Genomic DNA, 62,770 nt, shown 5'->3' with positions numbered 1-62,770 from the left:
ACTTGATTAAGCCATAGCAACTTAGACATTCACATAGAAATAAATTAGATTAATGATTAAAGCACACATAAACCGCACATTTCAAATAAAATGCATGCAGTTAAAATATTCTGCAGTGTGACATTTGCAGTGAAGTTTTCTGTTTTCTAATCATACACGTAAATGTCACTTTTTGTTAGTATTTATGATGTATCTGTTCAGACCATGGTGATTTGTGCTGGTTAATGTCATCTTTTTGTTAGTTTATGGTTTATTTAGTGAGTGGGCTGTTACTTTTCATTTGTATAGCTGTACTTACTATTTTAAAGTGGGACTCTCTGAACCAGTAACATTGTTATTTAATGTTGCTGTTGCTCCCTGCCTGACTTAACATGATTTCTTCTAATGTAATGAAAAAGCAGTGGGGGAATTCTCATAGTGATGAAGAAGGTGTGCTTATGCAAATTTGAGCATGTTCTTAATGTCTTGTGCACCAACCAGACGGCTTGGTCAGAACTACGTATGTAAATAAACTAATAAATCTACTTTGTGCCTTGAACCTTGTGAGTGAAATGTTCAACTTTACCTCTGGTTATCTCAGAATCCAAGATTTTTCTCCCTGGCCATCAGTGAGGATGATTGAGTCCTTGCTCAGGGGCCTCATTGATGCAGTTTGCATTTTGCTGGTCTCCAACTTGCCATCCATAAGTTTAGAGATGAAGATGTTCCTGAATATTGATATGAAAATCATTTTACATAGTTTTGGCCTTATTCCTATAACAGGGTGCATTCAGTTTAATTATGCAAATACACTTGTGGGACTGGGCACTGGTGGAATGAAGCTCAGTACATTTACTGAAGTAGTGTACTTGAATATGAATTCAAGGTTGTTATTCTTTACTTGAATTTCCATTTTATACATCTTTATACTTCTACTCCACTACATCTCAGAAGGAAATATTGCATTTTTACTCCACTACATTTGTCTGACAGTTATAGTTAGGACTACTTGTTACTTTTCAGAATACAGCTGTTCATAGTGTTCTTAATAAACTGAAGAATGCAGTGCTCCCTTCATGTGTTGAGAGAATTCTCCATCTTTCTTCTTAGGCTAAATAATATTGTATTATAGCCCTCCTGGATTAGCTGGAAAACTTGCATTGTTACAAATCTGAAAACAAGCTGTTTCTCTCATGAAAAGTTGACATTTTAGAGAGTCTCAACTTTAAATACGTATAGCAGTAAAATGACACACAATCATTACTGTATTCCAAAAACATTATAACACTGATAGAGGGAAGAAAAAATCCCTCCTCAGGCGCTCTTCTTTCTCTCTTTCTTTCTTCTTTATAGTGTTTTTTGAGGGGGAGTTTTTCCTTGGTCCATGTGAGGGTCTAAGGACAGAGGGATGTCATTTATGCTGTAAAGCCCTCGGAGGCAAATTGTGATTTGTGATAATGGACTTTATAAATGAAACTGACTTGACTCTTCCATATCCACCAAATTACTGAAATATGTGTTTTACAGTAGGCCTTTTCTATTACACAGAAACAAGTGTAGTGTCCAATGCAGTCCAATGCAGAGCAGGATAAATGGCATCGTAAAGCTCGGTGTCGAGAGATATGCTGAAGCCGCTGTCTGTCATCAAGCCCCGTGTTGCGCAGCTCGAGCTGCGGACCACTGGACACGCTTCCGTTTTCAGTAGAGAAGCTATGACGCGCTTAGATCACCAATGCAAATGAGACAGACCCCCCCCCCCACCTCGTTTCTCTCACACTAGCATACACACTTACACAAAGCCTGTCTGCGCCTTGTGTGGCCGTGCAAGCCTCTCAGAGCGGCGGGGAGAAGCAATGACTGGCTGCTTATATAACAGCAGGATACTGGAGCCCAGAAGCCCTTTACTGGACAATCATCGGAGAAAACACCAAATATAACTGCAATAGACTGATAGCCTGAATAATAGCGCGATACAAGGATGTCGAGGCTACCACTCACGGCTGAAGGTAAGCTGCATATGTTGAAATACTGTAAATGGTGGAAGCATGATGAGGAGTTTAAGATGGAAGACCTCAAATTCTTATATAGGTAAGGCTTGTTCACACTCGCTGTTTACTGATTTACCCTTCAACCTCCCATTCATCCCGTTACATCCAAACAGCGTTCCAAGGATATCCACGCCTGTCTGAGTAAAAAAAAGGGACTAAATCGAACTTGGGGCACTCGGACTTGATAAAAGACTGTTCATTGTGCAAACTGTTGCTTCTGTCCTCGGAAGCTCTACCGCAGCCCTACATCACCCCCGGACAGCAGAGGCCTGAGAGGAAAAGTAGAGCTGAAGGGCATGACGGTGAGTGATCGCAACCGAGACAACTGGGCATTAATGGATATCATCGGATGTGAAGGATGTGTGTGTGTGTGTGTGTGTGTTGGGGGGGGGGGGGGGGGGGGGGGGGTGTAGAAAGACCACTGAGACAGAAAACAGGGACAATAACAGGAACATAGGCCACAATACACTGAAATCTGCAACATCTCATCTTTGCTTGTTTTTGTTGTTGTTTTTTTGACTCATTATTTATTCATTTCTCCACAGATCATCAGCATACTGATCTGATCTGATAATCCTCATTTTATAAACGCCCATAATGCTCTCTCCAGACATTTTTTTTTTTTTTATCACATGATGTCATTTGACTGTGATAACTGAGACATAGGTAGTCTAAAGCCGGTGCTTATGTAATCTTACAGTGCAGAAATTGAATGAAATCTCTGTATTGAAAGAGAATTCCATTTGAAAGCCATATTATTAAAGGTTTATGTCATATCTTCTGAGTGTGATAGGGAGCACAATGAAACAGATGAAACAGGAATTACAGGAATTGCAGAACACAACTTGAGGCAGGATTTTGAATTAAAATAAATGGCACGAATGAAAGCAATAAAGGAGCAGACACCAAAGGATGTTTCAAGATGGTGTAAGACAGAAACAAAAGCCTATATGTCAACATGAACTGTTAATCTTATTCACCAGGCATATAGTTCTGTTCCCTTAGATTGTGCTCACATACAGAGAATTACCCTCATGCTTTAAATCCAGCTGTTAATGTTTTCTTATGTTTTTCTGGCGTAGCTTTTACCCATGATCATCCTGGAGTCTGTGACCACATGCCTGGATATTAAACCCTTCTTTGTTGTGACACATCTATCTATTGCTGCTATTGGATGAAGGACCAAGACCCAATGTCTGCAACATGAGCAGATACTACAGGTCTGTTCAAGATCATTAAGTCGTAACTGGATCACAGTTTTCTCACTCTTGATCCATGATACAGCCTTTCGCTGTGGTTAGAGACTGTAAACAGGATGATGGCACCCCCCTACAGACTGCACTGCCTCTTGAAGCGGGCTCAGATGCTGCTGCTCTGCCTAGGCATCGCCTATTTGATGGCAGGCAGCATCCTGCTCCTGCAGCGCTCCAACATCAAAGTCGCCCAGCCAAACTTTGTTAGCCAGCCGCCCCTGCTGTCCCTCGCAGCGCCTCCTACCGTCATCAGGACTGCACGCCTGGGTGTGAGGGCACGTTCCAGATGGGCCACCATTCAGCCTGTGTCCGGAGGGGGAGTCAAGGCAAGGCAACACTGGCCCGCTTCCCAAAGCCTCGGGGTCCAACACTTGCATCGGCGCTGGTTTCACAGTTTGTTGCCAGAGAGCACTGAGCAGAGAGTCTCTCCCCACAGGAGCAGCAGGCATAAAGGTACACAACCATACACACCCTACAACTGTTTCATAATCCAATTCATAAAAGTGAAACACACCATCTATCTCAGAAACCATTGCAGAGGGGGAGGCCAACACACTGAGCTGTGCTACAACTACTGCTTACTTAGCAGATACAGGCAAGCACAAACAAGAGAACACATGGAAAATATTCAGAGAATTATCGCAAGAACAGCTCAGTTTCATTTACATCTCTTTTTTAGCTAAGGGGCCCTTGTCCTGAAAAATGTTGAAGACCCCTGGTGTAGTGTGTAGGATTTAGTGGCATCATATTGCAGCCAACTGAAAGTTCTCTGGAGTGCCAAGCATGTAGCACTATAACACTACTGTAGCACTATAACCAACTTGAAAAACACAGATGGAGCCAGAGTATGATTGGTCTGTTCTATGCTACCGTAAAAACAACAGACTCTGTTCAGATCATTCCTTATGTAAATATAAACAGATCATGGTAAGGCAGGGAGTATGGACCCCTCAGCTAAAAAAAGAGATGGAGCAGGGACCCTGACTACATATACAGTAATACCCTATTCCCAAAAGGTTTTGACACTGTGTAAAATAAAATAAAAAAACAAATCATTGCATTATGTAATATAGGTCTGTATTCAACTGAATACAGTCCAAAGATAAGTTGTTTTAACGTTCTTAAATGTGAGATATTCAAAATGCTAATCTTCATTATGTTTTTTTGTGGATATACACTCGTTCTGCATTTGATGCCTGATAGTGTTCCAAACAGGTTGGGACAGGGGCATGTTTACCTCTGTGTTACATCACCTTTCATTTTAACAAGGCTCAGTAAGTATTTGGAAACTGAGGACACTAATTATTTGAGTTTTAAAAATTCTGCCCCATTCTTGCCTGATATATGATTTCAGTTTCCCAACACTCTGGGATCTTTATTGTCGTATTTTGCGCTTCATAATGTGCTGCATATTTCCATTGGAGACAGGTCTGGACTGCAGGTAGGCCAGTCTTGTACACAAAGTCTTTCATGACAAAGTCAAGCTGTTGTAACGTGGCAGGGATGTTGTAGCAGGGATGTTCCAGGAAAAAGCGTCTGGATAGCAGCATATGTCGCTCCAAAACTTGTATGTACCTTTAAGCTTTCAAGGTGCCTTTACAGATAAAGTTACCCATGATGCCATGGGCACTAACACCCCCCATACCATCTGCTGTCTTTGAACTTAGAGCTGTTCACAATCTAGTTAGTATTTTTCCTCTTCAGCCCGGAGGACACAACATCCATGATTTCCAAAAACAAGTTGAAATGTGGACTTGTCATGTCACAGCACACTTTCCCATTTTGTGTCAATTTGTCTCAGATAAGCTTGGGTCTAGAGAAGTCGGTCATGTTTCTGGATATTGTTGATATATGGCTTTCAGTGTGAACCTGCATTTATTGATGAAGCGATGAACTGTGTTTACTGACAAAGGTTTTCCAAAGTGTTCCTGAGTAGGCCTAATATCCTCTTTACCAAACATCACCAACTGGTGGACTTTGGTCCGGATCTGGACCGAAACGCCATCCTATCCGGACCCATGGCCAAGTTGTAATAAAATGTAAGGATGAGAACAAAAATTTTAATGGAGCATTTTTTTCTTTTTCGACAGGCGCCACTACTCCAGTTAATGCAGTAAATGTGTACCGTCTCAAACGGGCTAATCAGATTAATTACTGACATTTGCTACACAGAACCATGGAAGAGAAATGTGGGGAAAGTGAGAAGATATGGCCTGCTCCAAAGTAAGAAAAATAGAAAATAATTTAAAGAGAGAGAACAGCGAGGAAGAGAGAGAGACAGAGAGAGACAGAGAGAGAGAGGCTGCTCTACACTGTTCACAATTTTTCTCAAAAGTGGTCCTTTTTTAGCCTACTTTTTACTACTAAAAGTAGATACTTTTTATTTCACTTAAAATGTAGGCCTTAATTTCATTTCGCTCCGAAAGGAAGGGAAGTAGAAAAGAACATGAAAAAAGAGTGTTCAAAGCTCTGTTTGCACTTTTTCTAAAATAGGCATATTTTTTATTCAAAATTATTGTCAGTTTTCTTTTACTTGTAATGGAGGCCTTAAGCTCATTGTGCTGGGACTAACATTATTCTTGTAAAGGCAGCTATTTGTTCTACATACAGGTGCCATAATGTGTGTAGAAAATTGACAATGAATATTGTTGAAGTGATATGGAATTGTACGTTTCATTTGATAGACATCATGAGGTTTGCACCTTTACTGGGAGGACATTTTAATAACAGGACCTCTTTGAATTTTAGTTGAATAGCCCTGCTTTATATAGTCATGTTAGTTTTTAATGCAGTGCAGTCATCAGGGTTAAATGTTGTGCCATTGGTTTTCAGCTTTGCCCTATGTGCCAAGATTTCTCCAGATTCTCTTAATCTTGATAATATTAACGATTGTAGATAGAGAAATCCTAAATTCTTTGCAGCTGTTCTTTGAGAAGCATTGTTCTTAAACTGTGGGTGTGTTTACCTATGCGATTTTTCATAAAGAGGTGAACCTCTTGCCATGCTTGCTTGTGAACAGCTGAGCCTTTCGAGGATGCCCCTTTCATATCATTCTGTTACCAGTTAACCTCTTTACTAGTGGAATGTGTGGAACCCTTTTCACACAGCTTTTTTTTTAGAATTGGGGTTATTTAGAATTGCAGTGCATGTTAAACCGTGCAGATAGGTCGTCGGGCAGATGCCTCAGGCTGCAGTCTTGACCTGTATTTGCCTTTCAGATAAATTAGGCAGGAAATTCCACTTCACAAAGATAAGTATTATCAAAAAGCAAAATATGTTTGAATGAGGTTGATGTGCATTTTCAGGCATATTTTAATTGTTTAATAAAAACTTTCAAGAAATTATCAAGCAGTAATTTTGTGTTAACTCCAAGGGCCCCCTAGGGGTCCTGGAACTTATGTGTAAGATCTAGGTTCTATGTTAACGAAAAAATTCTTAGTTTCGGGTGACTATTAACTGATTAAAAAACTTTTATTATAAGATATTCAATTTCTAACTATATATTCCCCCAATTCACTGGACCTTTAAATTCCGAGGTTAAACTCATAAATATCACTGCAGCTGTCATAACAGGCAAAAGAGGCAAAGAAGGCAGTGATAATGTTAACATCTGCTGTCCACTACTTGCCTTACATCGTTGGCCAGTGAGACGTTAACAACATTAAAGTCAGCTGAATACTATTTTTACCCAGCTGACCATTTGAATGCAAAATTAATATTATTCGCCACCATAAACTGCACAGAAATTAGTCTTGGCATGTTAAGTTGTGCTTTAACCATCAGTTAGGGACCTCCAGTTCGTGGTTGTGTAGCCTCATTACAATATGTGTGGTTTTGGCAATCATTTACTGAACTTGTAAATCTGCAGCTAATCTGTATACATCAGAATCAGAATCAGAATCAGAATCACGTTTATTGGCCAAGTTCAACAAATGAGGAACAAGGAATTTTTTCCGGGTTGGCAATGCCCACAGTACAGGGGAGGGAAATAAGTTAGGGATAAGAAAAATAGAAAAAAAGACAGACATAGACATGTAATTGTATTTACAAAAGGAAGAGATAGGGAATATATACAAAATGTACAGTATGTAATTCAAAAATATACAGTTAGTGCAAAAACCACTGTGCATGAGGTAGTATGAATATATATATATATATATATTTATTTTTTGTTTTTTTTTTTTTTTTTTTTTTTTTTTTTTGCTTGTTTGTTTGTTTGTTTTTGTTTTGTCTTGTTTTGTTTTGTTTGTTTTTCTCTCCTGACACTCTGACTATTTACAGTTCATCAGAGACAGCCTGGGGGTAGAAACTGTCTTTGTGTCTGGTGGTCTTGGCATACAGTGCTCTGTAACGCCTTCCAGAGGGGAGGAGTTCGAACAGTTTGTGACCGGGGTGTGATGGGTCTGCAGAGATGGTGCCTGCCCGTTTCCTGATCCTGGACCGGTAAAGGTCCTGGATGGAGGGCAGGTCGGCCCCAATGATTCTCTCTGCAGTTCTGATTGTTCGTTGCAGTCTAATCCTGTCCTGTCTGGTGGCAGATCCAAACCAGACAGTGATGGCTGTGCACAGGACAGACTGAATGATGGCAGTGTAGAAGATGATCAGCAGTTCCTGTGGCAGGTTAAACTTCCTGAGCTGTCGCAGGAAGTATAACCTTTGCTGGGCCTTTTTCCGGACTGTGTCAATGTGGGAGGACCACTTCAGGTTCCGGGAGATTGTGGTTCCCAGAAACTTAAAAGTGTCCACAGTAGACACTGTGAGGATGGTGAGGGGGGAGAGTGTGGGTGGGTTTCTCCTGAAGTCCACTGTCATCTCCACAGTCTTGAGCGGGTTCAGCTCCAGGTGGTTCAGACTGCACCAGTGGACCAGCTGCTCCACCTCCTGTCTGTAAGCAGACTCATCACCATCCCGGATTAGACCGATGACGGTGGTATCGTCCGCGAACTTCAGGAGTTTCACAGACGGGTCCCCTGAGGTGCAGTCGTTAGTGTAGAGGGAGAAGAGCAGCGGAGACAGGACACACCCCCTGGGGGGCACCGGTGCTGATGGACCGGGTGCTCGACGTGATGCTGCCCAGCCTCACCTGCTGCCACCTGTCAGTCAGGAAGCTGATGATCCACTGGCAGGTGGAGGCAGGCACTGTGAGCTGGGAGAGCTTGTGGTGAGGATTTCGGGGATGATGGTGTTAAAGGCTGAGCTGAAGTCCACAAAACAGGATCCTTGCATACGACCCAGGGGTGTCGAGGTGTTGCAGGATGTAGTGGAGTCCCATGTTGACTGCATCATCCGCCGACCTGTTTGCCCGATAGGCAAACTGCAGGGGATCCAGCAAGGGGCCTGTAATGACCTTCAGATGGCTCAACCCAGTCTCTCAAAGGATTTCATGACTACGGATGTCAAAGCGACGGGCCTGAAGTCATTAAATCCTGTGATGGAGGGTTTTTTGGGGACCGGGATGATGATGGAGCGTTTGAAGCAGGAGGGCACTTCACACAGCTCCAGGGATCGGTTAAAGATCCGGGTGAAGATGGGCGCCAGCTGGTCAGCACAGACTCTCAGGCAGGAGGGAGACACAGAGTCAGGTCCTGGAGCCTTCCTGATCTTCTGTTTGTGGAACAGGCGACACACATCCCTCTCCCAGATTGTTAGTGCAGGCAGGATGTTCGAGGTAGGGGGGATGGGGGGTGCAGGTAGTCCTTTTGTGGGGGTGAGAGGTGTGAAAGGTTGCTGTTCAAACCTGCAGTAGAAGTTGTTGAGGTCGTTGGCCAGTCTGGGGGTTTCTTCAGGGTGGGGGGATGGGCTCCTGTAGTTGGTTAGGTGCCACAAGCTTTTCCACGCTGACGCAGAGTCGCTGGCTGAGAGGCGATTTTTCAGCCTCTCACTGTAGCTCCTCTTAGCTACTTTAGCTACCTACCAGTGTACCTCTAATGCCATTAAACAAAAGCAGACATTGCAAAGTCAGTAAAAAAGTTATAGGCTTAGAAGGGAGGACATGTGAGATTGAAATATCCTAGTAAAGACATGTTGACAGAGAGGGTTGTTTCCCTGGTGAATAAAATATGAAGGAGCAAATACACCAGTTTATTTTCTGTCATGCATTTTACTATTTTTTTTAAAACTCAGATGGCCTGGAGCCCTGTCTGCACAGGGCTTCCATGGCACTCACAACAAGCTTTATTGACATTTGTGAACAGGGAATCATGGCCTTTGAACATTAAGCGTGTATCATTGGGCATTTATGACATTTTACCTGCCATACTTAAGTCTTGAAGATGAAGGATAGTGTTCACTAATCCTCTAAAACCTGGGAAGGAAAAGGCAGGCCAGCACCACAGCAGTTTTTTGAAAGTAAATTAGACATTTTGAAGACACAAATTATATGATTCATGACTTGCACTCACTGTTAAGGAGCCCTCAGCATTACTTGACTACTTTAAGATATCCCTGGAGATTTACGCAAATGTAAAACAGTGCTTGTCAGTGACCGCCATTTTGCTGAAATGATTAATACAATAGAATTACCTAGACACTACATAACTGCTCAGTCACTAAGAAGGGTGACACAGATAAAAATGTTGGAGGCAGGAATAAGATCAGTTTCAGTAGCAGCCAACCTGAAAAGGTTCCTTTTTAAAAGTATTACACAGAACACAGAATAAAATTTACCATGTCTAATTTGCCACATACCTTGGAGGAGTTGAAGGTTTAAGGTTTTGACAAACACATTACGAGCCCACTATTTCTGATATGACTCATAACCTCCTACAGCAGCTTTACACCTTTAGTGAAGTGATCAAGTTCACAGAAGATTAGTCAACAATTACTTTGATAATCACTCAAATGTTTAAACCAGTAGATATTTGGAAAAATACATTTATATGCCTTTTTTGCTGTGAGTTAGATGAGAGGATAAATACCATGATGCTACTGCTTCATCTGGTATTCATGAAGCCAATTTCAGCTGCTTGTTAGCTTGGCATGAAGACTAGAAACCGGGAAACAGCTGGACTGAATCTGACTGATAATTCACCTACGATCACTTCTAAAGCTACACATTACGTCTTGTTTGTAAATCTTTGTGGTGAACTTTTATTGTCACTGTGAGGTTGCTAGGCAGCCAGTAGAGAATTCAGGAAGTCACAACCAAGATATAGTCAAGTACATAACCCTGTAAAATCTTCATGTTTTTGGTTTTTGCATGGCATAGACAATTAAGATATGACATATAACCCTTTAGGTAGGCAGATTTTTGCTGCCTTTAGACTGAGACACATTTGCCCTGTGTATAGCCAATAGACACTAAGTTGAGCTCAACTAAGTGTCTCTTGGCTGTAGCTCTATATCAGAATCAGCTTTATTATTTGAGTACAGATATCAAATTGGTATCAGTCTTCACATTAAACACCTGCTAGGAAGCAAATAAATACATTTCCCAAAATGGCATTCATTGAACAGAAACACATGAATTTGGAACTCCCGGCAACTCAGATAGGATTTGGTGCTTCCCTTTGTTTTAGATTATTGTGAATTTATTTTAATGTAATTTATTTTTTTGCTTGTTTTAGACTTTTGGTTATACAAAAAGAATTTGGGCTATGGGTAATTTTACTTTTTTTTTTTTTACATTTAATTGACCACATCAGGGGTCTTCAACATTTTTCAGGCTAAAGACCCCTTATTACATATTTTGTATAAAATTGATTTGTTCTTGAGATAATTCTCTGAATATTTTTTGTTTGTGCTTGCCTGTAGCTGCTAAGTAAAGCAATTGCAGCATGGCTTGGTATGTTAGCCTCTACCTCTGCACTGTTGTCAATGGTTTCTGAGATACATGGTATGTCAAGAGTCTTTACTTGAAAAGTTACAAAACAGTTCTTGGCTCACGAGAATGTCTGTACACTTTGAATAATAAAACCGCTGAGAGGCCAATATCTTTTAATACTATGTAACAATCAGCTGTCCAAAGTGGTGTAACTGGGGGCCAATCATCCCACACGTCCCATCCCACACGTTATTGGTAAATAAAGCCAAATTTCTTGCATCTGTTCCATTCACCTCACACAGGTGGGACTATCACACAGTTTGTAGACATGCAACAAGTAGGAACTATGTAGACAACAAACAAACTAATGAGCAGTAACATAACAGCAGACATTTCCTGCTAGGTAGATGATACGACCATTGCAAAGTAGGGTTGTAAGAAAATAGTGATCCACTTGAGTATTGTGATTTTGTGTGTTATGATACAGTGTTTTTGAGAATCAATATAGCATGTTTTTTTAAATTGATAGTTGACGTGTTGTGTTTAAACTTCCGACTGCTGGATAGTGTGCTGTAATCTGTTTCTATTTTGTGGAGAAGCCTGACAGCTGTGGATTAGGGGTTAGAAAGCACAGTGTACCAGTGTACCAAACTGTGTAGAGGATAGCTGCAACTAGCCATAGTTTAACCCCAATAGCACATTGATTATTGTGGATACTCCTTTCACTTTCGCTCTCAACTGAAATATTAAACCAATGCCTGAAAAAAATGTAGAAGAAGCAAAATATAATAATATTGTGGTGACCCACATTATAGAGACGTTATAGAGACATTCACCAGAGAGTGCTTCTCCTTTAAGAAGCAGAGTTCAGAGTTGACAGAAGGGGATTCTGGGAGATGGAGTTAGAGGGCTTTGTCTCTTTGCTGGTTGACAGTGAGCTTGTCCTGAACATGTGTTGTTGCTTTGTTGAAGTAAGTAAATGGACTCGACTCAGTCTCTTCATGTCGTCATTCCTGCACTCCCACAATATAATTATAGAGCTAGACTTTAAAATGAAATGTAATGTGCAGCAATTAGAAATCCACAGCTGTCAGGCTTTTCTACAATATAGAAATATATCAAACTAAAATTTTAGAACTATGAGTCAGTATGCTAATTAAGTTAGGAAAACATTATCATCATTTAAAAAAAACCCTTGTTGCATATGCAGAGGGCCTTTAGGCAAGTTTGTATAATTTATGCTTGATTCACATTATTAAGTCAAATAGTTAACATAGAAAGACTGTCTTAGACAACCTTGTTGAATATCAAACAAATTACATTTACTACAGTATGCAGCATAGTGGGTATGTGACTGTTTTTTTAAATGCTCTAATGGCCTCTTACCTTTAATCTAAGAGAGAAAATATTGGTCCGCGACAATCGTCTGCTACGTACATTTATTGTTGTTACTGAAGGCTACTACTGAAGCTAACAAAGATTAGCTACACACAGTAATATCAGCCTAATATTACCATTTACAAAAATATATAACATAAAGCTAGCTCTCCTCCTACCTTAAACCTTAATAACCATTAATCAATATATCTCGGCAGTGGCAGAAATAAAAGAAAAAGATCAGCTTAAACTTTCTGTTGTGTCTACCGAATCGTGCTGTGCCAGGGTTTGCTATGGTTGCATCTTGATGACATTTCATGTTTTCCCTTCTGAGGCCGTCACTTCTTGATGACGTTTCACGACTGAATAAAATAAATAAATAAATGAAGCTGTTTTTTCTGAGGCCAATTTTCCTGAGGCTGTTTTGTCTGACACCTGACAAAAGTTTTTCCTGAGATCTGATGCCTTTTCATCTGAGGTATGACACCTGACTCTGGGACCTGAGGATGTCCTAAAATGGACAGCGTACTATGATTAATCAACAGTGAAAATAACTGTGTATTGCAGTTATTGTTTCAGTGTTACATCATTGTCACACAGCATTTCTAATATGACATTCGTATGGTTAAAGATGCACAATAACATCAAGGAAATGAAGAGAACAGTTACTGCTAGAGTGTTTCCACTCACTCTGAGTCAAGTATAAATGATAAGTTGCTAAACCAGGACTATCATGATTTGTTCAGCCACACATGGTCATTCAATAGCTCTCCCCATCCAACAAATTCTTGTTATCCAAATCTCACGGGTGAAGTCATTGAGAAATAAGATGTTTGAGGCCAATGCTAATATATTTCAAAAAATTCCTCTGGAATGTGGCTGCTATTTTTTTTTTCTTCATTATAATCTATAGCAAAGGAAAAATATTTAATGATAAGATTCACTTAAATTTGGTCAAATAATTGTGACCAAGATATTTAGTGAGCAGAAGATTTTGTAGTGTGAAAATATGATTCTCAGTGCTCTCTGGTGGACAAACTATACAATGGCAACACTGTTGCTATAAAAGTATGTCGGTACTGCAATTACTCTGTATTTACTGGCTGGTGGATACTGTGTGTCGGGACCTATATGCATGTCCGACACTCCTCTGGACTACCAAAGGACTGAAAGATGAGGATAATTAAGAAAAAATTGAATTCCAGAATTGAGTAAAAGTTGAAATCGCTGAAACTGTAATCACGAGACAACTAATGTCAGTGTTAATAACTTAATATCTTTAGGTAATTGATTTGTTATTCAATCCTACTGTTGCATTTTTAAGTCTTCACTCCAGCTTTGTTCACTGACTACACTGACACATATCTACGTGGAACTGTTAACATTATTCACCCAGGTGGAAAGGTTTGCAAATGCATTTTAATTTTTAGATATTCAGAGGTCCATAGTCACTACGTATTCAAACATTTTAAAAAACAAGTGGTAGATGCATAGCACTTAATGTATGTTGCTAGAAACCTGTGCCTTGCAAGGATGAGTCACAAATTCATTAATGTGTGACGTATGTATTAGAAGTACCCCACGCCCAGAAATGTGCAGAGAAATCAGCAATAAGAAATATCACAGGGGTTGCCACAGAATTGTGGTATTTCATTTTTGACTCTATTTAGGTAGTTGGGAAGTGCAGGTGGTTGAATTGTGTCCCACCCCCTCAATTTCTAAAATCCTGTTTTGTCTCCTTCCCTTTTGTTTTATGTGTGATTTTCTTTATGAGGTCGCTTTTTATATTATCCTCTCTTTATTGACTGCTGCAGTCCAGATGAGTGAAGATTTGAGTTGATAAAAATGTTAATACACTCATCTGAATCCCCATCAGTTATACCTGTGTGGTAACAATGACTCAACAGCCCAGGTGTGCCTCTCAGGCTACATAAATGTTTCCCTGCCTTACTGATGAACAGAATAGCACTATAGGCAGCTTCTTAAAAAACTGTAGACGTTACTCAGGGCTGAGAAAGGGTGCTGTCAATATTGAATTTATGTCAGTTTGATGTTTTTGTTTTTTTTTTTCAACTAAAATTGCCATTAGCTGAAATTACATAAAACAATGAAACTTGACCTATTAACTGTTTATGATGTGCACATGCATCCGCACATGACTCAAATTAGCTACATTGTGACGCTTAAATTTATGCTGAAAAAAATCTGATTTTTGAAAGGCCATGCTCCTCACGCTGTAAGTATGACTTACTTAAGATAAGCTCTATGCATGCATCACCTCTGCGTTTGACATAAGGCTGCGATTTGACTTCAGTTTGGGAGATTGAGAGCTGAAGACAACAGCAGTATCATGGTAGAGTCGTTGCTTTGGCTCGCTGTTTGCTGAAATTGCCTAATGTCACCGTCAATGATGTATGGAGAATAGTTCGGCTGTGCAGTAAAATACCTCAGAGTAAACCTGAGAAATGTTTCAAGTTTTTCGTGTCCTTTGATCTCTGCAAACATGAAGGTAAGTCACTAATGCTACCTAACCAAAGCTTGTAGGGCTAACACTGCAGTAGCAATACCAAAAGTACCAGACAAAGAGGGGGAGGGAACCTGGTGTCAGGGCGAGACTAACCCGACCTGGACCGGGAGCTTTTCCTCTGCTGGGCCTTCTTCTGTCTAATGTCCGCTGTCAGGAGAGAAAAGTGGATGAGATGCAACTCACTTTCAACAACATGGCCCCTTCTGCTGAAGCACGCCTTTTCTACGATTAATCAGATTCAGGGAAAGTTGTGTAGGGCTTGGACTGAATGCAGCAGACCATGAGAGGTCGGATGAAAAGAGGGAGAAGATCACGGTGAGGCTGGCCTGACTTGGACCGAGAGCTGTTCCTCTGCCAGGCCTTCTTCTGTCTGGTGTCTGATTCGGGGGAGTGAGGTGGATGGGTTGTGATTTTGGCTCACTCAGCAGCAGGGGATCTCTGACTGCTCTGCGCACATCTTCACAGAGTCATGATTAATCCCTAACATCCAAGATCAAGCTGTTGCACTGGATGGGCAGACATTGTTGGGAGCCATAAGGACTCTGATGCAAGTTCAAAAAATGCACTGCAGGAATTGAATGATGCCATCAGCAGCAACATCACCAGGCAACCAGATGGACTCTTCATAGTAGCTGCTTGTTTTAATCAACTCAATGTTGAACTCAAAGATGTAGCAGGATCAAGGATCAAGAACCAATGAAATTTTGTTTTTTAAACTTTGTTTAAAAAATGACCAAAGTGGTCATTGGCTTAAAGTGTCAGGTAAAAACAGGGCCATGAATGACATCTCTGATAGAGCTCACTGCTATGCTCTATGAAGAAAGCAGAGATGCCGCAACAGCTGAGAGTAGGACTCGTAGCAAAACTGTCATGTCCAAAGTGTTCTTAAGCAAGTGACTTACAGACACTGAAATTAAACAAACCAGACTGATACTATGAATTGTAATGCAAACCAAAACTATGCAGTGACTTCAGAGTTGTGTTACCTGCTTTTTAAGAATAACAGACAATGGATTTACTGTTGCACTAGCAGTGTGAGGGACCTCATTAGTTTTAGCTGCAGTCCGTGATCTTGTCCCATGCACAAACTTGCATATTGCTGGCTCTATCTGCCTCCAAAAGGCCATTAGGTGGGCGTGACTCGCAAACTTGTGGGATATGAATATGTTTTGTTGTTTTGTGTTGTGTTTAGTTGAATTGAGTTGATTTGTGTTTGTTGTGTTGTGTTGTGTTGTGTCATAGGTTACATATGTTTGGCTGTACTTAATTGCTGATTTGATTGAATCATAGTTGTAATTTATAGTACAATGACATTTTTCGGGCATAAAATAAATAGCCTAATGCTTAATGCTGGCATTTACAGAACACATTTTATGTAAATCCTACACTGTTGACATTTTAGCTTACCTTGTGTAAAATCTTATGTCATCATCTGAGGCAGTAAACTGCTCCAAACCAAACTTGTAGCTGATGGTCATCTCCTCTTTTTGTTTTTGTAGCTTGGCTATTTCCGCATGCAGGTCTTCAAGGTACAAGGTAGATTTATTTGTTTAAAATTCGAATTTGTCCCTAAATTCTGCTACATCTTTTTTTGTGTCAAAGGAGGAGTTGAGGAGTCTCACACCCTGGGGAAAGAAGCGGCCATGCACAAACCACGCCAGTTCGTGATGTTTTCAGTCAGTATGCTTTCTATTGCTACTCTGTAGAAGTTAACCAGGATCTTGCTCTGGAATTTAGCCTTCCTAAGTTGCTTTTTTAACCTGGGTGGTGATGTGTGATGACCAAGATAGGTTCTCAGTGATAGTAATTCCAGGGAACCGATAGCTGTTCACCTGCTCCACCTGAGCTCCACTGATGTTGACAGGAGTGTGTGTCTTTGCCTCCTTCTTTCTGAAATCAACAACCAGCTCCTTGGTTTTAATAACGTTGAGCAGTTGGTTGTTACCTGTGCACCACTCTGCAAGATTGTATATTTCCTCCCAGCGTGAACTCTCATAGTTGTTTATAATACGGCCGATGATGGTGGTGTCGTCCCCATACTTCACAATAATGATGGGTTTACAGTATGAACAGGAGGGGGCTGAGCACACAGCCTTGGGTTATCAATCAATGTGCTCTACAAAAAAGTCTCTTGGACCATAAAAGTCTACCATGATAGATTTTACGCTCATTTGCATACTGTGGAAAAACGGTAAAATAAACACCAAATTTGTTTCACAGGAGATATGCTAATGAGAGAGTGATTAAAAAACATGACCAGGGTCAATATAGGGTGAATATGAATATGAACATGTTGAGAAATAGAATAGAATAGAATAGAATAGAATAGTATATATATCTTTATTTTCCACAAGGGTGGAAATATGTCTACGGCCAACCAAACACAGAATATGTATTGAGATTGAGGTAGACAGAATTTCACCAATGATACACATGCACTGGGTGCAAGTATTAACCAAAATCTGAAGTGTTATATTGCAGTATGTGGGCATGGCCCAGTTACCACTATATGCTATATTATGTCTTTGTTTAAATTACTTAAGCAATATCGCACAAGAGGGAGTGATGTTGTGCTCGTATATCATCAGGGCTGTGATTCGGTTGTAAAAGATAATTACAGCCGTGATGATGTACAGCACAACACACGACCTCGAGTGAGATATTGCTTTTATACAACAGTTCTACAAGTGTCTTTTATTTATTAATAGTAACAAGCGACAACAGATTATGATTTGTTTGGTTATTTTATGATTTTTTTGGCTCCACCGACACAAATAGTTCCGCAACTGCCGGACGTGACAGCTGCTTGCTAATCTGTGTTAGCTCAGTCTACATGTTCTGCACAGAGCAGCTGCTTAGTATAATGAACATTTATCTATGTGTTTTCAGTGAAATCAGAGTCTGTTAACAGACACTTTGGCGGCCTGAGTGATTCAGATAAGTTAGTTTGATCAAACAGTTCATAGCTGCAGTGTGTATCCACTCACTGCCGTGATCTCCATCACCTAGAGTCCCGTACTAGACAGTGCAGGTGTGTCGGTGTCTCTCAGGCTGTGGATAGTGTCAGATGAGTGTGTCCCTGTCTCACTGCACATCCTTGTAACATCTGTAACAGCTGGTTTACCCCCAGTGAACGGCGGCTGACCAAAACCCATCCGTCATAGCTGCCCTCCTCCTCGGCTTCCTCATAACTTTTAGTAACTCCAATGCATATACAGTCAGCTCAAGACACACTTCAAAATTCCTGTCCTTTCTCGCCCCCCACGCCCCTCTCCTCTCTTCTTCTCTTCTCCCTCAACCTGACCAACTGACAGCTACGTGAACAGTGCCAATTAGCTGTTTGAACCTATGCTTACACCATACTATAAACATATCCCACTTTCACTCTTACAGTTAGTTGACGGATTTTGAACAGCCGTAAAGTGGAGTCATACATGCAGAGTTAAAAGTTAATAGTCCTAGTGATGTTGTACCATGGATCTATTATAAATTTGGATACAGCTGTGGGGGCGGGGCCTCATTCATTCCTATGAGAGCTGCTCAGTGGCGCATTAAGCAGAGAAAACTCTTTTTCCGGGTTTAGAAAAGTGCAAAATACCCGGATCTACTGGCACATAGAGCAAGCGTAGAAGTGATAAACGACAGCCGAATGTGGCCGAGTGTACCTGAGCATTGACTCCAACTTACTGGCTTGCTCACAGAGATGACCCGAGCCGGTGCTCTGTTCGCTTAGGTTATTAGCAACAGCAGCTAATCGGCAGTATAACGACAGTGCTGTCGGTATTAATATTTACGTGATGATCAGATAATGGTATATTTATCTCTCTCTCTACACACACACACACACACACATACGCACACACATATACATACAACTCATCAGGGAATCATCATAATCACGACCGGAGAAATCAAATTAACAGAATCGGAATGTGTTGTGCCCATAAAAAGGTAATAAAAGGTGGTGCCTTGTAATATAGCCCCGTGTATTAATACACAGCTCAACTTTCAGAATACTACGTTCAGTACCTTTTAGTAACTGTCACTAGTGCTCCGCGCTGCTCACTGATAACCGGTAGTTTGAATACAGACCGCAGACTGTATGTACAGTCTCTGATACAGACATGGTAAGATGTCCATATTACAGCTTTTCAGCCAACAGCGTATGGATGTGTTGTAAGATGGTAAAAATGATGAATTGTGATTAAAACATGATGAATTACAGCAAAAATATCCATTACTATGGCCGGTACGAAGCCTGTGCTGTGTCAGAAACTCTTAAAGTTACATGCACGCTCTCACTGTAGAGTCCCGCGGGTCCGATGCGCATTCATTTTATGTCTGGAGAAACACCAAATCCCAAATCTTGTTTCGGAAAATAGCGCATTTTACGTCTTTAGGACTTAATGTTTTTAATAATGGCTATAAAAAAATGCGTTCTGAAAAGTCAACATGTCTCAAAATAAATGATCCAGTGATTTAAGGAGGTCTCTTTCCCAATGTTAACAAATGGGGAAAAGTCTTTCTGGGCCAGTGTGCATCACGTGACGCTGTAGTTCCACTTTTGGCCACTATGTAAATTTTGCTTCAGAGGGTGGCGCACTTCCTAGGAGCTAAGCTACTATGAGAGGAATGCTCGTGCACCGGCGCTGTTTGCTTCAAGCACTCGGTCCATCTGTGTGAGTGAGCCAGTGAGTCGGAGTCAGTGCTCGGGTACACTCGGCCGCGTTCGGCTGTCGTTAATCACTTCCACGCATGCTCTATGGGCCAGTAGATCCGGGTATTTTACACTTTTCTAAACCCAGAAAAAGCTTCATGCGCCACTGAGCAGCTCTCATAGGAATGAATGAGGCCCCGCCCCCACGGCTGTATCCAGACTTCCTTATAATACATCCATGGTTCACGAGCATCCCTCTCATAGTAGCTTAGCTTGTTAGCAACAGCAGCTAATCGGCGGTATAACGACAGTGGTGCTGTCGGTTTTAATATTTAGGTGATTATCAGATAATGGTATATTTATCTCTCTCTCGCCACACACACACACACACACACAATATATAATATATAATATACATACAACTTATCAGGGAATCATATCATAATCACAGCTGGAGAAATTAAATTAACAGAATCAAAATGTGTTGTGCCCACAAAAGTATAATAAAAGGTGGTGCCTTGTAATATTGCCCCGTGTATTAATACACAGCTCAACTTTAAGTTAGTAAGTAGTAGTACGTTCAGTACCTTTTAGTGACTGTCACTAGTGCTCCGCTGCTCACTGATAACCGGTAGTTTGAATACAGACCGTAGACTGTATATATGGTCTCTGATACAGACATGGTTCAGAAAATCAACATGTCTCCAAAAACATTATCCAGTGATTTAAGGAGATCTCTTCCCCAGTGTTCAGCAAATGGGAAAAAGTCTTTCTGGGCCAGTGTGCATCACGTGACACTGTAGTTCCACTTTCAGCCACTATGTAAATTTTGCTTCAGAGGGTGGCGCACTTCCTGGGGGCCTGATATGAAACTGCAAATGATGACAAGAAATGATGTTGCAGTGCTTTACATCATATTTGATCCCAATCAGCCTGATTGTGGTGCTACAATTAATATAATTGTCTTTGAGTTGGATTAACATTAAATTTTAAACAAATCCACTGCTCAATGTGCTCTACAAAAAACTAATTTGCATAATGTGAAAACACTTATGGGTACACTTTTTGGAATATTGATTCTCTTGATTCTCTAAACTTGTGTTACAACCTTGTGGGGCTGAGATTTACAATCCCATATTATGGCGCAAGATCGATAAGAAAAAATGGCAGCCATTTTACAGAAAGCTCTTTGCAAAGGGCGGAGCTTATGTGCCATAAATCAAGTTTTCTTTGAGCAATCCTGATTAAACTCGGTAGACACATCCAGCACTAACTTTTGAAAGTATACAGACCAACCTTTGATGTTGTAAGTTTTAAAGCCCTCTGTCACCGTTTGCATTCTTGAGTGCAGCTCTCTCACTGAGCCTCACTCTATAGCTGTGTTGAAACTGTAGCCTCATTCACTCACTCACTCACTATTCACTGTGTAGTATGTATTAAATAGTCCACTATATAGGGAAAAACAAACAAGATTTCGGACACTGCGTTAAAATTTATTCCCCCCTGAAATACATAGCCACATTGCATTGTGGTATATGGGAGTTAAATGCAGGGTACATCGTATGTACACGATGTATGTATGTATGGCGTATGGATGTATTATAAGGAAGTCACATATGTAAATTTGCTGTGCATTGTGGGTATTTTATAGTGCAGTATATAGTGGGTGAAATTAACCACTGAGAATTCGAACACCACTACAAAATGGCGAACACAATATGTAGTGCACTATATCCATGACAGGGAACAGTTATGAACATCAGTGTCTCCTTGAAGCAATCACACACACCTGCTGCCTGCTCAGCTCCTCAGTAATTGGGTCAGTTGGCTCATACCTGGTCTCACCACTATTTAAGCCTCCGCTCTTGTATTTTTTCATAAATGCTAGACTTTCCAGAACCCACTTTCATACTGCTTACCTGTTGCCAACCCTGCCTGTCCCCGACTCACTCTTCTCGGCTAATCCCCGGTAAATGCCTCAGCTTTCAATCTTTGACAACAAGTTTTGCCTTTGTCCCTCGTGGTTTATGTTTGCCAGTTTCAGTTGCTGTTTGGCATTTTACTGCTCCGACATCTCTGTGAGTCTACCTGTTTCATTGGATTACCCTTGTGAGAGACTGCCCTGCAATCTCCTGCATCGACCCTCTGTGTGAGTTTCCCTGTTTCCTTGGTGGTTAGATTTGTGGATTTGAGGATTCCCCTTTGATTACCTGCATCCCATCAGTGACTCCATGTTTTTCCCAAGCCCCTGAGACTTTATCAGACATTCTGAATTGTGCTGATATTTGTGTAAAATGATATGTTGTCCTGCAATGCCAACAACAGACACACACACACAGTGCCCATGCTACCAGTGTTCGCGGCACATGTTTTCATACTTGGCCATTTTGTCATTAGCATTCTCCGTGCTGTGGGGAGGCGTCAGCTCCAGTACAGCCATCTGTCTTGGTGTTTAAGAGGCAGGCATAAATACAGTCATTTTTTGATAATGTCAGGGGATTTGAGCTGCTTTCTTGCACTAATGTTCAGCCGCAGCTGCCAGGGGCCTCTCCTTCATTTTAATTAAAGCAATGACCTGACCTGCTGCATGGATGAGGGGTAGGGTGGCCTCACCTTTGGTGATGCCTCTTGAGGTGCTTCTTGCCACATACGTTGGCATACCCGATCTCTTATTGTTTTCAGGCAGCAGCTACTGGTGTGCTGATGTGTTTTACTACTGAGGCGACTGGTGAATCAGCCTCACCCCAACACAGCAGGTTGGATGGGATTTAGAGGACAATGCAGAGTCATTGAATCACAAATTCAAAGTGGTGATGCTTAGCCTGTCAGAGATTTCATGGTGCATTGCTTGCACTTCACTTCATTTTGTAGCCGGTATCTCCTCCAACACTTTAAATCCTCTTCTTGGCCATTTGGCAGTACCTTTTTTTGGTGGTGAACATAAAAACAGAAATGCAAGCTTAATCCTCAGTGCCCTTGAAACCTTGAAAACATCTATTTGCATAAATTTATATGAGGGTTTGTGAAATTAAACTCAGTGCCAGCATTGCAATCAGTTCCTGTCATAATGTTTCAACAGACACTGTCAAATGAATGAGATAGTGTGACGAAACATTTAAAATGTTTATTTCCTGGTTTGTCAGCCTGTTCTCAAAGACCACACCTACAACATCTGTCTCTATCACAAGTTAATTCAACTAACAGTTAATCTGTAACACCGGATGCTAACATCCAGGAAAGGAAGAAAGGAGTTCTGTGTGGGAGTGACTGGCGCTGAATGTGACCAATCATAAGAGGAATCAGAGCCTGCCCTTTGTCCACCCCTAAAGTGTCAAATGTCTTTGCTCCCCAGACAGCGAGAGAAAGAGCATCGCTCACAAAGCAGACAGTGTCTTACATGGAGGCTGTGTGAGTGCTTGCTGTAAATATGTGTGCAAAGAGTTTTATTGTGTGCATGGCAGTTAATATCTGAGTGTGTGAAATAATAGAATTTGCTTGTGGGCATTGAATTTTTGTGCAAGGTTGTTGAATTTGTGCACAAAGTTTTATCGTGTGTATGGCATTTAATATCTGTGCGTGTGAGACATTATAATTTCACTCTGGAATATATTTATTGCTCTCTCAAGATTTGACATAAATTTGATCCCATAGCCCAACCAGTTAAACCATTTGGCTACAGCAGACCAGATTTGACTGTGTATGTGCTGTACCCCAGTTATGTGACGTCATTTAAGACTGTTGACTTCTCCTGCTTCCACCCTCCTTGGTGTTTTCTGGGCAACTGCAGACCAGATGTGCTGTACCCCAATTTTGTGACGTCATTTGAGACTGTGATGTCTCCTCTTCCACCCTCCTTGCATGCTGTCGATAGTGATCTAATTGGAGACGTAAAATAGAATTTGCCTTCTTTCAGTCTCTGACTGGTTGGCTTTGTAGCACATTTGTTGAGAAATGTTCAGGCAAAGTTGAGCAGGGACATAGTGGAGATACTGAGTTAGAGAGAGAGAGAGACAATGTGAGCAAATGTGCAGCAGTCTGCCAGCTAGAGTTGCCAATTGTTCCTTAAAATATGGAATCCTCCTCTATTTGGGACCTAGAAGATGTGTCCTGTATTGAACTGATATAGAACACGTTGTTCCGTATTTTGGAAAATCAATGATTTGTTTTCATCATAATGAAACCGTGCAGCTCTGCATATGACTGCTGCTGCTGCTTCAGTCTCTCTCTCTCTCTGGCTTACTTTGCAGTGTGTTTCATGCTTGTGGTGTTCACATATGTATTGTTGCTACTGCGTTGTGGCTGTGTAGTGGACTGCCTTGGCGTGGTCTTTACATTTTCCCTCTGGGGAACTCCAGAGCTCAACTTTCCCTGTACAAATGGGGGACACGACAAGAGAAACTGTTTTATGAACCCAGAGGAGTTAACAGAGGGTTCTAAATTAACTTTGTTGAAACTCCCCAGTTAACATCTGCAAACAGGTTCTGCTTTTAAGTCACAAAAAGTGTCAGCCTTTAACGCTTTCCTGCTCAAGATGAGAGATAACAATTCCTTATTCCAAATCCTTATTGCCTTGATATAAAATCCATTCATTATTTTTTCATAATCTTTCACCATAAGTGAAAAATGTGGTAGATATTTTCTGCCAATTCACCACTGCCATTGGCTTCCATTGTATCTGAAAATGTTTTTTGTTTTTCCCCTGAAAAGTTGCTCTAGAAATTTAAAGATATATTTGAGGCCAATGGCAGTGGTGAATTGGCAGAAAATATCTACCACATATTTTACTAATGGTGAAAGATTATGAAAAAATAATGAATGGATTTTATATCAAGGCAATAAGGATTTGGAACCCACATGTCAAAAAGACTGGTATTGTCCTTTAAAAGAGTTTTATGCAAAATAATGACATTACTATTGTTTGCACTAATTTGCACTGTTGTTTGCACTACTGAAGAACGTCAAAAGAAAGTTCTTGAATAAAAACATGCCAAAGATTGAACAGTCGTGTAATGATAATGCAGTCATGCATGTATAGACACATTGTATTTGTTATATATGCATATGCCCCTACGGTCTCTGCCCCCTGTTCCTTATTTCCATTTCAGGGAGTTGGCAACCCTACTGCCAGTGCACAGAGCCAGAGTCTGTGATTGAGAAGGGTTACTTACACGGTAATATGGATAATAGGACACCTACACAGTCATATATTTTTATTTGCTCAAATGACTTATCTTCTCTTCAAAATACAATATATGCTTGCAAAGTATATTTTTCTGCAATCAAAATCCCTTTCGCTCACTCAGGAATGAGGCACAAATATAAAACCATTTCGTGTCCAAATTACAGCTAATTGTGGTGTGATGTGTGATGTGTGCATTGTGTTTTCTAACATCAGTGAAATGGAAGACCAATGTGGTGCTCCGTCATCTGACTGCTGCTGGCTGAGAGTGACAGCCGTAGATATAGTATCAAACAATAATGTTCTAACATTATGGTGACCACAGCATGGGTAGTTGGATTGACGACATTAGGAATTGCCCCCCAGTTATTGATAAACGTTGGAAATAGTATATGGTATATGGATGGCTGTGGTTGTTAGCTGGGCTTAGCCGCTGCTGGTGTTCGACTGTTGTTAGCTGGGTTAGCTGCTGCTGTAACTGAGTGAGCTGCTGTTGTTAGCCGGATTAGCCACCACTGTCGACCAGGTGGCTGCTGTTGTTAGCCATGCTAGCTGCCACTGTCACCGAGTAAGCTGCTGTAGCTGGGTTAGCTGCCGCTGTCGACTGGGTGTGCTGCTTTTGTATGCCCGGTTAGCTGTCGCTGTTCGCCCATTGAGCCACTGTTGCAAACCGCACTAGCTGTCTCTGTCAGACGGGTTGGCTGCTGTTGTTGGTCAGGCTAGCTGCTTTAATTGTGCAGTGGCTGCTGTTGTTAGCCAGGTTAGCTGCTGCTATCCCCCCAATGAGCAAAAAAAGCAATCTCAACGTTACTCATATTTACATATTACATATAATCAAGTGATGTAGTGCTGTGATGTAACGTTATTAAAGTTACTGTACTAACTAACATTAGCTAGCACAATTAACAAAGAGTTGCAAGAGCATTTATGGATTACAGACCAGTTACATTCGTGAAAATTAAAAAAATACAAATTCATGTTTTTTTTATAGGTAAGTCCTTTATTTTAATATTCTTGATCTACTTCTTGCTAACATCTCGGTCCTCTGCACGTCCAGGGAATCTGTGTAAATTGTATGGTCTCAGACAGGGGCACTCTTCATGAAGGCATGTATATTTCGCACTCATTTTTTTGCCATTATTGTTGGAGCAGCCGAGAACTGCACAGTTTCTTCCCAAACTCTTAGACATCATTTTTCACAGGTAATGTTACACAGAAAGTAAAAGTAAAAGTTGGAAATTGTATACTTCTCATAACAGCTTGCATTCAAATGTGCGCGGGGCGGAGGGAGGGAGATGTCAGCACAGTAATGGCAACTTGTTTACTTGTTAACATAGTGTATTCAGAATCATTTAGGCATGCAAACTCAGGATGAAAAAAGTCACAAAATGTGAACCCCCTTGTGGAGTCTCGGGAATTTCTCAGAGAAATTGTTTAAACCCTCTGATCCTGGCGTAGTCGCTGGTGACAAAAATTTGTTTCACTAATGTAAGTTTTCCTAATTCTGAGACTGTTTGTCAGATCGCCTTACTTTTTTTCTCCAGTTCAAGCTGCCATCTGTTCCGTGCAGAGGGATGTGTCCGATGCATCGTAACTGTTTTAGAAGCCTCTCTATCCAGTCTGGGAATTCTGGTGTTTTTACGGGACCTTGTTCAATAAGTCCATTATGATAGATCTGATATTTGGTGTCTTCTGTCCATATTTTATCCGTATTGCGATGATAAAGTACATTAGCATCTATACTAAATGGCATATTGGTTTCCCATAGTTCCTTTGGAGAGAGGTCAGAGGTTTGTTTTGGTCTTGTCCACCAATCGGAAGACGATCCGATGCTTTGCTACCGCTTACATAGCCACACGTCATCTGAAGCATGATTGGCCTAATCCTGCTGTATCTATCGCTCTGTGTTATTGGTAGTGCCTAGTGCATTTGAATAAACTCTGTTAGCCCCTGTATTAATAGTAATGAGACAAGGGTAAATCAGGAGACAGTCTAACAAGCAGCAAGTCCTCATATGGATGTAATCCCTGTGTTCACTGCAGGCAGAGCAGGCAGGAGAATCAGGCCTTTCTCTGAAAGTGTCAGGAGTGGGATGTGGCTTTGCAGAATGGCACAGATAATGGGATACACAAACAACTGCAAAAAAAACAATTGGTCTTTTTTTTTTGAAAAATGTGTCCATTTTTTTAACTATAATAGTTATAATGTTTTCCCAACACTTGGGAGAAAAGTTTTCTACAGCAAAAAACACTTATACATAATACTTTTCTGTGATTCATCACTAAAGAGAAATTGTAAAATTCAATTTTCATCTTGTTTTTTCTTTTGTCTTCATGGTCTCATAACTATTTGTACATTCAAGTGACATCACTGCAGCCTAATTATTCTGATAGCCCAGGTTGTCCTGAAAAATAAGATGATATAGCTTGATTTTGCCTGGAGGGACTGAGGTTTTAAGTGCATTATTACACAAAAAGTCCAGGTGAAACAAAACTAGGTAAAAACAGAATAGGGCTCAGCAGGTTAAATATCAACTTTAAAATGTCGCTTTATGTTCAATTTTAGCATGAGGCAATAGAAAAAATGTTTCCTGCTTTTAGTAATTATGTTTATATATAACTAATAGCAAATATATTTTTCAACAAAACATATTCCCAGCAACCCTGTTGTTTGCCCTGTGTGAATCTTTCAGTTTGAATGATTTTCTCTTACATGCAGGAACCTACATGGGTTGCTTTCTGCACAATGCCAGTGATCGAGCCCTTGGAGGGACCATGCTTTATGACCTGCGCAAAATGACCAGTTCTCTGTGTCAAGACACCTGCTCAGAAAGGTAATGCGTTTGTGGCGGGTCCGTGAAGGGACCACAGAAGGCCTGCTGTTTGCTTTGGATCTCAGTCTCCTCCATGAATGCCCCCTGTGTTTGGAGCCAACGGAGAGCCAGGTGGCTGGATGACAGTAAAAGATGAGGGGGGTTAGGAAGGCGAAAGTGAAGAGCGGGCCAGGACAGAAGGCTTGATCTATTGCAGAAAAAGGAGGGAGGGAGATGTGTATGTGTTAGAAAGCTGAATGAGTGCTGTCGCAGTTAGTGAATAAATCAGAGGTTAGAGAGTGCTTCTCTGTGGCCATTGTGTAAATTTCTCTGTTTGGGTTGCTGTGAGCTGAATTTGTGGCATTAAAATGACCATGCAAAGCTGCAAGAAAACATGGAGAGGCAGGTGGATTTTTCAAAGCAAACTTAGGGAATGACCTGCTTGAATTATTCTTCTTAATATCTTAGCAACGAGGAACATTATACAGCAGAGGACAGATGGATGAAATGAGACTGAGTGGGTGCTTATATTTAAAGCCCAGTAAGCTCCCCTCCCCAATACCCCATCCACAGAGACAGCAGTTCTGCTTGTTACCTGAATGAGCCAATAACTGCAATAAGTAAAAGTAAAAAGTCAAGACAATTTATGCGGATGTTTGAAAAGGTCACTTTGATGAGTTCTCTGTCTTTCCCAAAGAGGCAGGATATAGTGAGTGAATGAGTCACAACAGCCTTGATATGAAAAGTACAGATCAGAGGTGACTGACTAGAAAAAGGCATGACACATTCAGATGGGTGCAGAAGGAGACATACTGAGAAATATCACAGTGGGGGACAGCATTGTTGATTTTATGACAGGAAGTCTGAGTTACATGATAATTTTGAAATGTTAAATAATGTACTGTAGGATGAATTAGCCTGAGGGCAATAATTTGAGGTTATGCATTACCCTTAGCTAGGGCAATAACTGTTTCTATCTGTGCGTGTTTGTGTCCTTACAATGTAATAAAGACTCTGTGTGTGTGTGTGTGTGTGTGTGTGTGTGTGCTAGTGGGTACCAGTTTGCAGGTCTGGAGTATGGAGCTGAATGCCATTGTGGGAACCGCATCAGTAGCCCAAGGGCTCAAGAGGAGGATTGTAGTCTGGTGTGTCGGGGTGAGAGGGGGTCTCCCTGTGGAGGTGTGGGTCGGCTCTCCATTTACAAGGTGGAGGAGGAGCTGCCAGGTCAAAGAAAATGTGAGTTAGCTTCCTGCAGGGAAGACACAGGACTGTTTGCTATTTATTATCTGTAAGACCTGCTCTGTGAGTGCAGACAAGTGAAGAAATAACTGATTTTTTTACATTTTTCAATTCTCAAATGTAAATAAATAAAAATCAGCCGACAAAATGCAGTGTTAGTGTAAATGGCTTACTCCTCACAACCACATGCATTATGATGTCAAAATCAATGTTGTTTTATTGTCTGTGCAACCAAAACCTAATACATTTGAGTTATAAGCAAAGTATTTTTCCCATTACAGTCTAATTTTACTTATTTTGGTCATCTTAGGCTGTCATTATGGCTCAGTTAAAGAAATAACTGCTCTGACAGTCATTATATCTGCCTCATGTGCACCTGGAGAATCATGTCCCAGAGAGCATGTTGCATCACTATGACAACAAGCAACTGTGAGCTTCACTATACTTAGTGATGTATTATGATCAATGATTTGGGATGATTTTTGCATTAAATCATGTTTAGTGTATCTCAACACTTGATTAATAACAAAAGGAAGACGACAGGAGTGCTTCTGGTGTCCCTCAAACCACTGGTGCTCACATAAGGGAATACTTAAAAAAAAAAGCCAGAAACTTATAACTAAAAAACTGTGGTGTAAAAGAACCAGGTTCAGGCACTCAGGATGGTTTGAAAAGCATAAAAGGCCTGTTATTAATAGGGCTACAAACATTTAAAATACACCAACGCAGGGTTGCCCAGTGGCTGGCTTGGTGGATAGAGCAGGCGCCCCATGTACAGAGGCTGTGTCCTTTGCTGTTGTCCCCTCTCTCTCTCCCCCTCTCACGCTAGACCTTTCCTATCCAATTAAAGGTGTGAAAGCACAGGAAAATAATCTTTAAAAAAATACACCAACACGCTGACACACTACACAGACTAACAGAGTGATTATAGTTGCAGTCACCACAGGTGTGCACTGGTGAAAGCATACAACAGCGTTTTCTGACCTCTAGGGGTGTAGCACAATAAAAGCAACAGATACAAAACTGAGAATCAAACAGGCTTTCTCATAGACTATGAAAATCATTACTGAGACACCAACTTTAAATTGTTACATTCAAGGCAATCAAATTATATAAATTAGTAATGTAATCAAACAACAAGAGAGAAAAAACAAACAAAAACTAGATATATTTAGTATGGAAAAGATCAATTTAAACTGACCTCTCATTTTTTCCATCTTTTCTAAAGCGAATGCCATGCTCAGCCTTATCTAAGATAAATAGAGCAACAGAAGGATGGCTCACACTAATAGCAAGGGTCTCTAAAGTAATCGCAAATAATGACAGGCTCAGAAAGAAACGCTTTTGACAAGAACATAGTAATGAGAAAGTGATGTATTATGGTTGGTAATGACTGAGCCCATTGGGAAGGCTTTTGCTAATATTAACTTAGCATAAAATAAATGAAGGGCTAACATTAACTAGCTTTGGTGGAGAGGCTCATGTTGATTATGTTGTAATCGTTGGCATAATGGTAACCTTTGTAACATTAAATGAGTAGTCCCCAACCACAAACATAAGTAACATTATAGGCTGAAGTCTGGAATAGCATAGCAATAGCATTTTGACCCAGGAAGGGCAGTTATTGTCAAAATATATTTCCATCCTACATGGTTGCATAATTTAGGGGTATTAAGAGCTAAAATGAAGGTTTTAGAATTCTTGTTGTATTTCTAATTATAACATTCTATTCATCAGGCTTCAATACTCTATTTCGAGCAGTGATTTTTGGTAGCTTCTTCTATTTGTCTTTCTTCAGTTTGGCCTCGTAGGCTATAATATGTCCTCGGATAACAGTCTAGACAACCTGCTACATAGTGAATACCTAGATCGACATCAGTTTTCTTTTGTTGCAGTCAGACACGTTTCACAATCATTTTAAGCTATGAAGCCTGAGAAATTTGGTTTGATTTCTTTCAAAATGAAGGAAAAAACATAATTTGTCATGAAAGGTCCCACTAATTGCAAACAAATTAGTAAAAGGTGACAAGGACATGATCTGAAATCAGCTGAGCTGGATAATAAGATATTATCAAAGAAACTAGTGGCTTTATTTATATTATATCATAACTTTATTTTTAATTTGTTTAAATTAGTACTTTCTTAAGGGGATTTCTTTTTTTCTGCTTACTTTCTGGTAATTGTCTTGTAACTTTTTACAATTAACTAATTTCTGTCCCATTCTTGGGCCATTTCTTGTAAAGTTGCTTATATCCCTCCCATATTTTGGAAGAACTTGAGCCAATTTATTCAGGTTTCAGGGGGTGAAGTTGGCTGTGAGCTTTGCTCTGCCAAAATCTATTTTTAGTTTCAACAAGGCTGTGATCAGATATTAAAATGTTGTAGTATGTGCTGTGAATTATATCTGAAGTCAGTTCAGCATCGATTAGGAAATAGTCAATTCTTTTATACAATTTATTATAATACAATTATGTAAGGCAATGGTAGAATTAGAAAGGATAGTAGGACAAGTAGAATCAGTAAAGCAATCTGACGTAGTGTTGCTGTCCCCTCTGGCAATTAAGTGGGTGGTTGATAAATCCGGGATAAGATTAAAAACTTTGGGATCTTCAAAACTGTGTGCATGTAGATTTAAGACAGATACATGCTGTGACAGGATGTGGTCTTTTACAACAAGATAATGCACATTTGGGTCAGATATGGGTGAGAAAAAGAAAGAATACCCATACACTGTACTTTCCCCTGGCTGTGAGACTCCTCTACTCCTCCATCAATGTCAAAAAGATGTTGCGGTCAACTTTAATTTAATTTCTTCTTAAACCATGTTTAAGAAAAATGACAAAATAAATAGACCTTGTACCTACCTTGTACCTTGTACATTGCAAAAAAACTTTATTAAGTACACAACATTTCTGTCATTAGACCTTCATCAAGTTGAAGAACTGAAAAAGGAAATTTGGAAACATAAATAGATGCCTCCTCAGGCGAGGTCAATCAGAAACCATGAGCTGAGATCGCAGCCCCACAGTCTGTGTATTAAGCCTAATAGAAGGCACCTCCCACCTTAAAATGTTACTTCACGGCAAACAGTTTCACAAAATACATATAGAATAATATAATTTAAAAAGAATCACTATAAACCAAGCCTCCACAGTCAGTCCAGATATGGTTCAATTATGTTCAAATGGGACATATCAATGGCTAAACATGGCTACACCCCTGGCCTTAGAAAAAAAGGTTAACTGATATATACTTGTGATATCAACTACATTTTAAGCCTCATTTGTAACCCCCTCCATATGTTTGGTATGTCTATCTAGCAGAAAAACAACCTTGCCTCTCATTAAGTTAGTCCTTCAACCTCAAACAGTAGCTCACAAAGGTGAGACTCCCACCATGTGGCAAAATGGTAGAACTACCTGCAACCATGAAAGAACATCATTTATACTTAGGTCAAGACATAAAAACAATCATCAGTTAGAGTTAGAGTTAGAAATGAACAACAACAAAAAACATATTTGTAATCTGGATCCCACCTTCCCATCCACTTTCCCAAACAAAGTGGATTATGAATTCCCTCATAAATATTACAAGAGACAGCTGAATACTACAAGAAAATATCGAATTAGACTAACTTTTCAGGCTAATAGAAATAAAATGGTGTACTTAAATAGTGGACTCACTCCACCCTTGTGTGTCCGTACAGCCCATTCTCATTCCGATCTAGTAAAATATCACCATTTTGACAGTGCTCTTGGCTTAATATTGTGACACCAAAAGCTACCTTTCTCATCTGCATGAAACATGGCAGGACGGCATCAGGTTGAAACACCACCAGTAAGAATGTTATGTAAGGAACGGGAGGGTGCCTATAGGGTGGCGCTAGGGTGCCTATATTTGTGCCGGTTTAAAACTTTCTGGTAAGCCTGTTATTTTAATATTTGTGCGTCTTGAATGGCTTTCAAGGTCAAACCGCAAACATTTTGTGGTTTTTGTTGATTTCCATCAGCTCCTAACACCACCTCTCGAGGTCTGTGATATGGGTCTTGTGGTCAGTTGTACACCACTCTAAGTCAGCAATGTGTGTGGCATGGTTGGTTAGGGAGGTTTGTAAGTGTAACTTTGAGTCCAGGGAATCAGATTTAGTGTTCATGTCTTTCTACAATTTTCCGATAGCTGCTAATGTCAGCCATTGTGGGCCGCGAGTTTATGATATCACGAGTGTTAATGTTGAAGCCCCTAGCTAATTCAGTTATTGTTGCCTTCACTGAAATCAAGAGCTTTGCCTTCTTTCTTGGAGGCTAGTTTGGGGTTTTCTAGGTTTCTCCTATAGCGTATTTCTTCTGGAGCAACGTTTTAGGAGCAAGCATGCATTACGGATATAATTTTTACTGTGCATTCACAACAAACGCTAAAAAAAAAAAAAATTGCATTGCGTTACTTGCTCGTATATGGTTGCTTTTTTTCTTTTAGAGGATTTTGAAACTGAAAAAAGTTCACCCTCAGCAGCTGTGATTGTGCTTACATTAGCAAGGAGAGGCAGCTAATGGCTAAGGTGATGGTGGTACAGTGAAATACAACAGAAAACTATGTAAACACATAGGCTCTGTACTCTGAAGTGAAACAAGATGCACACTCTTTCTTATTTATCAGTCTGTCACAGCACATTACACGCCCTCCATTGTTTACTTTCCACAATAAAAGACCAACTTAAATTACTCACAGCGTTATGCTAAAAAGAAACTCAGCAAAACTAGCTTACACAAGTGACAGGTGTAGCCTATTTTCAGCGCTTACCATGTAACTTTCTAGCTTTGCTCACTGATCTCCAAGCCCTTCAGGTCTTTGTTTGCTCTGTGTCTGTACAGCACTGAGGCTGAGTGAAGCTCCGTGTCTTGGTAACATCAGGAAAATCTCAACCAACAACTATCGCAAAATAGCCTCACGGCAAAATCTCGCTCAAGTTGATAAATTCTAACTTGCTTGAATGCACGAATACGCGAAATACACATTTTCATGTCCTTCACGTCCAGTGCACCGCCCAGCATGAATTTGAGTCTTTGCATTGACTTTGAATGTAACGACGCCACATGAAGTGCTTGCGTCGCATCCGATGTGAATGGACGGATATAGTGAATAAAGCTCTTAGGAAAGCATCTAATCATGTGATGCTAAGTAGTGCTCCCTCTTCAGATCCTTTCCTTAAGTGAAAATGAAAAATAAAGTAAAAATGTTCTGTTACGTATAAAAACCCTGCATTGAAATGTTACTTTAGTTACATATGACGTAGATGTAGAAGTTTCCAGTTGCCTTTCTGTCAGCCCCACTGAAATTGTGCTTAATTTAGGCTCATATGTCTATTTTGCAAGCAAGTCTTGGTGGTGCTTCAGAATAGGAACCCTGAGGATCATCTTGTTGAGGTCGGAATGTGTGGAGTCATTCCACAACTAGAAATCATGGATTACCTGAACCATCAGGAATCACTGACATTGACTTCCCTTATCGACAAAGTGAAATATCTTGGTTGTGCCCATCTACTGGGTTATAGACCCTATATATCTAATGTAACTTTATTTACTATCAAAGTTTTATAGATAGTTCAACTGTTAATTAAGGTTTTTTTTGTTTTTAAATTTAATTTAATTAATTAATTTATTTTCCTATATTATGTCTCTTTTTTCCTCTTACAATTTCTTTATCCTTTTTTTTCTTTTCCAGTTAATTTTCTAAGGCCTATTATGATTGGGGTCCTGCCAGAGGTGGGGGTTGGATGTGGGAGTACTGTTGTGTATCATTGTTTGTTGTTTTAACATAGAGTTACAAATAAAAAAAAAAAGTTTACAACAAAAAAACCCACGACAATTATAGAGCATTAACTAAAGATGTTAGAAAATGTAAAAAGAACTAAATCACAGAGCACCAGTTAAAGGAGCTGATGGGATCCCATTTCACTGGAATTGTACTATGTATTATTTACATGTGACAAATAAATGATGACGATGAAGTATTCACACAAAAAAAAATCAAATTGATTTATTGAAGAAAACACTAATCATAAGTAATAATAGCCAGCACTCACATTTGAAAAGCTGAAACCATGAAATGTTTTTGCATGAAAAATTACTTGAACAATTAAGAAAATATCTCTTGACTTGTCTTTTCAGCTGCACTTGCAATAACTAAAGTTATTTAATAATTTAAGTAAAGTTAAAAGTTCAATATTTCCCTCTGAGGTGCAGTGCAGTAAAAGTAGACAGTGTCCTGAGATAAAAATACTCAAGTAAAAAGAACCATAAATGTGTACTTATACAGTTCTTGAATACATGTACTAAGTTCACATTTTAGGACTGGTCAGCAGAGGGACACAGGGTAACTGAAAGTTAAAGTATGCTGCCATTCAGAAGCTGAAGACACTGAAAATCATCCAAGGGTTTTTATGGTCAGAAATGGGATCTATGTACCAACCGTATTTCGTTAGCGCACACATTCAAGTGTGGGCTGTGGGAAGGAACACAAAGAAGAAAAAAAAAATGTCTGTGTGTCACCTCACAGAAAGAGGGTCCCCCCTGTGCAGAGTTTGCATGTTCTTCCTGTGTTCTCTCCGGGTTCTCTAGCTTTCTCCCACAGTCCAAAGACATGCAGAATAATTGGTGATTCTAAATGGGCCGTAGGTGTGAACCCTTTTGATAAGTGGTCAGGGCCAACACATGAATATATGAAAATTCAACAACGATTCGGCTATTTCTGTTCTTAACAACTGTTTTCTGTTCTTTAAAGACAGAAACCGCATTATTGATGTTGGCAAATTCAAATATTTTATAAACCTTTATATTGTATGCAGTAATAACTTCCAAGTTAAACCACTGTTAAAGCATAGAAAGGTAACTAAGGCAGATGTGCTTTGGGACGGATAATTTAAATGCTACCCTGATGTTGAATAATTGTATATTTCTCAACCCTTCATTTGCCTTTGACAGTGATTTAATTTATAAGTATATATTTATATATATACATTTACAGTGCTGGTTAGCGCAGGTGTTTTCTACTAGGAAGTTATCATAGATGTGATATCCTCTCATTAGAGTGCAATAATGTCCTAATATAATTTTTTTCCCTTTTTAGTCAAAAATGTTCACTATCGGGGTTGCTTCAAGTTCCCAAAAAACACCATCAGCACCTTCCCCAACTACTCCTTACAGCCCAACCTAACCACACAGTCCTGCATCGAGACCTGTACAGATAAGGTTTGAATTATTTCTCATAATTTACACACCTTATGATCAATTTATTGCGCATACCTTTTTGCACTGTACTGCTGGTTCTCCATTTCCAGTAGAGGACACTTCATAGCTCAGAAAAACTGTCTTCACCCCTAGGAGATCACAAATGGGGGCGTAGAGCGTGTGGTATTTTGCTGAATATTAAAGGTGTAATATGCCTCTAATTATAATGAATCATAGAAATACATGTAAAACATACGTTCTTTTGCTTTATAGGAGCTTCCGCTGGCTGTGTTCAAGAAGCCCCACTGTTACTGTACATGGACATCCTCTCTTTTCACCGTCAACCAGCAGTCTAACAACAAGCAGTGCACAGGGAACACTGGGCTGAATCACACCAGCAACACCACACCCACAGCATCCACTGAGCATGACCACTACCAGGTGTATTACACACCAGTGCTTGGTGAGATATTTGTTGTACAGATGCAACCCTGTGTTGATCATCTGTATGCAATAGATTCTTATTTAAAACTCTGGTAATGTCAAGTCTCATTTCTAATTGGTTCTACAAGGAGAGATGACACAATGTAATAATAACTTGCCATGTCAGTCACATTTACAGATCACACAAAGCAAGTAAAGTTCAAGTTAGTGTTTCTGCCTCTAAAATGGTCTGTAAAAATTCCCTCAGCAAAGATAAGTCTTTTCCCTGACATTGCATGAATATTGCCAGAGTGAAATCATGACTTAATTTTACAAAAAAGGTGAGACCAATATGTGCAAAACACTACAAAGCATAGTGAAGGAGGTCAGTAAGATAACTGGGAATAGCTCTTGAAAGCAGTGAACAGTTCAGACACAAAATTTCAACTCTGCTCCACTCTTGCAATCATGCTGCAATTGGTGTCACATATGAGTTTTTTTTTTTTTTACTTTTTCTGTGTAACTCTTGTGAAAATTAATCATTTTAACCATCCACTCTTTATGATTTATTCTAATCTGATGTAATTTTCTTTGTTTTGTAACTGTAACCAACATTAAACTCTTCTTTTAGACTCCAGGTGTAAAGAGAGGATGTTTCTGCCTCAGAGATCCAGCTCCCTGGTGGCTCTTTCTAGTTTTCCTGGTGCAGGCAACACCTGGGTACGACACCTGATTGAGCTTGTGACTGGCTACTACACTGGCAGCTTCTATTTTGATGGCATGCTGTACAACAGAGGTGGGGAGGGTACCTACCACTGTTTAAACAAGTGTTTAAGTGAGTGCTCTGTGAAGTATTGCCTTGTAGCTGACCTTATCCATTCATTTATTCACTGGTACCAGGATTCAAAGGAGAGAAGGACTACTGGAAGAGTGGCCGCAGCATCTGTGTAAAGACCCACGAGAGTGGCCAGAAAGAGATTGAGGTGTTCGATTCTGCCATCCTACTGATTCGAAACCCTTACCGCTCCCTCATGGCTGAATTCAATCGCAAGTGTGCCGGACATCTAGGACATGCCACAGATGCACAGTGGAAAAGCAAAGGTACTTTATACCTTTTTAATGTGAAATTCACATAAATGACAGTGAGGCAAACATTGACAATGAAATAAAGGCTCCAAAATGGAGCCTTTATTCTAACTACAATGGATGCATTGTCTTTCTGTCTGTATGCATGTCTGTCCTTAACAGCCTTTCCTCTGATTAATTGTAAATTTGGCATGTGTATTGCTGAGTACCCAAGGAAGTGTAGTGTTGAGTGCAAGCTTTTGAGATCTTTGAACATATTTATCAAAAGTAATAATAGTAATGATGCATTTTATTTGTATAGCACTTTTGAACACAGTGTTGGGAACACATTTTTTGGTAGCACTTTATAATACAGCCCACAATTTACCGTGTAATCACGTGGCACTTACGAGGAAAGATGTTGAAAGTAATTCCCTAAGTGTTTTATAAGTACTGGGTATCTATATTGTACTTTAGAAGGGTACTTTTGAGGAAAGATGGAAGAAAGTTAATCTCTAAGTATTTTGTAAGTACTAGCTACCCACAGGTACTTCTAATGTCTAAGGTTATCTCGTTAGTATTTTGTAAGTACTGGGTACTTTAGAGGGTTACTTCAGGGGAAAGATGTTTGAAGTTATCCTCTAAGTATTTTCTAATTACTGGATACTTACGGGGTACCTTAGAAGAAAACAAAATAACTAAATATTTTCTTAGCACTGGGTACCTACAGAGTACGGTACAGGTTTATAGATCCAAATGGTTGACAAAAGGGAACCTGCTAATTATGCATTTCTTTGTAATTACGAGAATTATTAGGACTAATTATACTTTTTGTGTTATCCTTTAATCTTATTTGTCTTTGACATCTTAGGGTATATAATTTGAAATAACAACACACCAAGTTTCTTTTTTTTGTCTTTATTGATCATAATAATCATACAGGCATTCAGCTGGTGGACATGAACCACTGCAATGCATAAGGGGCAGGCTGGAGTAGAAAACAAACCCACTTAACTTTCTTCAGCTCCAAAGAAGGCAGAAAAAGTAACATAATGCAGTAATCTAGTAATATGAAGGTGGATCAAACCTAACTATGCCATATGAAATGCTAGTAAGAATTTTTGGTAACACTTTCTAAGAAGACCACATCTATAGTGTGTTATGATGGCATTCACAGTGAATTATACTGCATTTATAAACACACATAATGCTTACTGATGCAATATATCAATAGTCATAAACTATTATAGATTTGACTTATAAGGATTTATATGTGGCAAGGGTCTTATGGATGCTCTTGACTTGCTATAAACTAGGGTTGGACGCATCGGGCATAGTTTATGACTCTTGATATATTGCATCAGTGAACATATTGTGTGTTTATACATGCACTAATGCTGGGGCTAATAATGTATAAATATAAATATAAAAATATAAATATAAATATTTATACTCACTTATTCACACATCAACAATTAACTGTAGTATGGACTCACAGTGTGATTTAACAGTCCATGCTGTATCATAAGTTATCATTATATGTGTTAAGTAAAGTGAGTCACATATTGATGCATTTAAAATAATTTATGCTTTATCATAATGTTTTATTGTAGTTGTTAAGTAAAGTGTAATCACTTACACGCATTTATAAGAATGTATGCCTCATAAATGATTCATGCCTATCATACATTAGAAGACTGAATTCTGACAATGTATCAGAAAGTTTTTAGCCACAGAGTTAGAGTCAGAGGTGGACAGAAACTGTTGCAGCCCTTGAAATCCACAATGAGTATGCTATATGCTGTAGCTAGCTAGCTAGCTAACTACTGTCCCCATACCAAAAAAGCTATCTGCAAGCTAAGTTAGCCACTGTGGTGTTTGCTATTAGCCTACAAGCTAACGGTATGATTTAGTTGAAGATTGCTTGGTTCAAAAATACATGATATGGTAAAACAATCCAGTTGCTAAAGTTAGCTTGCCGAGTCCCCTGCAGTGGTTAGCTCGCTAACTTACAGCACACAGCATACTCACCAGGGATTTCAGAGCTGTGTCTCTGTCCACGTCTTTCTTCTCCAGTCCTCAGTGGTAAAAATGGAAGGCCATGTCAAAGAGGCACTCTTTATTACTGCTCAAATCCACTTTGTCCCCCTTTAACACCTCATTCATTCCTATGAGAGCTGCTCAGTGGCACATGAAGCAGAGAAAACTCTTTTTCCAGGTTTAGAAAAGTGTAAAATACCCGGATCTACTGGCCCATAGAGCATGCGTAGAAGTGATTAACGACAGCCGAACACGGCCGAGTGTACCCGAGCATTGACTCCGACTCACTGGCTCACACACAAGTTACCCGATGACCACGTGCTGCTCGAAGCGAACAGCGCTCGTTCACGAGCATTCCTCTCGTAGTAGCTTAGCTTATTAGCAACAGCAGCTAATCGGCGGTATAACGACAGCGGTGCTGTCGGTTTTTTAATATTTACGTGATAATCAGATAATGGTATATTTATCTCTCTCTCTCTCTCACACACACACACACACACACACACACACACACACATAACATACATACAACTTATCAGGGAATCATATATCGTAATCATCGACCGGAGAAATCAAATTAACAGAATCAAAAATGTGTTGTGCCCACAAAAATATAATAAAAGGTGGTGCCTTGTAATATTGCCCCGTGTATTATTATTACACAGCTCAACTTTAAGTAAATACTACGTTCAGTACCTTTTAGTAACTGTCACTAGTGCTCTGCGCTGCTCACTGATAACCGGTAGTTTGAATACAGACCGTAGACTGTATATACGGTCTCTGATACAGACACGGTAAGACGTCCATATTACAGGCTTTACAGCCAACAGCGTATGGATGTGTTGTAAAATGGTAAAAAATGAATGAATTATGATTCAAAAATATCCATTACTACGGCCTTTACGAAGCCTGTGTTGTGTCAGAGACTCCAAGAGTTACATGCGCGTTCATGCGGTAGAGTCCCGCGGGTCCGATGCACGTTCATTTTATGTCTGGAGAAATACCGAATTCCAAATCTTGATTCGGAAAATAGCGCATTTTACGTCTTTAGGACTTAATGTTTTTAATAATGGCTATAAAAAATGCGTTCTAATAAGAGGTCAACGTTCGACATAATTAACAGTATGTTACTCATGTACTTTAAATCACCAAAAAAGTGTTATACCTGTAGAGTGCAAACTGACTCAAGGGATGACATATTTTAGAAATATTTATTCCAAGAGTAAATGGAAAATGACCAGTGAGTTGGCTGGTGTTTACTGGTTTTACTGGTATTACATGCTAACTGCCAAATGAATTTAGGTTAAACAATTTACAAAATATAATGATAAAATTACACAATCTCAAAATAATAACAATATGTCGTTCAATGACAAATATTTATTCACTATTTCCCCCAAAACCATTAGGCTATCAGAATCTCAATAAACATATGACAGGCTTTTGTTTGACAGAATATTAGAGAGAAAAGATTCTAGTATAGAAAGGTATCATGGGTTCTTATTCTATGGGCCTCATGCAAGAAATGATATACACTATCAGATTCTCTCTTGTTTTTGTTTGTCTCCATGACTGTTCTGGCACCGATTGACTTTTTGGATTCACGATTTTTTTCTAATTTTTGCTTTTATGTTAGGCAATAGAACATTTTGTAAGTTGTTGGGACACACTAAGATCATGGAAAAACAACTTGTTTTCACAAATTGTTGCCCAGTGCAAGAAAAAATAAAAATAATAAATCCCAGAGCTGGAATGTAACTAAGTACATTTACTCAAATACTGTACCAAAAAACAAATCTGAAGAACTGGACCATTTACTTTACTACTATTGTTTAGTGACTAACAAATTAAGATTTTTGAACACAGACCATATTAAAATATACAAGCTCAGCTAAAAAAATCTGTTATTACTTGGCAACAATTTTTCTAATAATGTACATCATTTGTCATGCAAAAAAAAAAACCCATTTCATGGTATATATATATATATATATATATATATATATATATATATATATATATATATATATATATATATATATATATATATATGAGAACTTGCTGCTTTTTCTTTTAATTAGTTTGATTTAATTAATTTTTTTTAAACTTTGAATGCTTACTTTTGTTTTTAATACTTTTTACAGCACACTTTTAACTTAGGCTTAGTCTAAGTAAAGGATCTGAATACTTTCTGCTGCTGATACAGAAAATGTTTTGTTATTCCTGGTATTTGATTTTCCTGTAACACCAGTACTGACACTCAGGAAAATCAGATTTACTCTGTTTAAGTTTATTTAATAGACGGCCTACATCAGTTTCACTACTGCAGTACACTAGTATTTAGTGGGTTTAGTGTTACCTGTACTAACAGGTGACTTATGATCAGTGGGATTCAGCATTGAGCACCCATGGTTAGAGCAGATTTGGATGGTTAAGAATGTTTGGTGCATCTGGAGTTGACTTCTCTTATGTTTTTCTCTAACCAGCAAATTAAGAGAAAATAGAGAAATTTAAGAGAATATTGTGATATGAGGCCGATTGAGTCTTATTCATAATTACAATATAGCCTGATCACACTATGTTATGTTCCTTTAGCCCACAAGCTGAATATTTACTGTCACAACAGCAACAAGTGGCAGCTGAGCCTGTATTAGCTTAGCTTATTATTTAAAACAACAAAAAACATATAATTGTTCATAATTTTCCTTTTAGAACAAAACCAATTACAACTCCTTATAGCCCTACCCTGCAGGACCTCAGCCAATGTGTTTTGACAAGTTATATTATCAAAAGTAGAAAAATCCCTGGAGTTTAAAGCTTAAGTTTAAACCCCTGGATAGCAACATTAACTTAAATGTTGTTTCCACTAATCTACAGTACCTAGCACTGTCATTTACTCAAGCACTGTAACAGAGCACAACTTGAACACAACAATATAGACATATAAAAGTAATAACATGTAAAAGTGCTTAGGTGACATTTAAGAGAAAGACTGAAAGAAGAAATGGAAAACCATCTGTGAGTTGGCTGGTCCTCAGTGGTGTTACTGGTATTAGGTGCAAACTGCCAACTGAAGAATGCGACGTATGCACACAGCTTATATACACACAGGTAATCTCATTCCTTGAATATTCAAAATAGAAATGCATGGAAATGAATGGGAGCTTCTATAAAAATGCAAAATAAAGTGCATGCATAAATAACATATAAGTAAATTGACCATTACATATAGCACTTGTCTCAGTCCTACTGAGTTTGCAGTTTGTGGGTTGGGTGGTTGATTTTTTTAAATGTATTTTTTTTATCCCAATTATCTATAGTAGTGTCATGTGAACAGTTAGTATAAAATTGAACAATTACAATCATAAATGCGTTGGCATCTGTGTCTACCTGTCAGAGGCTCTGTCAAGATTTGACTTTATACGCAGTTTTTATCGTGCCATTGGCCACATGCTGTGATATCAGCCACATGCTGTGATATCAGTTGTTTCAGCCACTTCCTTTAACTGGGACATGGATTTTAACTGCGTTTCAGGACTTTTCATCTGCTGGAGAATTCATGGAAGAGCGAGACAATAGGTCGATGAACGCCACTCAACACTACCCGGCAAAACTTGTTTTAACAGTGTTCTTTCATCTATTGTTGGAAACAACATTTTAATGATTGTGCTGTTTTATGAGATACTTCCCGGCTAATGTCAGCCACAATGTCAGTGCTTACGGACTGCGACTGTAATGTGAAATACTCACAGTTAACAGAAGACAACCAGCGCCTGAAGATAGAGCTCCGGAAAAGGGATCAGCTGATTGAAAGCTTTGTCTCTGTTGCTGTAGCTCATTCAAAACGCATATCCTACACTCGCTCCTTCTGTCAGGCTGTCCACGCTGCCCGCTCACCTCCCTCCCCGGTCTTGAGTCTCTGCATACACCGGAGGTCCCAGCGGGAAAGGAGAGTGGCCATCCCTCTACACGGGAGCTGGGTGCCCAGGCACCTGGCGCCACCACCTCCAGTACCATACAGGGCACGATTGCTTTAATACCAGCGCCGCCAGACAACCCGGAGAGCATCACAAGAGCTCGGCTCGCAGCACTGGCTCTCATCTCCACACCAAAGCCATCTGTGTCCTGGACCGAAGTGCTGCACCAACGGCCGAATGAGGAAACTGGCTGGGCTAAGAGTCTCCCTGCAGCCTTTAACTCTCGTAGCCCCCCAGTGTTGTTGTCCCTGTAGCCCAAGCTCCTGTGGCTCCTTCCATCACCGCGCTGTCCAACTGGCTCAGAGTCTCCATCTCCTCACCCTCTCTTTCCCCCCACAACAATGATCATTGGTGACTCCATAACCAGGGATATCCGCTTCGTTAATGCCATCACTCACTGTTTCCCAAATGCCACTGTCCCCACCATCCTGGATAAATTCATGGTTTTACTGCCAATTCTTCCAGCTACCTCTTTTAAAGAAACCCAACCTTGACCCCTCTGTTTTTAGCAATTTTAGGCCAATTTGTAAACTTTCTACCCAGCTTTTAGCTTGTATGTGTCACAACAACATATTTGAGGAGTTTAAGTCTGGTTTTAGAGCTTTACATAGCACTGAAACTGCCCTCCTCAAGGTTACAAACAGTACTCTTTTAGCTGGCGACAAAGGAGAGAGTGCAATTTTAATTCTTTTAGATCTAAGTGCAGCTTTCGACACGGTAGACTACACTATTTTAATCAATCGCCAAGGAACTTTGGTTGGCATTAAAAATACTGCACACTTGGTTGGTTTGGTTTTATCTTTTAGCAAGAACCTATTCAGTCACCATAAGTAATCACACGTGGTGTGCTGCAATGTTTGATTTTAAGTCCAATTTTATTTTCTATTTATATGCTCCCACATGGCCAAATAATCCAGAATCCCAACATTTCTTTTCACAATACACAGGTATACCTCCTGCTGAGACCAGATGACCCGAGAAGTCTAGCTGCTGTCTTAGACTGCCTTAACGACGTTAACTATTGCATGGCTCAAAATCCCCTGCAACTCAATAACTCAAAATCAGAAGTCATATTGTTCTCACCCCCAACCCCTTCCAACCACATTATAAACGTCCTTGGTCCCCTTTCCACAAATCTGAAGCCCTCCGCCAGAAACCTCGGAGTAACATTTGACTCACAGCTGACCTTTAGGCCAGAATTAAACCAATGCTCTCACAGTCAGACCTTGAAAAAGTTATTCAGACATTCATCTTTTCCAAACTTGATTACTGTAACTCCCTCCTCTCAAATCAAAAATCACTCTCCTGCTTCCAACTAGTTCAGAATGCAGCTGCTAGGATCCTCACGGGTTTTAACAGACAACATCACATCTCCCCAATCCTTGCTTCCCTCCAATGGCTTCCTGTACATTTTAGAATTGATTTTAAGATTCCACTGATGCTGTTTTTAAAGCTCGTTCTGGCCTGGCCCTAAGTTACATATCAGAAATGTTGACCCCTTATGAGCCAGCTCGAAGCCTAAGACCCTAAAACTAAAGGTGACCGTGCTTTTGCCATCAGGGTCCCTCGGCTTTGGAATGACTTGTCTGAGGAGATAAGGCTTGCAGAGTCAGTGACTTCTTTTAAATCACTTCTTAAAACCAGTTTTTTTAAGACTTGCTTTTATGTGATGTCGTTCATTTTAATTTGTATTTTTTTGTTGTTTTTGTTGTTTTTTTTATCTTATCGTTTAAATTATTCATTTCATATTCTGCCCCAGCTATGTTTAGTTCTATTATTAGTAATATTTTTGTTATTCTGTGTTTACTGCAGCGAACAGCATTTATACATATTGGGATGGGTTGCTGTTGTTATTTTTGTTTTGTGATTGTTGCTCTCTTTTGTCTAGCCTTAGCTCGGTACTACTGTTTGGCTCTATTTGTCATGTTATTTCTGCAAGAAGCTGCCCACGCTTCTGCTTTGCCTTGTTTGTCAAAGCACTTTGTCAACTCTGTTTTAAAGGTGCTATATAAATAAACTTATCATTATTATTAATTTAAATCACATGATGCTTGATGAAACCATCTTACATCTAAGTGATCCCCAACTGTGCTCTTTCTCACTTGCAGAGTGGCCAGAATTTGTCTCCAGCTACGCTCCCTGGTGGGCATCCCATGCTCTGAGCTGGCTGAAGTTTGGACACCGCCTGCTGGTGGTGCACTATGAGGAGATACAGAGGGCTCTTCTCCCTCAGCTCCGACTTATCACTGTCTTTCTAAATGTCACTTTGACTGAGGAAAGGCTACTTTGTGCCCAGAGTAACCAGGATGGGCATTTCAAACGCTCAGGAGCCCAGAGGCCCTTCTTTGACCCATTCACTCCTGACATGAGACAGATGATCGACCCCTTCATCCATACTGTTGACCGGGCACTGCAAAGCAGGAACTTTAGCAGAATTCCACAGGAATACCTCCCCAGATGATGATCTAAAATGCTCATTCACTTAGTACTATAAATGACTGGTCCAGCAGGGGTCCAAAGAGAGCAGTTCTGCTCTGTGGGGAACAGAGACACTTGCTGATGTAAGTGGACCTATTGACTCATTTTTAAGCTAGATGGACTATAAATGCCACCACTGAATGAAACAGTGATGAAAGCCTTGCTGAGAGCCACAAATATGAAGACGACTCAGACAGGATTTGAAATATTTTGGTGGCCTGCAGTGTTAGGATTATCTAGCAAAGTGCCTGACTACACACATATAAGAGGATAATTGCGGGATGGACTCATTTTGATTGAACAGCGCTTTCTGTGGCTCTTTATGATTCTTTAATTCAGTACACATTGTGTTTTCTAGCATACACACAAGTCATACTAACACAGATAAAGGAAAAGGCATTAGCATTGCCCAGATAATAAAGTATTTCTGTGGTAATCCACTGGTTTCCACAGGTCTGCAGTTGTAGTGGATAAAAGCCCCAAAGCTAGTTCATGTGTCTGTCAGGACTCTCAATGCAACTAGTTTTGACTTAACATGAACTCAGAAGTATGCTGATCACAATATAACTGCTTTAAACCGTAAAATGAAATTCAACATGTCCTGCTAACGTTTTATTTCATTAAATGCATTCAGTTTGAATTAACTGAAGTTGTTTATTCTTGCATTACTGGAAATCTTTTTCACCTTAATTAGACTAAGGTGAGACACAATAGCACTATTTCAAAAGCTTTGTGTGTTACGCTCTCACACTCAGGGGGGCCACCAGGGATTTTGGGCCCCTTGAAAATTTCACTCATGCTCAAATGATTTTGACTTCTGATATTTTAAGTACATTTTGCTGATAATACTTATGAACTTTTACTTAAGTAACATTTTGAATCCAGGACTTCCTGTAATGTAAAGTATTTTTAGACTGTGCTACGTTTACTTTTACTTAAGTCAAAAATCTGAGTACTTCTTCCACCACTGGAAATTACATTTCAGTTTCTATCAGCTGACAGGTCATTTGACAGAATGGGGTTAGGTCATTGATGGGGGGTATGGGAATACAGGGTTGCTGGGGATAAAGCTGCATCTGTTCTGTTGACATCAGACCAAGGAAAAGTTTGATTAACGGCTGAAAGAGTAAAATGTATACAGAATTTTCAGTGCAGATATGAGCTAATTAGGGGAGCAAACGTAGCTGATTTCATTACAAACTAAACAGGTTAATTTCTACTTCTCATGGTGACCCACCTTTCTTTGTGAAAAACATACTGTCATTCTCTCTTTTCTCTTCCCTGTCTTTCTTTCAGTTTCTTGGTACCCAGACTTTTCTTTTGAAAGCTGACAGACTCATCTCCACCAACACTCCTCACTCTGCTCTGTTAGCAAGTACTGTATGCACCAGGTCTGGGGACACAAACAAACCATTTCACGAACATACAGGGGGGGAGGAAGCAGGTCAGAGGCTGTCTGGATGTTTACTCTTTTTCCCCCCCAAAAAACAGGAAAACGAAACCATTTGTATTAGTTAGCACGTTATAAAATATCAGATTCAAGATGACAGGTCAATAATCCTATGTTGAAAAAAAGTCTAATGTTCTCATATTTTTAGGACCCCTAAGGGCCTTAGAATCATCAGGACTTTTCTCTCCCATAAGGCACCCCTGCTCACACTGAGGCAGTTTGTCAGAACACTTCCAATGAAAAGGATGAGGTGTACCCAGTGTTATATGTTACCACAGACAGAAGTTTAAAGAAAGCCTACACACCTGTTCAGTATATGAATCTGAACAAAGACACTTTGCTCCTGCTTATAGTGTGGATGTGCAGACCCACCTCTTTAATTATTTCAGATGTAGACTGGAAGAACAGTGCCAACTGATGGTTGAATTGTGGATGACACAGTAAAACAGGCATCAACATTTTAGTCAATGGCATGCAACCCTTGATCCGCTTTCATTAACTGTACAAAAAGAACAACAAATCACTGCTTTCTTAAATGCATAATATTGTAGCCAACCTTTACTGCTCATATTTGAGTAGCCAAAAAACATGTCGTCAGTGTAAGTGTATGTTTATTATTTCCATTTTTTTTTTTTTTTAGCAAAAAAACAGACCCACTGCAGCACTTTCTTCCCAATGAGACCTAGTACAAAAAAGATGTTATTCAGATGAGGAAAAACACATATCAATGCAAGGTATCAAGGTATCATGTTTGAAAAGTGATCTGATTTGACTCACTATGTCTCAAGGTAGTCTGGCTCAATTCACACTTCATCCGTCTAATGTGCTTGCATTCGGGCCGTGCCTATACAACATCATCATTCTGCTCTGACCTTGAACAGTATACACCACTGAGCACTCCTTCTATTAGTTAGCTCACATGATGATAATTTTAAGAAAGTAGGTAGTATGACTGATTCATGTCCCTGGAGCCATCAGGAAACAAAATGCTTATTACCAGCAAAACTGGACACTTCCTTCAGAAATAGGTCCATATATAAAGACATATCAAGACAAATAGAAGGCATAAGGTACAAGGTAAAATTAATGAGTCATTTTTTGAACAAAGTTTTAAATATGAAATTAAAATTTGTCCCTGACCCTGCTACATCTTTGGAGTAGAAGGATGAGCTAATTAAAATCATTAGTTACTACGAAAATTCCATCCGGTTGCTTGGGCATGTTGCCTCTGACGGCATTATACAATTTCTGCTGTGCAGTATTTTGTCTTGTCAGCTCTGAACAAGGTCCTCCCATCCAGTGCAAGAGACCAATCCAGGATGTAGGGGGTTAACCATGTCTCTATGAAGATGTGCACAGAGCATTCTCTGATATCCCATTGCTGAGTGATCCTCAATCACAGCTCATCCACTTGATTCTCCTGTGACTGGACATTAGCCAGATGTAGGCTTGGTAGAGGAACGCTCTCCAAGTCGGGTCAGCTTCGCCCTGATGCTGGCTCTCCTCCCTCTCTTCCTCCGACACTTTCAGTTTCGTTTCTTCCCTCTGGTCTACCTGGCTGCTTGGCATTTGCTGTTGGTGGGGATCCTCTGATGATCTGATGCATTCAGTCCCAAACCCACACAACTTTTCCTAATGTTGATAAGTGCTTCTCTATTGTAGAAAAGTTGTGCTTCAGCAAAAGGGGCCATGGAGTCGAAAAAGAGAGGAGAAATATAGCAAAAAAGTAGCAAGGATTTGAGGAGCTTCTGGCTGCTGCATCTACATGCGCTGCCGTCATCATAGCAATGAACAGAACATTGCTAACAGAAAATAAAGCATCTAATGGCAGCTTATTATAAAGCCTTAAGGTAATAATAACAAAAGAGGGCTGTCAAGGAAAACTTTTCAGTTTTTGGATGAGTTGGACAAAGTAATGTCCAACCATACAATGTCACATTCTACTGTATATTAGCATTAGACAGTGCTGAGCCAGCCATCTAGCAATCTAAAGGATATTTTTCACTTTATTAATCCTCACAGGGACGGCTGTGGCTTAGAGGTAGAGTGGGTTGTCCTCTTATCAGAAGGTCAGCGGTTCGATCCCTCCTCCTCGGGGCAACATGTCGAAGTATCCTTGGGCAAGATACTGAACCCCAAATTGCTCCCGATGCTGCGTCATTGGAGTGTGAGTGTGTGTGAATGATTACTGAGTAGCAGGTGGCACCTTGTACAGTGGCCTCGGCCACCAGTGTGTGAATGTGTGTGTGAATGGGTGAATGTGACATGTAGTGTTAAAGCGCTTTGAGTGGTCAATAAGACTAGAAAAGCGCTATACAAGTATCGTCCATTTACCATTTACCATTCAAGGGAAACTGGTCTGCCACCATACAAATAAAGCACACACACACACACACACACACACACACACAAACAGCAACAGCTACAACAGAGCCACAAAAGACCAACAAGGTCGATAGTTAAAAGGGAGGGGTGTCATGCAAAGTGCAAAATACCATCATGTAAACGGCAAGCAGACAATAGCAACAAAAGCCATACCTGCATACACTGAATAAATAAATACAATAGAAAAAAGGAGGATTAAGAAAGGACAGTGCATCAATATTTTTTGTGAAAAATCCTAACAGCTGCAGGCACAGATGATGTCCTGAACCTTTCAGTGGAGCACTTTGGCAGTAGGAGCCTGCTGCTCCTGTTGCTACTTATGAAGGCACTGTGTAAAGGATGGTCATCCCATGACAGGCACTCCTAAGTTTCTTCCTGTTCCTCTGCTCAGTGATGGACTCCAGGGAATCAGGAGTCAAGACAATAACTGATCCCACCTTCTTGATCAACTTATTGATCCTGTTCCTATCCTCAGCGGTAATGCTGCCACAACAGCATAGAAAAAAACACCTGCTAAAATGACACAGCGTGACTTCAGATGATAAAGGTGAGTAATCCTGCTTATACTAGCATTAAAATGTAATTGGGCTATTGGGTGGCAGAAGCTCAGTTCACAGGAACTTGGCTTGGGAACCGAAGTGTCGCCGGTTCAAGTCCCTGTCCGGACCAAGTATGGAGCATGAACTGGTAGCTGGAGAGGTGCCAGTTTGCCTCTTGGCACTGTCGAGATGTCCTCTGATGAAAACAATGAATCCCCAACTGCTCGGGCGCCAGTCCATGGGCAGCCCCCTCACTGTGACATCTTTCATTTAATGCATGTCCTGTTTTGTGGATATGTGTGAAAGAAATGTATTTCCCCTCAGGGATGAATAAGGTATATCTTCCTCTTTATCGTAACAAGATAACATTGCTAAAACAATATAAATACAAGTTTTACAAATTCTAATAGTTAAACTAAAAATGAATTATTGGAGTTGCAAAAACTATAATGACCTTATCTGAGTAAGGTTACCTTAACTACTCGAATCAGAGGATTTATTTACAATGCCAGAGTGATGTAAAAACTCTCAGGAGCATTGATGGCTGAGGAAATCACTGGCACAGAGCTTAATTGGATTCAAGTAACACAGAAAAAAAGTTTTCATGAGCAAATTTCCTGGTTGAAGAGGTCCAAATATAATTTTTCAGTCTAACATTCAACCTCTCAACTTTTTTGGATGAGACAGGGATGTTAAAGGTGAGAGGTCAACTACCAAATGTGAAGATGGAGCTTTGAACAAAAAGCATCCCTGTGTTCTTCCTGCTAATGAAAGGTTTTTTTACAGAGCCTCTGGTGACATTTGAAAATAAAAACAAATTTCATGGCCACAAGATAATAAGAAGGCATGGCCATAAGCTGATAATGGCCATGAGATAAAGTTTAGTTGTGGCCATGAGATAATTATTTCAGTCATGAATACATTTGAATTAATTTTGTCTTATCTAGGAATGAATTTCTATGACATACTTCAGTCACTTGTGGTTAGGCATGGAGTAATTCTTAGCAAATGACACTTAATTTGGCTGTTTAAAATCCATGGGCTTAAACACAAGGAATTTGCTGATTTTGGGGAAGTCGATGTCAGCATTCACCAGCTGGAAGGACATGGGAGACTACATGGCTGCAGGTGGATGTACAACTAGTGTTTGAAAGATGGCATATGTGCAAAAAAGGAAGATGTTAATTTGATTCTTGCATCTCTGTACCCTGATGCCTCAGCCATCCATCGTTCCAAGTGACTAAACCAGGCAAAATAAGGAGTATTTTGCTCAAAGCAGGGGCAATTCTAGGATCAGACCTTTAGGGGGGCTCAGCCTCTTATGAGAATATGACATGCATACAGTGCCTATAAGTGTCCAATCACTCATGTGCCAAAATCCCAAATGTGAAGAATAGATTTTTATTCTGTTGCTTCAATCTTAAAGTGGCAGTTCAAGCCATGTTTGAATGTTATGAGGAGTTGGTGCTTAGACATGAAAAATGCTATTATACACATGCAACATCTTAGAGCTCAAACTGACTTGCCAATGTGCAGATAAGTAAAGGGACACTTCACAAAAACAACACTGATTTATTCTGGACATAATACCAAACATGTTCTAAAACTTCAAACTGAATTGCATGGTAAAAATTGTTTTGAGAGTTAAAGCTCTGAATTGTTCCAGTGATGTCATCAGGGTACACTGAATATTCATCTGTCATGTTGATGACAGTTCATCAATAAGCGTTAAACACTTTCACATTAATCTGTCATGTGTGATTTAAGATTTAGATTTGACATATAACATTTAGATTTAATATTTAAGATTTTGATTTAACATAACATTTAGACTTGACATTTAACATCTAATATTTAGATTTAATATTTAACATTTAGATTTGCATATAACATTAAATTTAGACAAATCTAAATGTTAGATTTAACATTTAGATATAACATTTAATGTTAAGATTTAATTTTAAACATTTTACTTTTTCAGTGACATTATCTTGAACATATTTTTTCACTGAAAAATAAATCTCTGTTAATCAGAGGTTGCAAATACTGCTCTAAATGTGATTAAAAGTGACTTTGAAAAATGTATGCTTCTTTTTAATCATGTTTTAGAGCTAAATGTGGAGAAATGTTGCTGTTTCTTTCAGAGTGGACAACTTTACAATCGGCGTCCCATACCAGACACAGTAAAAATTATAGCTGTAAATATATGAATAAGAACAATTAGAGAAACTGAAGAATTTGCTCCTACACAATCTTTAAATGAAATGGCAGTTTGTTTGTACCTGAGTATATGTTATATACTGAACAAATAATTGAAATATCATTGAAATCACGATATGGACTACTGCAATTCTCTAATTGCAGAAGGCACGATATTTGTTAAAGGAGAGCTGTGTCCATAGCATATTAGAGTAAATATTGTGTTGTTGCAACGATGCCCTGGCCTGCCACCAGCTCTTTTTCTCAACAGCATCTTCCCCTTCTGTACCTCCTCTTGTCTCTACATCTCCTTCTCTCCTCTACCTACCCTCTCCTCTCCCTCTCTTCTCCTCTACCTCTTCTTCTCTTTTTCTCTCCTGTCCTTCTCTATTCCCTTCTTTCCCAGGAAAGAGATGTGTATTCTGCAACACTGAAGAAACTTCCTTGTTTGGTACAGATCTCAGCAACATTATGCCAGAATCGTTTTAATACATCTTTCAATTAAAATGAGAATGATGTAAAAAAAAAAAAAAAAAAAAAAAAATCTCTGAATCATATCACAATTGCAGTATCTGTCAAAAATAATTGCAGTTAGATATATTTGTTAAATTGTGCAGCCCTATTACACAATTGTGCAAACATGACTTTCAAACATCATGATTTGTAATCCAAAATAAAGAAATATTGTCATTTCAGTTTCTACCAACAATAAATATTTAGCTTTAGTAAGGTACACAATTATACCAGATAACTACACCCTTTCTTTAGGCAAATAACTCTTATATTTTCTTACCAAATGATTACGTGTATTCTTCAGCACAGACAAACAAAAGGCAAACAAGTTGTAAAACTGTGCAGTCCCGGTGTATTAAGTGCTTCAGTGTGTCAATAGCTGTACACAAGCCTCTGTGACTTATGACTTATCTTGAAGATTTAAAAGACTAACACACAGACTTTTAGTCCACATATTTACAATTCTACAATTCTACAATTTCATTTAGCAGACGCTTTTATCCAAAGCGATGTACAACATAAGCAAGAATTTAGACTTAAGGAAAAAACCCTTAGTAAGTGCAAAAAGTGCTTCAGGTGTGATTGGTCACAGGTATTGCCGTCTAGTGGCAGAAGAAGTGCCGCACAGCCCCCCAGCCCCCCCCCCCCCCCCCCTTTTTTTTTTTTTTGGAAACCAAAGTAATAACCAGTAGCGATCTCAGCATCTGAGATTCAACAATCTCAGTATCACTGCTTACGATGACAATCAACATACAACATCACACAACTTTGTCAGTGCTAGATAATCATTAAGTGCTGGGTTTTGGACCATCAGACTTACTCTACCCCAAAGGGCAAAGAGGAGAAGAGTCAGGTTAAGTGCCTAGGTGTTCTCGGAACAATTGAGTTTTCAATTGTCTCTTAAAAAGTAGAAAGGGACTCAGCAGAACGCACAGAGTTTGGAAGTTTGTTCCACCATTTGGGAACAACAGAAGAGAAGAGTCTAGCTAGAGATTTAGAGCCGTGCTGGGCTGGAAGCACCAGGCGTCTTTCGCATGCAGAGCGTAGTGGGCGAGTAGGAGAGTAGACCTGGATCAGGGATTCCAGGTAGGCTGGAGCAGTTCTTGTGATTGTTTTGTAAGCCAAGAGAAGTGCTTTGAATTTGATTCTGGCTGCCACTGGAAGCCAGTGAAGAGAAATTAGCAGCGGGGTGACATGTGCTCTTTTGGGCTGGTTGAAGACCAGACGTGCTGCTGCATTCTGGATCATCTGAAGAGGTTTGAATGAGCATGCAGGGAGGCCTGCCAGAAGAGAGTTGCAGTAGTCAATGCGTGAGATCACAAGAGCCTGAACCAGAAGCTGTGTGGCCTGTTGGGGTCAGGAAGGGTCTGATCTTCCTGATGTTGTAGAGGGCATAACAACAAGACCGAGAAACTGAGGCCACATGAGCCTTAAAGGTCAGCTGGTCATCAATCATGACACCCAGGTTTCTGGCTGAGTTTGTGGGCACAAGTAGGCTCGAGTCTAGTTGGACACTGATCCGAGGCTGAACAGATGGACAAGCTGGAAAGACCATGAGTTCGGTCTTTGACAGATTTAGCTGAAGGTGGCGTTCCTTCATCCATGTGGAGATATCAGCCAGACACGCTGATATCCGAGCTGAGACCGTTCTGTCATCAGGTGGAAAGGAGAGGAAGAGCATAGCAGTGGTAGGAGAAACCATGGGAGCGGATCACTGCACCGAGTGAGGTGGTGTACAGAGAGAAGAGTAGGGGACCAAGCACCGACCCCTGAGGAACCCCTGTCGATAGGCCATGTGACCTAGACACCTCTCCTCGCCATGACACTCTGAAGGATCTGCCTGTGAGGTAGGACTTGAACCACAATAGGACAGAACCCAAGATGCCGAGCTCAGAGAGTGTGGAGGATTAAAGGTGCAGGATTCAACAAGAGCAGAGCTTAATGTAATTAGGCTACAGCCCAGGCAAGTGTTACTTAAGTTATTCAATGTTTTTGTCAACACATTAGTCAAATTTTCTCTGAAAACTAGCAGCCTTGCAACGAGTATTGTTACCATAGGCACAGCCTTTGGGTTTTGCCGTCTTGTGTCATCAACCCGCCGTAGGCTGGCGTCTTCCTTTTATCGTCATTCTGGTTGGTGCCAAGCATGTCTGTCCTGTTGACCTCTGCCACAGCGTCTATCTTCCTCTCAGCGCTGGGTGCACCCCACACACCTGTGTTGCATCTCCTTGATTGCTGTGAAGAGGGAGTTATAAGACCGCCATGGAGCCCCACGCACCAATCAGCAAAGCTGCACCCAGGTGTCTTTTTAGGTGAAATTGTCCCACGAGTACATAGATTGCCACAAATAGATAATAATTTCATGGGATTGTTTTTCTTTTCTGCACGTAGTATAGATTTCTTTTCTGGACGTAGTAATGATGTCCTCTGGATGTAGTATACATGTCTTCTCTGGATGTAGTAAAGATGTCTTTTCTGGATGTCATATACAATACATGTCTTTTCTCGACCTTGTATAGATGTCTTTTCTCAACCTCATATAGATGTCTTCTCTGGCTTACGTGCAAAATGAAGCAAGTGTGAGTTTTTTAGGTGTGAAATCTCATACTGTGGACACTTCATTGACGAGCATGGCCTGTACAAACCTCGAGAAAGGACTGAAGGGTGCTTCATTCCTTAAAACCAGAAACTGTGTCACAGCTAAGCTCATACTTCGGCCTTGTAAAGTACTTTCACAAGTTCCTCCCCAAGCTGGCTACAGCACTGAACCCACTGAACGCGCTGCTGTGAACAATAGTAAAATGGGAGTGGTCAGAGGACTGTTAAAGTGCGTTCAAGGAAACAAAAAGACTGATAACATTAGATGAACTGCTCACACACTATGACCCACCATGACCTATTAAACTGGCGTGCAACATTAGCCCCTATGGGACTGGTTGTGTCTTCTCACACATCATGAAAGATCAATGTGATTGCATTCGCTCCACAATCTCTGATGAACGCAGAATGCAACAAGATGCAGATTGATTGTGAGGCTCTCAGTCTAGTATGGGGTATCATAAAGTTCCACCATTACCTCTGTGAACAAAGGTTTACTCTTGTAATAGACCATCAGCCGCTTGTATAGGAACCAACTTGACATGATATGACATTGAGTTCAAAGGGACTAAACAACACTGCAATGTTGATGGCTTATCACGTTTACCGCTGATGATTACCGAGAAAGGAAAGATCTCCTCCATGTGGAAGTGTTTACTGCAGCTGCCTATTAAAAATGCTGAAATACAAGGTACAAGGTACAAGGTAGATTTATTGTCATTTTTCTTAAAGGTGGTTTAAGAAGAAATGGAATTGAAGTTGATCCTAAATCCTGCTACATCTTTTTGGCATTGGAGGAGTTGAGGGTGTCACAGCCTGGGAAAGAAGCTGCTCCGTAGTCTGGTGGTTTGGCATTGGATACTTCTGTATCTTTTTCCAGGTGGCTGCAGGGTGAACAGACTGTGGCTGGGGTGGCTATTGTCTTTCAGTATTCTTTGGGCTCTGTGCAGACACCTCACTTCACCGAGGTCACTGTTGCTTAGTAGATGGAAACCAGTGAAGTTCTGGGCAGTTTTAATCGACCGCTGTAGAGTCTTCTTTTCTTGGGCCGTGTACGAACCATGCCAGTTTGTGATATTTCCAGTCAGTATGCTATTATTCTATTGCTCCTCTGTAGAAGTTAACCAGGGTCTTGCTCGGAATTCAGCCTTCCTAAGTTTCTATACTTATTTGACCTAGGTGGTGATGTGTGATGACCAAGATAGGTTCTCAGTGATAGTAATTCCAAGGAACCTATAGCTCTTCAGCTGCCCCACCTCAGCTCCACTGATGTAGACAGAGATGTGTGTCTTTGAGCCTGCCCCTTCTTTGTATTTGTTTGCCTGAACTGTGCACCAACTTGGACTGTCATTAAACTCTGCCTAACTCTGAGAAGGAGAACATTTCTCTAAAACATCCTTTTTGGACAACATCCTTTTTGTCTACTGAAACTCAATTCATGCAATAACCGTCAAAAACAGCTACAATGGTGCTCCTCAACAGAAACTTCAGATATATTCACCCTTTTCTTTATTAAGCCCCTCAGTAAGCTATGGTTCCATCAGTGGCCTTTAGAGGTCAGATAATTATATTAGGTCCCCCTGTAGTCAATCAAAGTGTCACGTGATCTGGGAAACTACCTCCAGCTGGGTAGATCTCTTATTCCGGCCATCTGTTGTGACCTCCTGTGGTTTAAAAGTTTGACGTGAAGTAAGACATGACATACCCTGTGCTACTTTATGAATTTCCAAACTAAAGTTCCCAATCTCTGTAAAATATCTCAAATACCCAATATCTTCAACTAAAGTAAAAAGAACTTTTCAAAATTTTTCCTGTCAGAACCTACTATGACCAACAATACTCAAGTCAAGTAAAATCAATTTTATTTATAAAGCTGTTTCAAAAAAATAATGATCATGACCTTGATTTAATTCATATGGAGGATGATCCTTTAATAAAGTAACTCTTTGATAATGTTTTTGCTGTCTGAATATCTCTTTAAATCTTGGGAAAGGAGGAGAAAACTCACTTATAACAGATAGATTTATCAGACTGTCCAATGTGAAATACTGGTTTATGAACTGGATCAAACGTACACCATTTGGAAGTGATGTATTAAGATTAGTCTATTTATTTTGTTATGTCTGAATCTGAGTTTTGTGTTTAGGGACTGTGTTGATATTTTGTTTGGTATTTCTGTCTGTATATATTTGTTGTTTCTTACCTCCTGGAATATTTTTATCTGGAGGTGGCTCATGCTTACTTGATGATGTTATTGTACTGTGATGTCCGATGCTGGCTGGATTCCGGAATGTTTACTGTTTTTCAGTTGATGTGTCCTAATAATTCCATGTGACATGGGTCATATAAGACACATAAATAACATATTTATTTATTCATTCATTCATATATATAGCCCATTATCACAAATCACAATTTGCTTCAGAGGGCTTTACATCACTGAAGAAACACTCCCCCCAACGGTTCATTGGTTGGGTGGTAAGGTGGTTGTCTTTCAGTGCAAAGGTTATGCATTCTATTCCCACTTGTGCCATCATGTAGGTGATTTGAATCGTTTTCTTTTTTAACCCTTTATGGTCTGTGTACGTTCAGGCAGTTTGTTTTTTGTGTTTAAACCACAAACGGAAAAACTGAAATACAGTAGATTTTTTGTTTCAAACCAAAACTGAAAACCAAATTCAGCTGATGTTTTTTTGCAAATTCTACTTTTCATTTGAAAAGTAGAATTTCCTTTCATTTTCCTTCCTTTCATTTTGAAAGGAAGAGTAAAGCAGACACAAGACAGATTAGTGACATCACCAGAAGTAGGAGTAGATATATCAAAATAAAAGCCTAGAAGAGTAATTCTTCCACGCTCACACAGTGTAATGTTAGAAGAAAAATAAGTAAATATAGACCTGGAACAACAGAAGTAACAGAAGTATATATTCGAAACTGAGGGTGATTACATGCAGTTTAATACTGTCAAGTTTTCAATTAATGAGTGCACTTTTTTGTGCAAAAAAGTAATTAAGTCTATGGTACTGTAGTTTAACCTAAGTAATTATTATGTGTGCAGCGTTGTTACTGTTAGCGCTGATATTAAATTTGGTTTCCACCATAATGCCCCATAGCTTGAGTAAACGCAATGAGTATTTAAGCTGATGTTTATCCTTTCTACCAGTAGATGGCAGTATGAGTCTATTTAATTCAATTCAATTCAATTCAATTCAATTTTATTTATAAAGCCCATTATCACAAAAACACACTTTGCCTCGGAGGACTTTACAGCACACAACATCCCTCTGCCCTTAGACCCTCACATTGTCTAAGGAAAAACTACCCCCCAGAAAACCTGTAACCGGGGAATAAATGGTAAAAACCTCAGGAAGAGCGACTGTGGAGGGATCCTTCTTCCAGGATGGACAGACTTGCAACAGATGTCGTAAATAACATTTAATTACAGTAATGACAAAAAGGAAAGAGAAAGAGAGAGAGAAAGAGAGGGGAAGAGAGAGGGAGAGAGGGGGAGAGATGCACAGCAATAATGGTAACAATAGCATGTCATATAACAATAGTGATGGACGTAAAATTACTTAATGCAGTCCAATGCATATATTAATAATGGAGGCATGACTCATAATAAGCTTTAAACAGGACCACAGCAACAGCACAACCAAGACCACGATCAGGGTGCTGGAGGTACAGCATCAGTGCAGCCACAGCATGAGCACGGCCAGAGGCAGGGTCACAGCATCAGCACAGCAATCACCGTGATCCAGGTGCAGCCAAGACTGCAGCCAAGATCCTTGAAAACTACGAAACAAAGGAGCACGAATGTTCCAGAGAGGCAACCGAGTTAGTGTAACGCAGTAAAAGACAAGACGTTTGCAGATGGAGTAAGCAAGTGAAGAAAAGAGGAGCTCAGTGTATCATAGAAAGTTCCCTGGCAGACTTAACCTATGTCAGCCTAACTAGGGGCTACTGTCACTGCTCAGTGTGAATGGAATGGACAACTGTTAATTTTACTGAGACCATATTTTGTTATTTTATGTAACAAATGAATTGAATTGAATTGAATTGAATTGAACTGACGTGAATTGAATTGAACTTAATTTAGATTGTTCTCCATTTATAAAAGACTCTGAAAGGAGTGAAGCCATATAAAGAAAGGAGAGAATCAGTTGTATATTGTGGGTGTGGGTGTGAAGGTGGTAATGGAATGGAACTGTTGATGTCCTCACATTTACCACAGGATGGCACCAGAGCTCTGTGGTAATAAGGCAGCACTGCAGGTCTTTTATCCAGTCAACTGACAGTAAGGTCTGCACATGAGCATTAGACCTGAGGATGATGAACTGTAGGGAAATAACATTCCAGAATCATTTTTATTGCAATAGTTTGTATTGTATGAAGCTGAGGAACATTTGAAAAGGTCAATTTTCAGAGGTTTACAAGCTGTGCATGTTATGTACATATTATATAGGCAGAAGAGAAGAGCTGTAAGTCACTTTTTAAGCCTGAAATGTTTACATCTGTGTTGAGGCTTGTACTAGCTTTTCACAGATGATACACCATCACTTGCAGTGGAAATGCTGTATCCTCCATCTCTACACTGATGGATGTCTGTCTGACAAGCTGTTGCCTGAGCAGCAGCAGTAGTGCTGTGTGTTTGCTGTCTTGTGTGCAGGCTCCAGTGAGCCTGTGAGGGATGGATACATCTGTATATTCAAGTTGTCCATTCCTGCAATGTGCTGCTCAGTGTGCATGGCAGTACATGAGGAGATCTAAGCTCGCCTGGCTGTGTGGCGAGGCGTGGCCGACATCACTGTTGTGTGTGAAATAAAGATGAATCAGTAAACGGAGGTTGCATATATGTGTGTGCTAAATGTTGAGACTTATCGACTATATGTGGCCTAGTAGAGGGAAAAAGCCATTAAACATCTGAGCAAAGATCAGATAAAACAAAACTATATCCATATACCCATCACAGCCAGCCTGCTAAATGCTGACATCTTTATGCTTGCATGCTCAATGACAGAGCCATTATGCTGTTTAGCAGGTATGTTGTTTATTATGTTCACAATCTTAGTCAAGTCAAGTCAAGTCAACTTCATTTATAAAGCCCATTATTAAAAAACACAGTTTGTCTCAGAGGGCTTTACAGCCTATGACATTCCTCTGTCCTTAGACCCTCACATCGCCTTAGGAAAAACTCCCCCAAAAAAACCCTGTAACGGGGTAACCCTGGCTTGCACCTAAAATTTGCTTACAAACAAAATATGAATGGAATGGCATTAGCTGTGCAGGTATGTAGTCATAAACCATTGTCAAGTGTTGGACAAATTGAAATTTTGACCCCATGTTGGTGTACAATGAGCCACAAAACTATATCCATATATATCCACAATGAGCCAGCTAAAGTGGTTAGAATAGATCCTTAGACAAACATAAATGTACAAACTGTCATGGCATCTAATAGCCTCACTCAGAGCCGCAAACATTGCTATGGGTATAAGAGGTAAAGTCAGGTAATAATAGAGGTGTGGAGCATGGGTTGAGGTGTTGTCCTGCTTCCGAACCTAAGTTAGCAAATTAACTTCATTTCACTAGCAAGGACCACGCCACAACAATATATTGTTGAAAGATTTATTGTAACATGAAGGTTTGGTTGTATGGGTTGGTGATGGATGTGAGTGGCTTGTCTGGGTGGAAGTCTTGATGCTGGGTAGAGAGAGACTCAGAATGGGGGTATCATCTTGCGCGTGTCCACCCGATCTGATTTCCGAGCCCCCAAAAGTGTCTGAATTAGATTGAGCTCAATTGAACGTGGGCTTGACGTGGTCACTGAGATTATTATAGGCTAGGCAGTGAACTCTGGCATCCCAAAGCTACTCCCCCAGTGCCAGCTCTCAATGCTCCTATGCAGCCCAAACAGCCCTGCTGTCTTCAACAGACCCAGGCTCCATTTATGTGAGCTCCAGGTAGTGGCAGTGCCACCTAGCTATCACAGATATAAGGCTAAGCTAAACTACTAGAAAGCTATCACAGATACATGCTAAACTACTACAAAGCTATCACAGTTACAAGGCTAAGCTACGCTAAAATATGGCTATCACAGATACAAGGCTAAGGCTAAGCTATGCTAACCACATTAGCTAGGCTAGTTTTCACATGGCTATCACAGCCCAAACAGCATTGCCACCTTCAACAGACCCAGGCTCCGTTTATGCGAGCTCCCAGCAATGACTGTGCCGATGCTAGCTTCCCTAGCACATGCATCACACCTTCCTTACAGTTTGAGTTTGTGCAAGTTTCAGGTAGTCACAGAAACACATGGCTATCACGGATGCAAGGCTATGCTACTACTTGGCTACCACAGACACAAAGCTAAGCTAAGCTTACACATGGCTATCCCCCATGAGGCTAAACTGAGCTAGCTAAGCTAGCTAGGCTTACTATCATATGGCTATCACAGCCCAAACAGCAATACCACCTTCATGCTCCATTTATGCAGACACCAGGTAGTGACTGTGCCGATGTTATCTTCCCGTGCACATGCATCACAATTGCCAATATACTACAATTCACATACAAGACTCAAGCTAAGGGAAATAAGGATGAATCGGGTCAACAAACACACTTACTTGGATGGCAGCATGGTCTCACACAAAGAGCTTCAAACAGGCCAATCCCACTCCTAAATACCCTCACACTTCCTGGATTTTCTCCTGAGAGGACTGATTGGTGGATCTCTCCAACTGATCTCAAGGATTTATCCGTTCTGCTGGTCCCCAACTACCATTGTCTCTAGTGTAATTGATTTATACCGGAAATGTTAAGGATTTTGGCAAAATGTTTCTGGAACCAGAATCGAGTGGCCAGTTTCCCTGTTTCGGTAAGAAAGAGCGGATGTTGTGGTAATGCACTGGCTGCGTATCTTACGCTGATGTATCTGGTGAGTGGCTTGTACGGACTGAGATAGGTGTCAAGGCAGAAAATGTAGATGGGAGACGAAATGCCTGTCTGGTCTGTTTTACTCTGATTGAGCGTGTATAGTGAGTTGGT

At 40.1% G+C, this 62,770-nt stretch overlaps 1 protein-coding gene across 1 annotated transcript; it reads left to right on the top strand.

The window, feature by feature from the left end:
- The first annotated feature begins 2,183 nt into the window (after positions 1-2,183).
- wscd1b (WSC domain containing 1b) lies at positions 2,184-46,634 on the top strand. The gene is made up of 9 exons (XM_042499450.1): positions 2,184-2,329; positions 3,110-3,733; positions 27,501-27,615; positions 28,646-28,830; positions 35,956-36,077; positions 36,330-36,519; positions 37,111-37,275; positions 37,380-37,580; positions 45,670-46,634. The coding sequence occupies exons 2-9, from the start codon at positions 3,343-3,345 to the stop codon at positions 46,020-46,022; spliced, it is 1,722 nt and encodes a 573-aa protein (XP_042355384.1). The 5' UTR covers positions 2,184-2,329; positions 3,110-3,342; the 3' UTR covers positions 46,023-46,634.
- Positions 46,635-62,770: the final 16,136 nt, after the last annotated feature.

The sequence above is a fragment of the Plectropomus leopardus genome, chromosome 13 (genome assembly GCF_008729295.1).
Source record: "Plectropomus leopardus isolate mb chromosome 13, YSFRI_Pleo_2.0, whole genome shotgun sequence".
In the NCBI taxonomy this organism is placed as follows: Eukaryota; Metazoa; Chordata; class Actinopteri; order Perciformes; family Serranidae; genus Plectropomus; species Plectropomus leopardus.
Note: the sequence above shows the minus strand (reverse complement) of the source record. Positions and strands in the feature narration are given on the sequence as shown.

What these genes read in the sequence shown, in the direction of transcription:
- wscd1b (XM_042499450.1), top strand. Translation starts at nt 3,343, where the DNA reads ATGATGGCACCCCCCTACAGACTGCACTGCCTCTTGAAGCGGGCTCAG. An exon ending in CAAGACACCTGCTCAGAAAG is followed by an intron (nt 27,616 to 28,645) that starts GTAATGCGTTTG and finishes TGTGTGTGCTAG; the next exon opens with TGGGTACCAGTTTGCAGGTC. An exon ending in TCGAGACCTGTACAGATAAG is followed by an intron (nt 36,078 to 36,329) that starts GTTTGAATTATT and finishes TTTGCTTTATAG; the next exon opens with GAGCTTCCGCTGGCTGTGTT.